Raw genomic sequence first — 72089 nt, forward strand, 5'->3', positions numbered from 1 at the left:
AGAACAATCTCCAGGCTTCAGCTCTGAGTAAAACTGCATTATGGTGTTAGAATCTGAATTAAACCATGGCAATTGAAGAGGAGGGGTTGAATGCCCTCAAATATGCACACATCTCTCTCGCTGTCACTCTTTCTCTTCCTCTTTTCTTATTTCTTCATTGGGCACAAAGCTAATGATAACATAGATCTGTGATTCCAGTAATTAGAGTTGACTTATCAGAAGGAATATCCGGATGACAGCATGCTCCCATGATGAATAGCAGAATGGAAAGTTTGAAAACAAGCTTCAGGCTGATTTGCCCCGAGACTCGCTGCATTTATTACTGTGTTGAGCAAACATACAGCATATTGTGAAATATTATTACAATTCAAAATAATTGTTTTCTATTTTAATATACTTTAAATAATTTGAATTACCAGTGTTTTTCTATCTAATAAGCTCTTTTTTTGTGAACAGCATTGGTTTGAAACATAATTTTTTTATAATAATGTGAAAGTCTTTACTGTCATTTGTGATCATTGCTATGATATAATGAACATGAAATCCAGGTCTGTTCTCATCACTGGACACATGTGACATAAATTTTAATGACGCATAGTTTGACTTCAAAAATACCCAGTTAAATCATTTCGGCCCTCATCTCAGTTTTCAGGGCCCTTGTTTGACTTAGTTGTGGGTGTTTCTGTTAAATAAACAAAATAAACAAATAACCAGACAATGAAATAATTACAGGATTACCTGATAGAGGGGCAAGGAACATGTGCTTCACAATGCTGAAAATGTGTCAAGCGGCCACTTCTCATGATTTCATGATTCTGTTGGTGACAGAGCTGTGTGTTGGCGGCACCTCTGAAGATTTACATTTACATTTAATCATCTAGCAGACGCTTTTATCCAAAACAAGATGCTCTCTCACTATCACCCTAGCAACCAGCCAAGTTCTGACTGATGTGCCGTTCTGATGATCTCACCTCTTTGATAAGCTTCCTAAATCTCTCTCTCTCTCAAACACACACACACGCACACACACACACACACACACACACACACACACACACACACACACACACACACACACACACACACACACACACACACACACACACACACACACACACACACACACACACAGAGACCCTGTCCTGTTTGAAGTTGAGTGGTCCTCCACTCTCTCCTCTGTTAAAATAACACACACACCCCTGTCGCTTGTACAAATTGAATCAGAAGGGCTTTGCGTTTAGACTCATATTTAGATGGGGTGGGATCCTGGATGAGGGTGCTTGAGTCTAACTATAATTGCTGGGTTTTCATAATAAAATCCTTTTATTAATACTTACCTGCCGGGCGTATGGGCGGGGACTAGTGAGGATGATGTTTTAGTGGAGAGTAAAGTACCCTCAGCACTGGAAAATGGGGTTAATAAAAACATCCTGTAAGTGAATGATATTAAACTACTTCATACAGCCAGTTCTTTTGTTCAGTTTACTCCTGAAATGTCAGCATTTTAAAATATATAAAAAAATTGCTCTATGCGTTTTCTTTGTTTTAATAATGAAACATATTTTGTGATATTTTAAATATATCATAAATATATTGTAAGCTCATTTATAGTAATACATTATTTTATTGTATTTGTAAAAAAAAAAAAAAAATCACACTTCTACGCATATAACAGACACTAGGCGGCAGTGTTGACTCTTTAAAGTTATCTTTTTTTCAGCACTAAAATGTGCTTTGGCTTCTCAAATTATCAGATTTTATTTCTCTAATGCCAGAAATTGTTTCTATGCAGAAATTACTTTTAGGAAATACCTAAAGGTAGCCCAGAGTTTGGTCCAATGCATTAATACACACTGTATTCGTTTTGAATAGAAGGAATGCTTTCACGTAAGTAATACTATAGGCTAAGTAGTTTTTGGTTTTTGGTGGGGTTGTAGTAGACCACAGGAGTCTGGTATATTGCTTTTACTGGTGTTTAATACTTTGCTTAATCATAATAATAGTTTAAAAAGTGTGACAGTAGATCTTTGAAAAACAGCTTTTCTGAGGTTGGTTTCAATAAAATCTGTTTTTAAATTAACAAGAAAGTTTTGAGTTTTGAAACTTACAGGATGTTTTTATAGTACACTGACCTATTCTATATCAAAAGATCAAGGGTCAATTGATTTCTCAATTCATGACCCCTTTAAGGCCCTGAAATCTTTAAGAGTTTTAATTGTTCATAAGCTGTATACTCAAATTCAGCTTCAGTCAGTCTATAGAAGACCAAAATGTCCTTGATTTCAAATAATCCAGCAATTATATGTTCTTGTCGGAACAAGAAAACAGTGGCATTTCCCTTTTGAACTGAATCAGTCATTCTTCGCAGGACACAGGAGTTAAGTGGCCACTTCTCAGTATAAAAACCTCATTGAATGGAACAGGTTACAGTTCAATGTCTCATACATTATAGCTCATTGTCGAAGGACCTAAAATGTACTCTGTGAAAACAAACCAAAAAGTGAAGGACCCTTTTCCTTCTAAACAAAAGCATATACTCGACGCATCCATAGAAAATGAAAAACGGCTTCTAAACTCTTAAAATCTGGTGCCATTATTTACTTTAAGTTGATGTGTCAATGAACTACATCAAAGTCGGTGAGAATATTGCTTTTATTTTTGTATAGAATGGTAGAATTTACAAATGGCAAATCTGCCTTTGCAATTAAAAGATCGTGTACTGCACATAACTGAAGTAACACTGCCATGAATTCATCTGAAAGAAATCTATTGTAAAGTCAAGGTCTGTCTAAAACCACCTGTTGATGTGCAGGAGGTTGGTTAAAATTGATTTCTTTTTAACGTATAAAGGAACTGCTTGACCAGGGAACAGAGGATGTAAAGAAAGTGCTTACTAAACCATTTTTATTTCAAATTATGGTTAAGGTTCATTCAAATTATTTTTAAAGTTCCCTGAACGGCCATATTAATAAAGCACCCAGCCCATACACATATACAAAATCTATGAATCAGTTCGTGGAAATGATCTGATTTGGTTAAATACAATTCCAATCAAAAATAAATTCAGACAAAAATAATATAAATTCATAAATTGTGCTGCACAACCTTTAATCACCATGACAATTTGTAACCATTTAACACTTTGGCAAATTGGTAGCTAATTTTTACAAATTCGTTCAAGCTCATTTGTATGTTTTCCTTCGTTCTGCTCATGCCCCACTAATGTTTAGATTCATTTGTAGACCTATGCTTACTTTTTTCTAGACATCATATGTTTCTGTATGAATCACATCATACAAATTCAGCCTCCCTCAGATTTAAAAGAGAAGAATGCTTTAGCACAAGGTCACTCCTACATCATTTCATGCACAAGAAACACTACAGTCATTTTTTGAAATACACATACTTTTTATTGGGTGACAGTTTAGCTGTTAGTACTTGGCAATTAATCTTTTTGGATATGCATATGGCAAGAGCAGTGACACTGTATCCACTGATTAAAAATAACCCAGTAGATATAGTTTGTGAGTTTACACAGCGAGTGGAAGTCCATGTCAGCTCTAGTGAACATCTAAGAGACTTTCAAGCACTTAAAGCACAGACTCTAGCAAACATTGAAATTCTTCTGTTTTTCTAATCCTATGAACTGGTCGGTTTTCTTTTAGCAAAAACCAGTTAAATAAAAAAATTCCAAAAAGCCATTCAAAATCAAATTCACAGTGAATTATTAGCAAACATCCCTCTACAGCAATGTACGTCTTAATAATTCAGAAGAAGTGATCAAAATTAAACTGATAAACAAAAAAAGAACAAATGGATAGAGCTCTTTATGCACTTGTACAAGCATAACATAGCAAGAACTACATTTTATAAAGAGGGTATACATTGTGTTATCAAAAAAGAAAAAATAATGCCCATGAACTGGTATGGTGCAAATTAAGAGAAGAAAAAAAGCAAATGTTTAAACCAGATTTAATCTTTTAACATTCACCCTATCAGCAAAAAAAGTGTGTTTAATCCACAAATCTGGAGTGTGTCTATGTGTGTGTGCTCTGGCCTACAAGTGCATGCACACATTACACGTGATGACATCACTTCCTGCTTCTATTGCCTTGCACATCAAATGAGAGAGTGATCTGTGGTAGCTTGGATTTTATTATCCAAAGATTTACAATAGAATATTACCAAAAAATAAAAAAGGTCTCCTTTGTTGGTCTCTCATGCGAATCGTGCAGATCATATGCAATTATTTGCAATTAACAATCACATGAGCAGCGAATCCAGATTACATTGATAAGCTTAAGCATTTTATCCTGCGTGTATCTTGCTATTTATTTATTTTTTTCATTTTTAATGATATTATGTTGTTTGATGATGTTTTATTGACAATCTGTGGTCACCCTGGCAGATGCTTTGTATGATTTTCTAGAGGGAAACTTTTGATCCATCATGTTTTGATCCAGGATCTGTGCTATTCTCACAAATTTTAACTGTCCTGTGCGAAAACTATTTGCCGCTTCTTGTCTTGTATTGCTATTGCAAATCTATGGAAAAGCAACTGCATGACAGAGATCTCAAAGAACGCCGTAGCTGAGTTACACGCTGACTTTCAAACAATAAACATGTTCAGTTATCATCAGCTCAATGATCTAAAATGGTTGATTAATACATTTCCATAGCAACATTACAATTTTGCAGCTGAAGCTTTGACACACAGACTTCACAGCGGCAGACCAGCATGATGGAATAAGTGGGAATAAATTGTAGAACGTCACATTGCAATACCTTTATTGCTTTCATTTTTTTAGCATTGCATTTATCTCAGTGCCTTCCAAACCAAACACATGAATATTGCCTGTCATTAGTGGCATAATCTACAGACCACAAACCAAAATATAACCACAAAGTTCTTATTTCAAATGATAACTGCGATTAAAGATAAGTTAAAAGGTTTTCTAGTCTTGTGAATTTCTTATAGAGCAACGAAAGCATTGGAGAATTTGAAAATGGGAAATTAAAGGTTTGTTTTGGGTTAAGTTACAAATGGTCTACATGGGGTGTAGTTTGGGGGTTATGGTTTTTGTGAATGGGACTACAGTTCAGTTTGGTGGGTCATGTTTGGGTTTGGATTAGGTTAATAAATGAATTTAGTATACATATGAAAGCTGGTGAGAGTGGAAGAAAGAATGTGTGCTCTTAAGGCCTGCATTCACACACTGCTCATAAAGCGCTAATGCAAAAACAACACTAAAAACCTGTACAATCTCTTTAAATACTGTATATACAGAAATAAACATTTCTTTTGTCACATATTCCCCAAAATAATCTCCTAAACAAAAATAGAGAGAAAAACAAATGTGGCTTCTCTTTCTAATGAGCAGGATTAAAGGCAACTAGCATATAGCAATGGCTATTTTTTCAAATCATGATGCAGGTACAGCTAGCTGTTTCTCTGTCACTGCCACTTCAAACGATGATTAAGATTCACATTCAGGATTTCTGCTTAGCGCAACATACTGACCAACAATATGAACATATGCTAAATTTCACTCTCCAGAACTTCTCAAATGCCTTGACTTACAAAAAAATAAAATAAAAACAGACAAAAAGTCAACATAATGAGATGTAAGAACAATAAATATATAAAAAAAGTGTTTTGCCACAGCCTTGTAGCACTAGTGAGACAAACTGATGGTAATGTTGTCACAGGAATCAGCACCTTTGTGATGTGTAGCTCAGGTTTCGGTACCATTCTCAATAGTCCTAAATGTTTGCGATGAAGAACATACTGAGCTTCTGTTTCAGACTAACAAATTGGTCACAAATCCAGGAGCCAATACCATCTGCTTTACCTCATCATAATCGAAATGAATGAACTGGTTCTGGACTGGGCCCTGAAGGTAATAGACCAGAGGTTAAGAGCAAAGCAGTATGTTTTCTAAGAGAAAATTTTATAGTTCTGCCATGGTGTGTATTTAAGACTAATGTAGCCGACTTAACCTGAACTTGTCTTGCTAAGTTATTATAGAATGCGATCCCAAATTGCACTACTAGAAATATGCAGCTGTATTTTGGCTCTATCCATGCAGAGTTTGCATCTCTGTGCAGAAAATAGCCACTAAGACTGCAAACAGACTATAATAGAAGCATTAAGAGAATAAGGGACTGAGACTAGATGAGTATCAATGAGACAAAATGAACTCAGCTTTGGCCAGATACGAGAAGTTTCATCTTGTCGAGTTCAATTGTGGATTAGAAATGAAAGAACCAAATAAAATAAAATAAAATTGCACAACTATTCAAGCAAATGTCACATGGAAGGTCGGCAAAACATTGTATATTAGAGACTCCAAACCTTCATCTCTCATTCATTCTCTATTTTGAATTTCCTCTTTCTTTCATGTATCCTTCTATACTGACATTTTACTCTGCATTCTGTCTTGCTTTCCAGTCAAAATATCTATACATCCTTTAAACAAAAAATAATTACTTGAGAGGCAAAACTGCACAATATATTAATACTTTTTTTAAGGAATACATCTTGAATGAAGTTTTTCTTTTTTGTAAGCATATTTTACAGATTTAGTGGTTTATGTTTGTAACAAGAAAATAAAAGCATTTGCAAATAGATGTAATTATTACCATAACTCCAGCCTACCGTGTCACATGATTCTTCAGAGATCTTTTGAATATGCTATTTTGGGGCTTAAGATAACATTTCTTATTTTTATCAATTTTGAAAAGAGATGTGCTGCTTAATATTTTTGTGGAACGCATGATACATCTGGATCCTATGATAAAGTACTGCATGTTTACATTTGAAATAGAAATCTTTAGTAACAAACGTGTCTATAGTCACTTTGGAATTTTGATCAATTGAATGTGCAAGTATTACTTTTAAGAAAAAAAAAAAAACAATTCTAAAAACGAGTTTTAATATATTAAGCAATTTTAAAAGTAACAAATATATCATGTTTTTAAGGATGTTTAGATATTTAACTGGAAAACTACAATGCTGAGTTTCTGCAGTGTGTGGTTTATGCATCCCTCATCTTCTTCTATTGGCTAAGGAAATCGATGCTAGCTTTGACACTGCGAGAGGTTGCCACGTCGAGAGCCATGGCTCTTATCTCTGTGTCTCCGAACTGCATGAGCGTCTGGATCTCTCTTCGTGCTGCTGGACTCTCAGTACCGCTCACATCCAGCTTCAGCGTACCACACTTCCTCACACCTGGGTCCGTGATGAAATTGACCGACTCTTTTTCTGAGCAGTAAACGTGAATGACGATCACTTGCTGTGATGGCTTCGCCGGCGTGTAGCTGCGTTTTACTGTTTCACCCAGCGCCACTGACTGATCGGCAGAGATGAACGTATCGAAGACGTCAGTGCACCAGTGCATACCTTCCTTCACAAGCATCTTCCCCGGTGGGTGCTTCCCCTCTACGAAACGGTTCAGGACACCCACGCCGTAGGTGAGTGGAGAGCGGCGCACCTTTATGACGCTGGGATCCAGGCCGAACAACACCGCCCCCTTGAGGATGGTCAAGCCCACATCATTCGGAATAATGATTCGGCTGCGGCCCTGAAGCATCTTCTGAACCGCCTGTTGCAGCAGAGGAGACTCTGCGAATCCTCCCACCAGGAAAAGAAACTTAATGTCTGTCACCTCTGGCCTATCAAATAACTCGACTGGAGAACATATAGAAGAATGAAAGTGGAGAAAAAGGATTTTGGAAAAAAAAATGGCATTAGTTCATTACAAGATTAATCACAAAACATTTCAACACATGGGCATTTAACCAAAGAATGTTATGCACTCCTCCGGTTTTCAACAAAAATCCAGTTTACTAGCAGTGATGTCCCTGCTTGTAGTTTTTGATACAGATCACAGCTGGGTTCAACCAACATAAGAGCCAAGGGACTGAGTTCTGACCCAGTTCTGTGTGAGTATTTTGGGCAGATTGTCGAGACTCCCCTGACTGGGCCAGTGCTTGGCCTAATTGTGTCTCCCAGTAGCTCATTAGTTTATACAGCTTGACACATTCTACTAATGTCTGGAATACACTACACAACTTTTGCCCAGATTTTTGCCCCAATTTGCAGTCTGGAGGAGTTGGCACTAGTTGTCTAAATATTGAGCACATACTGGGTCAGTTGACAGATTTCAGAGAAAATCACATGGTATATAATGTGAACAGAAATTTTAGGCTATTTATCAACTTCAGATTGTGGCTCAATGTTTGATATTTTGGGATACTTTACCAATAAAAAGAAATATAAATATTAGATGGGGAAACTTAAATGAAAATTAAAAAAGGCGCCTTGGCAACTAACTGAAATAAATAAGATTTAAGTTGAAGTACTAAAATAACTAAAACTGAAATAAAATTAAAAGAATGCTATAAAGAAATATCGCTTTAAACTCTAGAAATATCGCTTTAAACTCTAGAAATATCGCTTTAAACTCTAGAAATCAATATCATATTAGTGTTCCAGTAAATTACTGCGTAGTTACTCACTCAGGTGCTGTATAATGTGGTCTATAGTTGGTTTGAACAGAGCATTCATTGCATCTGGATTCATCCTCAGCATGCCCTGCGAAGACCACTTCACAAACTCCACACTGTAGAAGAGACGAAACTAGAGTTATAGACTGAAACAAATAACAGATTCTCCTCATTTGGCCTTGGTGCATTTTTAAAAATCATCTTGACATATGGAAGATTATTGAGAAACTTGATATTATTGAGTTTTCATTATTAGGTTTTCCACTGCTATAAAAAAGTCAATGCATGTGTGCTAATAGGTTTCCAGTAAACAGATGCATATATTCCCAATATGGCTGCGCTGTGCAGTTTGACGCAGGGCTGAACGAACGCTTATAGATGCCTGTCTCACAGGCTTGTATTAAAAACTGTCCCCTGTTGGACATGAGAGCTTAAAATCCATAACATTCTAGTTAGAGTAGTCTTACTCATTGCTCGCAAAAGACTTTTTAATTACCGTGTTAGGAAAGAATATAAAAACCATAAGAACCATTAAATGATGCAAATAATATAACAGGTTCACATTTTTTTAATAAAAAGATAAAACTAGATAATTTCGCCTCTTAATTGGACATTTTGTGTCGGATCTGATACTTCTGCTCAGGAAGCAACCATTACAACTAGTTTTAGAAGACATAAATAAGACTAGTTGTAATTAAATAGACATGATATTTAAAGTAATTTTCTGAGAATTATTTATATCGCCTGCGATGCTAAGAACTTATAGAAGCCTCTGTAAGCAATTATCTAATTAACAAAATTACTTGCCTATAATCAAATCGTTAGAGCTACTGGGTGAAAGTGACATAGATTAATATTCACGACAAGCTGAAAATAATGCATAACGTGCTCTCCCCTGTTTTTTAGATTTTCTTGTTCCTATGCCCTTCGATTATGAGTGTTTCGCACAAAGTCAGCAATCACACACACAAACAAACATGGTATTCATTTAGCTGACGTGGCCATCTTTATACAGGTCCTGATGGCTTATTGAATGGCTGTGTGTAAAGTATTAACAGCAGTCATGAATAGACAGATTAACTATCCAGGGGCTGTAGGTCACCCATGCCTGACCTCAAAAGAGACCGACAACAATTACCACAAAGGCGGAGAGTCAGCAGGACTCACAAAAGTCACCACTCTATGAATACAGAGAAAAGCATCAAACTTGACTGGATTGTATTAATGGGTGATTTCTAATACAGCGTTTTAGACACTCACTTGCTCTTCCTCAGCGCATGCTCTACGCTGTGTCCTCTGAATTTCTTGTAGTAGTCGATGAAAGAGAAGGGCAGGTTAATATTTAATGGGTTGCTTCGGTCAGGAGTCGCTGCCCTTTTACGTGACTCAAACGCAATCATCAGATCCACCCAGGCAGCAGGACGCTTGATCTTAAACTGGTCAATAAAATCCTGTCCGAATATCTTACACAGGAGCTTCTCAAATTCATAATCTATACCAATAGAGCCATACGGGCCTCCTGCGGAGAGAATGGAAAGATATAAAAATCATTTCGGATGATTGGAAATAATTACATTTCAGAATAGCAGAACGCTTTTCATTGGAAATGTATGTTTTTTAAGCAAAATGTTAATCTCAAGCTACAGGTCGTAAAAGCTGTGTCTTGTACCTGAGGCTTTGTAAAGCTCCTTCAAGTGCCCTTCTGGCATGCAGATCTGATGCACTGTAAGATCGACCGTCCCTCCTCCACAATCCACAACCACATAACGATCACCTAGAGAGCACCACCAGAGACAACATTTGAGAGTCACCATCAAAAACTAATTCATCAGGGTGGATTTACATCTCATCTGGCGACATTTTACACTTTTTCAGGTACTCTCTGCAGATATTGGATGTGAGTGACGCTGACATGTCCGCCAAGTACTTTAGCAAGGTGTCAGAGGAACAGTGACCTACATTCACGGTTCACTGATTGATAACTCAAGTAGAAGTCTTTGGAATTAAAACTCTATGTAGGTTCTGTTAAATATACGCAAACTGTATATTTAAAGAGACAGTTCACCCAAAAAATGGTTGGGGGAATGTACTCTCTCAAGATGGTCCAAACCCAATGCTATGAAAATAGCATTTTGGACATTATGCAAAATATATTCACTTGTATTCCACAGAAGAAGAAATAAAATCATACAGACATGGAATAAAATACAATGAGTACATTTTAACTTTTTAAGTAAAGTGTCTCTTTAACAACAGAAAATGTACTGAAATTTGAACTATTTTGAATAAATGTAATTTGTGTGGGGGTTATTCCAGCAGTGTTGAATAGGCAAAGTGTGCTGAGGCAATACTGATGGTTGAGCAGCTGCTGATTCAGACAGCAGAATAAGGGCAGAGCTCACCAGAGCAGGGATTTCAAACTAAGCATCTTATCTTCTCAGCAAGGGTGCATCTAGTCTCAGGAAACACATTCAAGGACCACCCACAGTCTGTTTGCTGACTCCAATGCATATTACAAGCAAAAACAGCAAGTGCTGGCAAAAATCTTTGGTTCCAATCTGACCGACTTTGAAATTATCAGCAATATGATCATAATCATAATGGTAAAAGACTATGAAAAAAAACGCTACATTAAAAACCTGTTAATTGGTGAATGGTAAGTTCCCTATTGTTTATGGTGAAAAACTGTAATGGGATATTTAATGTAATTTTACAATAAAATACTGCCACCTTATCATTTACAGTGAAAAAAAAAAAAAGTAAACTGACAAGAAATTCACAGAATTCTCTGTTATAGCGCCCATTTGACAGTCTCTTTATTCAGTAATGTATTTTATTCCAATATTGCATATGCCTAATTCTCAAAAAATCAAAATAACAGCTGAAGTGGTTAAATGTTTTAAAAAAAAAATCAAATATTGTCACATAGTTTTTACAGTGTAAGCACAGACAGGCTAAAATTCTAAACATATTACCTATACACATTTTCCACTATTTTTAATGCATTTTCTATACAACCACACATTAAAACAAACCAAACACCAACTGGTCACGTTACATGTCAGTCAGACAGTCTCTTCCTGTTTGAGTGGGTGATTCTTGGGCAGAATAAGCTGCACTGAGGTCAATTTTTTTGCTGAAAGGTCTGGCTATGTGAGACTAGTGTGCCTCCTTCCTAAGAGCTTCAGAATTTAGGATTTTCTTAACTTACTGTATGACAGCAGCATCAGAAACAGCAGGAGCAAAATACTACAAGAAAAAAAAAAGTGTGTGAGAAGACAGACTCTACCTTCAGTGAGTTCAGACCAGAGCTCTCCTATGACATTCTCCACCAGAAAGGTACGGCTCTGTCGGTTACGGCGCACAAGGTCCTTGGCTGGTTATTGAAAGAGAGAGACAGGAAGTGTGTGTGAGAGGGAAGGCAGCATGAAGCTGTTTGTGTGTGTGTGTGGCAGTTCTATAGGCAATGCGACAGGATGGAAAAGGAACCTGGGCTGAATGTGGTTTCTGTAAGCAGGGGGATGCTGCTGGAAAAGAAGTCCCAATGGAACGCAAAACTCATTTAACTTCAGGGAAATTCAAAGAAAATTTAAAGAAAAGCAGTAAAACTGCTGTGATGTTTTGTTACTTATTAAAAACTTCAATTTTAGGGATATAAAATTTTAAAGTTCTGGTTGTAATTATTACATTTATCAGTGAACGGGCATTAGATGACAGTTAGATGACCTACAACTATCCACAATTAAATATCCAATATCAATTGATACAAATAAATGAAAAAAAAAATGATAATATCTGAAAATGACTGCTATGGTACCAATATATTGTTCATCCCTTGAAATTTTCAAACATGCAACTTTTGTTTCAGAGAAAATAATTTTTGTGCATTTTTCCTGCAATACAGACACTGCTAATCAAATGAATTGAAATAAACTGAATTAGATTAACTGATTCTAAATTAGATTTCCACATTTTATTAATCCCCTATGGGCCAACCATATTAGAAAAAATTAATAAATTGTGTGCACGATTTAATAATTTGTTCCCTCAATGTACTAAAATGTGCACACAATTACTATTGCGTTCCCTCGATTTGCTATTGCGTTCCCTCGATCTGGTATTGCGTTCACTCGATTTGCTAAATTGTGCGCACGATTTAGCAAATCGAGGAAACGAAATAGTAAATCGAGGGAACACAATAGTAATCATGCGCACGTTTTAGTACATTGAGGGAACAAAGTAGTAAATCGTGCACACGATTTAGCCTACTATTTTTTCTTGCATGTCTTGTGCAGGGTTCCGTAATATTATGATGTTGCAAATAAGTAAATATTTAACTAAACATCTGATATGTAAAGTATAATTATAGCTCAATATTGCAATTAAACCAGTAAGTCTTAAACATTTAGTGCATCTTTCCACGATTATTCCATTGAAAGACTTCCTCTCTTTTTCACTTTTGTGAACTTCCTGACTGTGACCAGAATGTAAAAATTTGTTCATTTACTGTGGAGGGGAAGATTGTCCTGATCTGATAAAGGGCAGTTGGTCTGATGGCATCAGTGGATAATGGCCATCCTGGCAGTTGTAAACAGGCCCAAACAGGAAGCTCTACTGCATGGAGACTGACATTTTCTCCAGTGTACAGAAAACAATTAAATGGACCAGCTGACATTTTTTCAGTACAGTGACAGCTTCTGATGGGGCGTGAGAGACCTAACCACTCAAACAAACAGTGTTTCAGACTCAGGTCTGAAATTCTTGCACCACCTTTATAGCAAATTCATCACTCATTACACTCACAGCCTATATTAGATGATCTGAACATCAAGTCAGTAACGAAAACGTGTGAATTCAACAAGAGATCATGACCTTTGGTTTTGTGGAACAGTTTGTGGGAATAAGTGGTTCAGATGAATATCGATTCTTCATTGATTCCCAAACAATAACATTTGGTCCACTGCTGGCCTGCTCCACAATGGGTCGCCACACACAATCGCTTCCTGTCTCAGGCTCTCAACGTCAGCTAAATTTAACCATGTTTTCATTGCTGTCCATTGAATATCAAATATACTGGCTATCAGAGCACAAATACTACTCATGTTAAACTAATCAATAAACACTACTCCTTTTGTCCTTTATTCATTCTTTTTCTCCCTCTCTATCTATAGAACAGGATATGCAAAGAGGTCAAATGCGATTTCACACCCCTTTCGATGCATCTTGATCATTTAGTTAACATATTTCACTTATGTAGTGTTCTGTTCTGATAACTCTCTTATCATTCTTAATTTTATTAAATGTTGACATTAACCAATAATAATTAACATTTTATCAAATGTGATTAAGAAACAGTTTAAGAAATATTGTCAACATTTTTGTTAATTGTTAATTTAAATAATTGAAATTGTTGCTAAATTAATGTAAGGCATGACCTCTAACAATCACACGATTATGAATAAATGTGCATGCAAACTTATAGAGAGGAAAAAGAAATGTATGAGGCATTGTGCATTTGCAAAGCTGTTTCTCATGCTGGCATCACCATTCAGCAGTGGTCCAAATGACTGTTACCTTCTGAATGCACATGAAAAATGACTTATCATTGACATTTCTAAAATCACAGGCCACTTAAATGCTATAAATTCAAGTGAAAATGCCCTTTTTTATATAAAGCCCACTGTATAATTGCATGCGTTGTCAGTATGTAATAAGGACATGAGCAGGGCAATGGAGGTGAACTGGAATGGTCTGGAGGACAAAGAAAGTGTTTTTGTGTTCCTGTGAGAGATGAAGAAATGCTCTGCCTCTATACAAAACACCTTTATGTCTGATTACATTTTACTTTGGTATGTGACATAAACTGTTCACAGCATATTTACTGTGGAATTTAGGATGTTTCTTCAACTATGGGCACTTCTGACCCTGTGGACTCCTTTAAATCACACTTTTCACATTCATACTACCGGTAGTTTATTTAATTTATCCATTTGTCTTGTGGCTAATTTCATAGGTAACATTTTATCTAGAATCAGTCCAAAAATATATATATACATAAAAGATATGAATAAATGATATGAATAAATAAATTAGATAAATAATAATAATAATAATAATTATTATTATTTTTTAGGTAAACATCAACCCCTGGGAATGTAAAGGTGCCCATAGTTGAAATACCACAAAATGACATCTGTGTGTTCATGCATGGTAATAAATATACTAGTGTTCAAAAGTTTGGGGCCTTTAAGAATACATTTTGAAAGAAATTTCTTCTGCTCACCAAGGATGTTTTCATTTGATCAAAAATACAATAAAATAGTAATATGTAAAATAGAAAATTTTAAAACAGATGTTTAAATCTATTTTAATATTTAAAAATCTATTCATCAGAATTCTGACAAACACATCTACTTGAAATAGAAATCTTTTGTAACAATACAAGTCTTTACTGTCACTTTTGAGCAGTTTAATGTGTCTTTGCTGAATAAAAGTATTTGAAAAGTTTTCAAAGTATTTCTTTACAAAAGACTTTTGGACCCAAACTTATGAACAGTAATGTACATGGAAACATCCATCTATCCCTCCCTCCCACTGTTTCTGCAAGCATCATCACCTTCTCTCCCTCACTGCGGTGAGAGTTTAATAGGCATGTTGGACTGCAGGAATCCTGCAGTTCTAGTTCAGGAGTAATCCTCAGTTTAGTGCTACAGTAGTTTTAAATGTTAAAACTGATTTCCATTGCACTGTTAATCTGGTTTAAACTCCCCATTAGGAAGGAGTGAATGTTGGAAAAAAATTATAATTTTATATTGAGCAATGAAAAACATCTTTACAGTTACTACTACTATACTTGGTCAAACATTTTTGCAAGATCTTTCTATATCTCTCAAAAAGAAGAGCCTACATCATGACCAGCCCAACTTAACTACAGACTCTATTTGGACTTTTGAAGAACTATTCACTGGCCAAAGGTTGGCGGTGCCAAAATCTTGGTTTATCCTCATAGCAGAATGCTTGTGGTTCACCTGTAATATGGTAAAAGATGATATGGGTGGCTTACCCTGGGTCATTCCCATCCCAACATTCTCAGTTGGGCTGTAACCGTTCAAGGCCGTTTTGTTGCCCAAATCAACCATTTGGTGGAGACGGAGCTTTCTGCAGTAAATGGACGCAGCCTCTGGTTCCAGAGCAATGATCAGCTGATCAGGGTTTTCACGAGAAGCCATCCCAGCCTAGATGAGTATAGAGCACAACGGCAAGACTTTAAAACAGGAGTCTGAAACCCAGGCTCATCTTGACTTATACATAAAACATACCAATGATTATAAATGAAGCTTTCATTTGATAAATATGAACATTTATTTCTCAGTAAACTTTAAGACTCCAGTAAATTCACATTTACTCATCTAAACATTTACTTAGCATTTACTTATCTTAACTTAACTGTACTTTATTGAAATAAATAGAAATAAAAAAAGAATATGAGACGAAAAACTTAAATTAACATTTTAAAAAAGTTAAAGCAATAAATTGCTAACAGAAAAAAAAGTCACGAAAAGGCATAAAATACACAATTGTTTTTTTTTTTTTTTTTTAAATAAACTTAAAGTAAACATTTAAACTGAAAATCTGAAAAAAGAAAAAATCTGGTAGTTAATTAAACATAAATGTTTTCTAATAACATTAACATTTTGGCTAAGTATACAGGTGCTGATCATATAATTAGAATATTAACAAAAAATTGATTTATTTCACTAATTCCATTCAAAAAGTGAAACTTGTGTAGCATTTTGGACCAATCAGACACACAATTATTTGTTACATTTAACAAATAATATTGCCTCCTCATCTAACCAAAGGGTTTATGGAACCTTCCCCCAAAAAGGAAGCTATCACCTCAACATGGACAGAACAGGCCTCTGGTTCCCTAGCAACCAAAGGCCCACTATCTGATAACACTAGGTTTACGATGTGGCTGAGCAACTCTTAACTCAAGTCTCTCAGAAACAGACACATAATGCACATAAAAAGTGACTCTTCTGTAATTAATTCATAGAAAACCCTTTATTTGAAGTAATTCACATATACTTTAGGGCATTGTGGATACTGTTACTGTTCTTGTATATTGTGTTTTGTACATTGTATATGTTTTATATGCGCTTATGATGGATCACTAGTTAATTTAACCTCATCTATATGATGTTTGGTATCTGTGAGTTCGTATTTTCATAATCTAAATGAGAGTGTATATTATATGTTGATGCCTATGCAACACATTAGTTTTATAAGAACCTTAAAGATTCGTCTCTTGAACCCCCCAATCTAATTTCATATGCAAGACACCAGACTAGAGGCAATGAGTTGTAAAACTTCCCTCCAATAGGTACCATTCCTCATTGGCTCATTCAAATCCTGAGGATGTGACATCATCCCCCATATAGATCACTGATCAGCAGATCAGGCGGTTCTTTTAGATTCAGGAATTCCAGGAGAAGATGCTGAGCTAAGAGCTCTTAAAACCACGCTAAGCTTGTGCCAGGCTTCGGCCTTGACTATTCATTCATCAAGATCATCTGTTTTGAACTGGTCTCATTTATACACTTCAACAGTGACCAACTGGAGCCCCAAAGTGCATCAGGACTCTTATCAAACAGGCGAGACTTGCAAGTATCAAACAGTCTTATTAATTGATACATTAAGTATCATATGCACCTTTTACAAAGGTGTGTTTGAACTAAGAAACTGATGTTTCCTTCAGGCTGTAGATCTGCTGAATATCAAATTGTACCAAAGCTTCATGTCTTTATTTCTTTTCTTTTTACTGCTTGAGCTTTAACCCTTTTTCCTATGCCAACTGTATGTGAGTGTGTGTGAATGTGTATGTTAGACCAGTTTAAGTGTTTATATAGTTAATAAAGTCTTATTTGTATCACACTTGAGGTTGTTCATTGTTTGCTCATAACTGAAGTCCCTAATCATGCAGATTTTTGCTAAATGCTCTGAGTAGTTTTGTACAGTTAGAAAATTATTTTACTTAACCAGGAAATTTAAGTTTTTAGAATTGACATAAAGTTGACACAGAGAGGTCAAGTAAATACTTACAGCGGATCTAAATATTTATAATTACTCATAACTAGTTATGATTGATTATTCATATTTTCCCTTTGAGCTGATTCGTAACACTTGTATATTATATTCATTCATTACACACAGACTGATATTTCAAATGTTTATTTCTTTTAATTTTGATGATTATAACTGACAACTAAGGAAAATCCCAAATTCAGTATCTCAGAAAATTAGAATATTACTTAAGACCAATACAAAGAAAGGATTTTTAGAAATCTTGGCCAACTGAAAAGTATCATCATGTAAAGTATGAGCATGTACAGCACTCAATACTTAGTTGGGGCTCCTTTTGCCTGAATTACTGCAGCAATGCAGCATGGCATGGATTCAATCAGTCTGTGGCACTGCTCAAGTGTTATGAGAGCCCAGGTTGCTCTAAAAGTGGCCTTCAGATCTTCTGCATTGTTGGGTCTGGCATATCACATCTTCCTCTTCACAATACCCCATAGATTTTCTATGGGGTTAAGGTCAGGCGAGTTTGCTGGCCAATTAAGAACAGGGATACCATGGTCCTTAAACCAGGTACTGGTAGCTTTGGCACTGTGTGCAGGTGCCAAGTCCTGTTGGAAAATGAAATCTGCATCTCCATAAAGTTGGTCAGCAGCAGGAAGCATGAAGTGCTCTAAAACTTCTTGGTATACAGCTGCGTTGACCTTGGACCTCAGAAAACACAGTGGACCAACACCAGCAGATGACATAGCACCCCAAACCATCACTGACTGTGGAAACTTTACACTGGACCTCAAGCAACGTGGATTGTGTGCCTCATCTCTTCCTCCAGACTCTGGGAACCTGACTTCCAAAGTAAATGCAAAATTTACTTTCATCAGAGAACATAACTGTGGACCACTCAGCAGCAGTCCAATCCTTTTAGAAGTGAGACGCTTCTGACGCTGTCTGTTGTTCAAGAGTGGCTTGACACAAATGCGACAGCTGAAACCCTTGTCTCGCATACGTCTGTGCGTAGTGGTTCTTGAAGCACTGTCTCCAGCTGCAGTTCACTCTTTGTGAATCTCCCCCACATTTTTGAATGGGTTTTGTTTCACAATCCTCTCCAGGGTGCGGTTATCCCTATTGCTTGTACAGTTTTTTATTACCACATCTTTTCCTTGCCTTCGCCTCTCTATTAATGTGCTTGGACACAGACCTCTGTGAACAGCCAGCGTCTTTTACAATGACCTTTTGTGTCTTGCCCTCCTTGTGCAAGGTGTCAATGGTCGTCTTTTGGACAACTGTCAAGTCAGCAGTCTTCCCCATGATTGTGTAGCCTACAGAACTAGACTGAGAGACCATTTAAAGGCCTTTGCAGGTGTTTTGAGTTAATTAGCTGATTAAAGAGTGGCACCAGATGTCTTCAATATTGAACCTTTTCACAATCTTCTAATTTTCTGAGATACTGAATTTGGGATTTTCCTTAGTTGTCAATTATAATCATCAAAATTAAAATAAAAAAACATTTGAAATATATCAGTCTGTGTGTATTGAATTAATATAATATACACGTTTCACTTTTTGAATGGAATTAGTGAAATAAATCAACTTTTTATAATATTCTAATTATATTGCTCAGCACCTGTAAGTATAATAAGGGCCGACCTCAAATTTAATATTTGTTTTGGCTGCTCAGATACATCAAGATAATTTTACCTCACTTCAAATATGAAGAAAGTGTAAAAATGTAACAAAAAACTACAACAACAACCAAAAATCACCACAAACACACACACGCTGAGCTGAGAGACACTCTTTGCTTTTTGTGCACTGCAGGGTTTGGTGAGTTATGGGGCGACAGTGTGAGCAGAATGCAGAGAGCGAGAGACAGAGGAGAGGGAATGCAGTGTCCTTTCTTTCTGTTCTCCTGATCCTTTAAACAAAGAGCTGAGTCACACACACACACACACACACACACACACACACACACACACACACTGAGGCAAGCTTTGCAGGAATTCCCACTGCAGGTATCAGATGTTGCAAACTCCCCATTCTCCTGATGTTTTCTCTCTTTTCTTGCTGTGTATCTATATACAGGTATGTAGCTCACTCGCTCATGGCTTCCCCGCCTCATTTCGTCTTTTCTTTGGATGGAGATGAAAGACGCCGAAGCCACACCCTGCTCTTCCTCCCTTTCTGTCTCTCTCTTCAGTGTGAGAGAATTCACCCCTCTGTTGCCTACTGTACTGTGATTACTATAATTTGCATGTACATCATATGAAGTAAATAAAGTCTTTAAAGGTTGTTTGAATAATGAATTCCATAATTATGCATAACATATTTTATATTTTTTATACATGGAATAAGCAGCAACAATAACTTAATAATAATAATAACATTTTCTCCAGTCTTTGTTTCTCTACCTCTCATTTCTCTTTCCTTTTGACTTGATGTATATTGCTTTCATTTACACCTGCATCCACCTCAGGCATTCAATCACAAGTGCTAAGCACCAAATAGATGTGCAAAATAGGGAGTAATTGATAACACTTGTGATCACATCACATTTATATTGGAAACACTAATCTGTCCTGAAGCATCCTGGATAAGATTAAAGCATTACTTACTTGTTAACCAATCATTGCTCTAAAACAAAGCTTTAAACTTTGCTATTTACATGGCAAAAGGAAAATTTTCATTTTAATGAAAATTAATGATCTAAAATTTCTTCACAGAAGAAACTTCTGTATGCCAAATTCTAAAATTCAGTAACCAGTTAAATTCAGCAATCCATCTAACCACTTGTAATCAGGTCACCGTTGACAGATGTTAATACCAGGTGTAAATATATACAATAAAATTAATAAATAAAAATAAATACAGCTCAAATACATACCCACCCCCAGTCATCCACAGATCCACACACATGCACAAAAATCACAATGGTGGCAACTGTGACAGAGACAAAGAGTTAATCAGCTTCACATGTAGGGGGCTCTACAGTGGTCCAATGAAAGAGAATGAAAACAGACAAACAGTGGCTGTATCTGTATCCTATTTCCATTTCTGTTCTCTGTCTTTCTCTCTACATCCTGTATTTATGTATATCTCATTCCTTTTCTATTTTAGATGGACATCACAGCAGAACAGTGCTCCTTTACCTCCTCCTCTTTCACTAACGCTGGTGGAAGTTCATAGCATAACTCAGCGCTGCAGGACCAACACCCACTTTGGATTTGTACAACCCATCCTTCAGACTTGTGTGAAAATTACCTTCATTGAAAACACATTACACACATTCTACACAGACCTCTCTCCAATTTCAAAACACAAAGTAGGTCGTTAATCAAAGTGAGATGTGTATGTTTGTGCATATGTGGCTGTGAGCAAGAAATGTTATACCTTATACGATGCCTCTCTCATAAACTGCTTGGCTGGCATTTTCCAGATGGCCGGTACAGTGATGACCCATCTGACGTCAGCATTATCAAAATCTGACCCTGTTTGGTCGCTCAGCTCCTGTATCCAAGGACAAAAATCAACTTTTGACACACTGATAAAGTTTGAGGTCAGTATGATAATTTAAAGAATTTAACACTTATTCAGCAAGGACACATTAAATTGATTAAAGGGGTCATATGATGATTTTTTAAAAGATCATTATTTTGTGTATTTGGTGTAACAGAATATGTTGATATGCTTTAATGTTCAAAAAAAAACATTATTTTTAAAATATTGTACATTATTGTAGGTTCTCTATGCCCCGCCTCTCTCAAATCCGACAAGCGCAGTCTGCTCTGATTGGCCAACTGACCCAGTGCATTGTGATTGGCCGAACACTGCAAGCACTCTTCAGAAATGTAACACCCCTTTCCATAATCACATCTTCACAGCTTCATCTTTCAAAATAAATGTAATGACAGTTAATAATGTCCTAAGTTTTACAGCACACACACGTGACACATATGAACATTCAATAGCAAATACTTAAACTAATAACAAAACATACTTCCAGCAGCTGATTCAGAAGTGCCAGATTTTCGTAGTAAAGTGAGAATTACCTCCTCTCCTAGATTCACGCAACGGTCATCCATAAAATGTGTTGCTGTTTTGTTGTAACTTGTAAGTAATCTTTAAGAATCCTAAAATATTGTGAAATATTTTCACATAGTGACGTAGACATGTGGGGGTGTGTTTGAATGAGCTATTTTAGGAGGGCATCGCAAATTCTTAACTTTGATAAAGAATATCTCTTTGGATTTGAGACTTTAGTCTTTACAATTTTACAGATCTTCTTCATGCACCAAGAGCTTGTAACACTCCAGAGAAAGGAAAAATTGAAATCTCATCATATGACCCCTTTAAATGACAATAAAGGCATTTAAAATGTTACAAAAGATTGTCTATCAAATGCTGTTTGAACTTTCTATTCAAAGAATCCTAAAATAAAATGTATGTTTCCACAAAAATATTTTTGACAACAATAATAATTTAGAACAAAAATTAGGAATGCTTCTTGAGCACCAAATCAACATATTAGAATGATTTCTGAAGGATCAAGTGACAGCGAAGACTGAAGTAATGTATGCTGAAAATTCAGCTTTACAGATTACATTCAAAAAATATTCAAATAGAAAATAGTTACATGAACATTTAATATTTACTATATAATATTTCACATTTCACATATTACTGTTTTAATGTAAAACTGTAAATTGTGCAAAAATCTAGCCTTAATAGACATAAGATACTTTTTTCAAGAATATTAAAAATATCTTATGAACCCCAAACTTCTGAATGGTAGAGTGCATTTTAGAATTATGTAATTAGGCCGGTTTTAACTGAATGTCCTGGATGATAATGGTACTAAAACATACCTTAAGTGCCTGCTCCTTAAAAAAGGCCAGAGCATAAGCAAAAATATCCAGAGCTTTCACCTTTTTCCCATTGGCCGCATCTAAATCTGTACCGATGGATAGATTCTGAAGAAGACAAAATGAGAATAACACCCCTCAGAAACAAGAAAGAGCATGACATCTCATTCAAAATGAATTTATAAACTTGAAAGACTAAATTGACTTATCACCTCATTCCCACTGAGGAAAATATACTCTAGTCTATAAAATCTAGTTTAGAGATTTATGTTAAATGTAATAAATTAGATAAATAATTAACAGTATTACTTCAGTTTCATGAAGCTTTGATTGGTTAACCTGGTAGTAATGAGTTATTCATTTGCTTGCAGTACTTTTTATGTATGTTACCCAGTAGCAGTGATTTTTGGGCATGAAGCATATTTTAGAGAAGTCCATGTCCTCATACTTATGATCAGTAATTTCCTTAACACGTAAAAATGTGCTGGGAAATTAACACGTAAATTTCCCCTCAGGTCCAACAATATAAATAAAAATCCATATTGTATGAGTAAGTCCTTACTGCAGTGGTGTGGAGTTTCATTTTAAACTTCTCCAGGTAGAGCCATTGCTTAGACTCAGTTGGATCCAGGTCATGGTAAAAATCTCGGGCTGCATAACCAAAACTGTGGAACTTCCTGTCTGGGGTCAGTAGAATGGTGGTGGGCGTCTTCTGATTGGACACACCTGGGTCCCCACCCTCCCAGCGCCTAGCAACAAAGGGAAATCAACCAATGGGAGAGAGAGTTTTACAAACATCTAAAGGAATCAGGAAATAATTCCACTGGGCAGAATGTGGAGCTGCTATAGCTTTTCACCTCTTCTCCTGATTAGGAGAGACCTAACCCAAGATGACCTAAAATATCACCCAACAGAGCATCCTCATCCTCATGATCCATATCAAGGCAGTCATAAAACCAGCACAAGCACCGTACAGAGACAGAGGCATTTAAAATATTCATGGGCTTTTACTTCCAGGACGATGCACAGAACAAGCAGCCTGACTGTCTGAGCTGACATAGAGCGAATCACATATGCCAAAATTATCATAACAGAGAACTGACATCATACATCCTGTGATTTCATAGATCCACTAAAATTATACTGAGAACCACCAGTAAAATGTATTGAAAAAATGACAACGTAACTCTTCAAAAATGGAAAAAAGTTAATTCTGAGGAAAGGATATATGTTTGCTGCTTGGTTTGATATTTCCTTATGTAATGCACTAAAATTTAATCATATTAAATCATATTCAATAAAACAAAAAAATTGGCAATTATTTGCATAGTTGAAATAGTCCATAATGTTTCAGTGTCAGAATTCATTATTTTGGTCTCTGTAAACAAACTAAAAAAAATTACTAATGAATTCTGTGGAATCAGGACAGACTGGGAGTCGATCCTTTCATCTTTCTCAAAGCAGCTGTCTTCTTGAATCTAAACCGATTAAGTAAAAGTGTTTTGTGAGTTTTTTAAAGGGAAGCTGTGTTTATGTAAAGATTAAGGGACTAGACTACAAGTCCAACCCAAATAATCTCAAAGGGATTGTTTTTTTTTGTGTGTGTTGGGTGTGTAAATCTCTAGCAGGAGACAAACCACAATTTCCAATAGGTGGATCTCGAACACGAGATGATGAAAGACAACCACAATTTGAATTAACCATACTGAACGAATGCACTTGTCTTTCAAGAGAAGGCAACGTCTCACTCTACAGCAGGGGTTGGCAACCTACGGCACGCGTGCCAACAGTGGCACGCAGAGGGATAATCGCTGGCACGCAAGCAATAAGGAAAACTGTATAATGACGTACAGTTTGATGTAATAACTTCTCATAGTCACACAGCCTGTTAGGAGCTACAAATACTATTAAAGTGTGAGAATTAACTTGCATGGATGCACGTGCAAACACTGCACATACTAGGTGCTTCAGATCAAAGCCTCGGTCTAACAGCACTCGTCAATGTCAAAATGACTGAGATGGCCAATCAGATCAAAGTAGGCGGGGTTTACTGTTCACAGAAGCAGAGCGCGAAGCGTCAGTTTAACGTTAAAGAGAGTGAGGTAAGATGAAGCTGCAAATCAATTAACATTAGTCAACTTTTAATAATACGTTTTACCATAGAAATGTTAAATGACCTAAAGCTATATCCAGTGATGAAAAATTTTCTGAAATATGGCCATTTTGAGAGAAAGAAAGTGGGGGAGGGGGTAAATTGTCTCTCTCTGCAGACAATGAAGCGATTTTGCCCCTTTGTTGTTGAGAAATATAATGTAGCGATTCAGTATCGATTAATAAAAGTAGCGTGACAACACTCTGAATGCTACTTTTTGCACAGCACGATCTCAGATCTCTGTGTGCGAGTGGTGTGTGTTGTGTGTGTGTGTGTGTGTCTGTGTGTGCACGTTCATCAATTAAAGCAGTGCATTAACGTTGATTAAACGTTAAAAAAACGTTTTTTTTATCGTATAATAAAAAATTGTGTATGTGCCGTTTAAATACAGAATTATATCGGGGTGTGTGTGGGGGGGGGGGCACAGTGGCACAGTGGTTAACCATAAAAATAAAAAATGGCACGTCATGCCGAAAAGGTTGCTGATCCCTGCTCTACAGTGTTGACTCAATCATGATCCTATATGTGACTGTGGTCTTAAGTGTCACTTTTTCACAATTGACGATAAGATAATATTTGTCCGAGATACAACTATTTGAAAATGTGGAATCTAAAGGGTGCAAAAAAAGTAACCTTATAAAGTTGTCCAAATGAAGTTCTTAGCAATGCATATAACTAATCAAAAATTAAGAATTTATATATTTATGGTAGGAAATTGACCAAATATTTTTGGCATAAAGGAAAAAGCAATCATTTTTACCCATACAATGTATTTTTGGCTATTGTTACAAATTTACCCAAGCGACTTAAGAACAGGGTCACATATAAATGTTTTAACCATGGACAAATGATTGCCAAGAGTGCTTGTCACAGCTAAATATATCTGTTTATATATATTGGCCTTCATGTTTCAGTGGAAAACACTATATAACATTTTATTCATATCTTTATTTACACTTACACTCAAACTTTCATCTTTTATTCAAATATGTGAATATACAGTATATAGTGAGGAGACTGTCTATAAATGTACATGTGCCTGTACTTGTGCTGTTTAACAAATAATCGTATTTCTAACTTAAAATGAGTCTGATGCCTAAAATTAAGCCCACATGCCTGTTTGGGCAGGAAACACGTAGCTGTCTCTGCCCAACTGGTACTCTGGAGAACTGACCTTAGGGTCAAAGGTCACATGACCAAGTTACAGAGCACACACAGACACACACTAATGTTAGACAGTTCGATATAGGGTGGGTGATATACTGGAAGACACAATTAACCGGTAGAAATTTGTCACCCGGCAGAGATGTTTTACTATCATCTCTATCGTGGTTACATGCTCATGTGACGTTGCTGTGCTACATAGTCATGAAAACGTAAAACAAGTGATTTAAAGCAGTTGAAATGCAATCAGCAGCAAAAGAGAACTCATTTCGCTACATGCACGCGCTGTCTGAGTCTGTGAAGATGGTGCTCATAGAGCACGGGAGTATTGAACAGAGTTATTTGAACCTTTTTATAGGCCTTAAATGATTAAATACACACACTTTTATGTGTCAAAATGCCCATGTTTTGCAAGTATCCTCGTAAACACAGTAGGTCTTAAGTGAAAGCAAACAGCTGAGAAAGAAAACACATGTGGAACCCGGGCAGCTCTTAAAGTGACAGCAGTGTCTGTCATTTACATTAATTAAACAAAAAAGAGAAAATCTCTCACTACTATTGACTAAATCACTTTTGTAACTTTAACAAGAAAAAATACGTATTTAATTTACACAGTGAAGGATATGCAGTGTTTCTATACAATTGACTTTGTAAAATGTAGTACAGTTTGTAGCATTTCTTATGTATTTGTTTTACTATTATTTTGTTGTCTTTTTACTTGTCTTCAGTGAGTTTTTCTTTCTTTTTTTTCTTTTTTTTTAATTTAGGCTTGTATTCGTTTTTAGCTAAATTGATACTGGTGACAAGAATCATCAAAACAATTTCTATGGTACCAAAAAAAACTATATAAAAAAGACCTTATTTAAAGCAAAAATAACTGTATTGTGATATATATCGTTACCATGAAATAAAATTACTCAAATTGTGATATAAGATTTTGGTCAAATGCCCACCCCTATTTCGGACCAGTAAATACGCAGTGGGACTGTATATTTCTAATCATTTTTAACGGGGCATCTTAGTGCCCAGAAAGAAAGATGCCTGTGTGTTTGACTGAAATAGAAACATGACCATCTATAGATAATCATATTAATGTGTACTGAAGAGTGCAGAGTCTATGCAGAGTAACTAAATTACTTTTAAAATGATATAATTATTATACAATTTTATTATTTATTTTAAGAAACAAATAAAAAACCTAAATAAAAGGAAAAATTCTACTTTTACAAGTATATACTTAATTATAATATTTTAGATTAAAAACTAATTTCTTTTAATTCTTTCTTCACAATAAAATCACACGCAAAAAAAAAAGTCTCACCTCATAGTGTAGATGCACTCTGGCTCATTAGTGAAGGCATATGCATAGCCACTGGAGGTGGTGCCAAAGTCGATGGCCACCACCACCACATAGGGGTGTCTCGTAGGCTCATTTTCTTCAGAGTCCTTCTGAAGAAAAATGAGGGATATAGAAAGAGGAAGAGAGTATATTTCAAGTATTAAATTGTTGCATGAAATTGGAGCTCAGTGTAAATAAGAAGTTCCATTAAGGCCAGATTTGCACACTGGACATTTCCTTCATGTAATGGGTGACGTCATGCTGGCAATAAAAAGCAGCGCTCACCAGTATGTGTGTGGGGGAAAGAGGCGTGATGCCTGGGTCGCCCATACTCTTGGCTGGAGATGGAGTGGCCATTGCATCTGCAAAGTGAAAGAAAGAAAGAAAGAAAGAAAGAAAGAAAGAAAGAAAGAAAGAAAGAAAGAAAGAACAGTGAGAAACCAAACATTAAAACTACAAAGACAAGAATACAGGCATGTTAATAGTTTTGCTTATAGAGCTTGGTGATACTAATAAATTTCAATGTTTTAACAACATTTTTGTTTTCTTTTGTACAATAAATACAAACCAAGCAGCATTCCTTTGGTGAAATATTGTTAATTCCAGTGAGGATTTCTATTGAAATGACTGGATTCCCTTGAAATTCACTGAACCACAGTAAATGTGGCAGCACATTAGTCTATCAGCATATAGTCTGATGTTTCACACAATTATAATTATAAAAGGTTCCCGGACACATGTTTTTTTTTTTTTTTTTTTGCTTACCATACATTCTTGTAAATGAACACCTCACCAATGCATACTGAACTTCAGAAACACTCTCAAAATCCATTTAAATGGCGTCAAAAGCACTCTAGGGTTCAGTTTCATGGTCACAGATGGAGAACAGGCCTAAGTGGCATCATCAATGGTGATTCTTCTCTAGAAATTATTTTCAGTGGGAACGAGACTTAAAAGCATCAATTAATGTTCAATGAATTTGTCTGAAAGACCATTCATTCAGCCATACTTTTTCTTTTGTTATAACATCGCTTATGTATAACATTTTACATTATTTGGTCATAAAATCATCAAATCCTTTAAGAGCTTTAGACCACTACAGCAACAGCTGCTCCCCTTCACACTGACATTTGAATTGAATTAGAGGTTGTTTTTGTCCATTCTCGTCGTCCTCATTAGCCGGGCCTAATAGCTTTACTAAAACACTCAGATGCTGAGCACCCTGAACGCTAAATGAGCGTCTGGGTTCCTCGCTCCACGGGACGCCACGTTTTTCTGAGCGTTCATCCTTTTTTTACCCGCCTTTACCCCATACCGAGCGGCGGAGTGAACAGAATGAGCATGGTGCTCTTCTGTGAGTAATTATGGGTTGAGTGACTGGCTACCTGCGGCTCGCACTTCATTTCAACCACTCACCACATACAAGCGCTCCAGCTACCGAGATTGATTTGAAAATGGGACAATGGAACATCAAAATCAATATCGAAGGAGTAAAATGATTGTCTATAATGATAAATGCTCATAAGTGAAGTGTCATTCAGAAACACACTTGACCATCTTTTTATAGTTTTCTGCGAATGGATTTGCGGTTTAAAGGAACTTATGTTTGTTTACATGGCAACATGGCTCACTGTATGGGGACTTCATTATAACATTAAAGTTGCGCTTGGGTAACTACTCGACGTCAGTGGCGGCCGTTTCTCTAGCGGCTGATTGAGAGCTACTTGATTAGGGCAGTGATTGTGTTTTGTATGTGTGTGTGTGTTGTGTGTATTACATAGCTTTTCACTGAGGCTCTTCAAGTCAAAACAGAGAATCCAAACATGTATAGGAATTGGAAAGCAGAAAATGGGCATAAATGGTGGAAAAATACTTGCATTATGGCCAGAGTGCGGAACAGATCAATTCCTTTGATTTCCCTGCTGTTTTAAAGACTCATAAACACATAAACATGACAGTGTTTTTATCTGCAGTCTGGCCTGACCTGAATAAGTGTGCCACCAATTATTGTCAAGAGAAAAACACACACACATATACATACTGTACATCCATTCTTTTACTCAGAATTGGCTGACATAATGAGCTGTTTTAACACAATATCTACACAATAAACATGAAATATAGTATAAGAAAAAAGAAAAATGTTTTCTCAGATACCTTGTCAGATACATTATTATTATTGGGCAAAAATTTTACTGATTTGCTTGGCAGCTTTTTTTTGCAAAAGTTCAAATCCAGCTCACATCTAAAGTTTCTGAAAACATTGAAAACAGAAGGACCCTTTCAATAAGGCAATCATACCATTACATATGCGTTGATCCAAGCAGCGAAAATAAACAGAAATCAGAGAGAGAGGAGCGAGAGATAGAGTATCCTGTTTTCACCCCTCCTCTCATCCACATGAGAAAGGGAGTGAACGAACGGGTGGTCAAGCTCCGTTCTGGAATGTTATACAAAATTCTGACAGGAAGCAGGAAGAGTCAGAGGTCATACCTCCTCTGTGGAATTACAAATTCAGAGGAATTCCAAGAAACTCAGTAGACAGAAATAATAGAGCTAAGAAACATATGGACCACTGATATGCACAGACAAAAGTGGATTTAAGTCTGGAATCTATTATCTATAAAATATGCAACACTGATATATTGGAATCAAAGTTAACAGAGAGAATCAGAGATCTGAGATATTTTAAATACAATCAATCAATGTCAGCCAATGGCACTTTCCTTTTTTTTTTTGGATTATTTTTATAATTATTATTGATAATTGCATATACAAAAAAAGGAAGTTCAAGTTTCAAAAAGCATTCCTCCTTTTCTTTTTTCCACCACTCCTCACTGAGAAACTTTTACTTCCTTTGAGGTCACATGCCTCAATTCCCTAGAGAAAAGAGAATAAAAAAAAAGAAAAAACAGATATTAATGTACTGTAGAATGACTATACAGTATGTCTGATAATGCAGGACATTTTGAATTATTAGAATAGTAGATGTTAAATCAAATCTCACCATGCCTGAGACAAATGGCCGCTTGCTCTGTAACTTTTGGTTTGAATGTTTTCCAAAAATTATAACCAAATGCAGATATAGAAAAAAGATCATCTATCATGATGTCAAGTTGAGAATTCCCTGGTAAGTGAAACCAGAACAAAAAGTGAAAAGGGAAAACATGGGGAAGGCATGTTGGGGAAGGCACTTGGGGAAGTCGTGGCCTAATGGTTAGAGAGTCGGACTGGCAATCGAAAAGTTGTGAGTTCGAGTCTCGGGCTGGCAGGAATTGTGGGTGGGGGGAGTGCATGTGCAGTGCTCTCTCCACCCTCAATACCACGACTTAGGTGCCCTTGAGCAAGGCATTGAACCTCCAACTGCTCCCTGGGCGCTGCAGCATAAATGGCTGCCCACTGCTCCGGGTGTGTGTCCACAGTGTGTGTGTGTGTTCACTGCTCTGTGTGTGTGCACTTTGGATGGGTTAAATGCAGAGCACGAATTCTGAGTATGGGTCACCATACTTGGCTGAATGTCACTTTCACTTTCATAAAATGTATGCATATCTCAAGCTGTAAAACAAGTGTTTTTGATCAATTTAATTCGATTGTATTACTCAATAATACTTTCCATGAATGTACACATTACAGTCTATAGCTGATTTTTTTTAGGCTAAACACACTGAGCTCAGTTATATACTCCAGCTAAACAACAGCCATTTCAAAGAGGGGCCACTAACAGGGCAGGACTGCTCCAGTTTACGTGTATATGAAGGTCCGTTCAGAGACACAGCACTATAAATGCCAAAAACCGAACACAGTCGGCAGTACTCTCGCTCACACTGATTGTCGCCAGCTGGCCCTATTCACTCACAAACAAACACTCAATACACTAATAAACACACACATTCATACACAAGCACACATCCCACACACGGTGGGTGAGAGAAGCTGTGCAACAGCTGTGACTGCTGCAATGTTATTCGTTTCTCTGGGTTAGGGTTATAAACTTTAGCAGAGACACTCGCGCTTTCTTCATAGGAAAATAATGGACACCATTTAAGATTTTTTGAACACACTAATATTGCAATTCTGCTTGATACCTACCAACACATCGCTAATAACTTCACACTGTGGCCATTAACCAGCAAATTAAAATTCTGTAATATTTATTCAAAACAAAATAAATAATGATTTAAAATTTATTTATTTAAGTTATTTTAAATGCTGCAAGTGAACCTAAACATCACAATGCTATAATATACAGAACAGAAAATGGATAGTCATTTTAAGATTACATTAAACAGAGTTATTAGATTATCAATAATATGGAAGATCAACTTTAAGTGAGTTGATGAGCTGATTCTGTTTGATATGGGACATATTGATCTGAGAGTTTTAGACTCACGCTAAATAATAAGAAAGAATGTGTCTGTAGGAGTTCCTCTCATCTCATAACGCTGGAATGTGAAGTTTGGAGAAAAATGAGAGGGTTCGGAGAGTGCAGAAAACTCCTATTACCTTGCCAAAGACAGAGCAGTCAAGTGTTTAGACATCTGCATCTAGACCTACAACTCCGTCACACCCCTAAACCACAAGCCATAAATCATAAATAACATTACAAGTGCTTTTAAGACTGTTTAGAGGGGCATATGATGCATCATCTCATCCCAGCAGTCTCCTCCCAAATCAATACCAGTGCCCCACTACCTCAGAGACACATGATACAAACTGAGAAGAGCAGAAAGATAGAAAGCATTGATTTTTGCTGCACTGAATAGAGCTTGAACCAGCAGTCATCTACACAACAGAGCAGCTTTCTCTTTGCAGTGTTAAAGTTGAGAGATCAGAGTCACCTGTGAACTCAGCAAGATTCAGTATCTTATCAACCCTGCACTTTCGTACAAAGGGGAGAAATACATAAAATAGAAAAAGAAAACATATAGTAAAGAATAAACATAAAGAGACATAGAGAGATCAATGGAATGCCATCTAATTTTTCAGGAGGGATAGTTACCATAGCTATTACCAGCATAGCAAATGGAATTTTGTTCATAAAAAACGACACTTCCTAACAAAAATTTTACATCATGGAAACTGAGGTAATATTAACCTTTCTGAATGAAGGTGAATGCATTGGCCAATGTACCCTGGGAGAACACAGACGGTTTAAACTGTTAAACGTGACTACTAACGAATAATAAAGAAAGAATGTCTTTTGAAAGGAAGTTGAAAGACTTTGTATTTATATGTATACTAATTCACTTGTGTCTCCGAAAGGAAATTCTAAAAATGGTCTCTTGGAGTTACAATAGTCTTCCTTCCCGTGCATCTGGTTATGGACAGCCTGATTCCAGCTGCAGCACCAAAGCATAAGGAAAACCTCTCAAACTCAATCACAAATGACACAATCCACAGTAAATGGTCAATCAGCAACTTTCAAAAGACCATGAGGTTGCTTGAAAATCATTTTGTTCAGTGAATGTTTCCCATTCCAAAAACGTTAAGCTCTACATCTGTGACAATCTGTCAATCACCTTGAAAATCATTTTGATTCTTTTAAAAGACTAAAAAGTGACATTATACGTTAACACAAGACTTTCATGATGACATTGCTTACTAATCTTTATGTTATTCCAAACCTGTATGACTTTCTTTTACTGTGCAACATAAAAGAAGAATTAATTTTGGTCCATCCATACAATGGAAGTTAATGGTAATGGCTACTCTTTAGTTCAAAATATTCTTCAAAATATCTTCTGTTGTGTTCCACTGAAAAATGAAAGTCATACAAGTTTTGAAAAACGTGAGGGTAAGTGAAAAATTTAACTTTTTTTTCTGATCTGTCCCTTTACAGATCTTAAATAAGGCCTATTTGCATCCAAACATTAGTTTAGATTCCTGCAGTCATGCTCTGAAGTTTAGGTTAAACTCAGCATAGTACACTTGAAGTACATGCTTCCCTGTAATCCCACTATATAAGATACTAATGTGTGTATGTATGTATATATATATATATATATATATATATATATATATATATATATATATATATATCCATTCATCTCCTCCATTGCCTTTGAGAGTCAATGCCAGACACAGCTTGACTGGATTATTATTTCTCTCCATGCTGGTGGGGTCAGATTCCTCACACAGTGCTGTCAAGCCCACAGGGAATTTGTGGCGGCATGTACTGTAAATGCTTCTTTTCATGCCCACCCTTGTTCAGAATGCTACAAAAATAAGACCACATTTTCACATGAATGCTGTCTGGTTTGAGGCAGCACAAATGTGTTAATAACAGTCTGTGATCTGGCAAAACACATCAACGTCTTTTTTTATCCAACCTGAAGATACATTTGTCTACAATCTATGAGTAACATCTATGTGGCTGGCCACACCATCTCTCCATATACTACCGAAAGGAGTATATGAATTATTCAAAGAAATGTGAAATTATTCAAACCCTCTCCAAAGCAAAGTAAACCACCAGCACAGTGCAAGACAGACCTAGTAACTCTCTAAGCAACAGTCAAGAAAAGGATCAGAACTGAAAAAAAAAAATGAATTTTCTCATGCAGATTGCACAACACAAACAAACATCTGCCCTTTTCATGTCTGAAACATAGATATCAGAAAGTGCTGAGTTCCCTGTTGAGGGGATATACTGTATATTTGTATATTTCGTATTGTTGCACCCTATTTAGTAATAGGTTTAGCAGACTCGTCAACAGTGACTATATTAACTCAGGGTCTATTCTATATCAAATTAATTCTAACAAAGTGTTTATTGTGTTATGATGCTTTGCACATTTTCACAGCTACTTCTGTATTTAAAGTTTGGTTTGATTTTAAAGATATAACAGCCACAATTAATTATGGTTAGAATTTAATTTAATTCTATTATTTGCTGTTATATATTCTTATATAAATTATGTGCTGTTATATACACTGTTAAAAGGTTTGATTTTAAAAAGATTTTGGATGCATTGTTACAAATATATATATATATATATATATATATACACATTAACAAAATATATTTTAACAAAATTTACTGAGTTGAATATCACAGATGTACAGCACATGAACATATGTGCTGGGTGGAGTCTGCTTGGCCTGACTGACTGTCTCTTGGCAGACATATATTTTGTAAACGAAAGCTTGACTGTGCATAAAGGGTGCTAAAAAGTTATTTCTTTTCAGTTGTAACGCTTCATATGGGTTTTTAACATAACACTACCACGTGGATGGTCAGTTGACATTTAAACTGTCCCTTCTCACCCTTCTACAACTTCCTTCTCCTTTCCTTTCAAAACCGAGGCAACTGCAGCGAAAGCCTATACCATGACGTAATGCCAGAAAGGAATTTTTGAGCTTTTGTGAGTGTCGTAGCAGGCTTCCAAAACTCTACATCATTCACAGCATGATTTTCAACTACATAGAAAAAAAGACCGCTTTCTGTCCCATCTGCAAGTTTTCCTGCCTCAAAACTGTGCTGTTGTTAAGATATGCATTTTATCTTTAAATGAATTATATTCAAAGCCAGATATTTTCACATAAAAAGGACTTTCAAGTAGCGATTAATGCCTAAAAAACATCTAAACAAAGTATTAAGGTGTATAAAGGTTAAAAGTTTAAACCACAAATTTTGGAGAACAAAACCTTGCATTCATTGTATTACAGAAGAACTCACAGAAGACAATGAGAGTGAGTCTGACCGACACAGATGCTGACCACAGACAGCAATCATCAAATGAAACCATTCTAAGTGAACTTATGTGTGAAGCTAAAAGCCAATGAGCTGACCTCGAACAGAAATGCTAATGGCTCTGCTTTAAATTACATTACCCTGTCGTCCTACCTCTCCCAGTGACCCAGACACCCCCTACCAGCTGAGCATCTCCTAGACTGCAAGGACAAACCTTGCAATTTACTCACTGAACACGTGATGGAATGCAGAAAATACTGCACTGGTTAATAAAATGCACATGCATTTTTAGATCTAGCAAAAAAAAAATTCACATTTTTGTGCATGTGAAGTAAAGTGAATGATTTCTTTCCTCATTTATTTCTAAAAAGACACAATCTCTACATTTTCTCTCCTCAGCCATGTGTCTCAGTTATTTAAACAGATGTGGATCCACATCACATCTTGTGGCCATACCCTGACAGTGGACATTATCTCCACTCTCTTGGTCACGTCATACTGCTGAGTCCAGAGTAACAGGGTTTCTGGGTCTGCATGTGTTAGTTTGTGTATGTTTGTTTGTTAATCATCTGTGTATTTGGCCATTTGTGGGTCTGTTTGCATGCATGAATTCTGAAGACAAACATGATACCCCATATCCCATCCATGCTGACTAAGCAGTCCTGCCCCAACCACAACTGTTTAACATGCAACCACCTTCAGCATTGCATTCAGCCTCACTGTACTCCAAAAGACATACTATTGTGTGGTACATGATCACAAACCTGGTTGATTCATAGATTCAAAATAGTTTTTCAAATGATTTCTATAGCAGTGTGATTTTAGTATCATTGAAACACTATTATAGTTTTTGTTTTTATATTTTCAGTTTTGATTTTAAAGTTTTAGCTATTTTGTTGTGTTTTTGTCATTTTTAGTAGTTTTTGTGTATATATGTATATGTGTGTGTGTGTGTGTGTGTGTACACAGTTTTTATTAATTTAAATTTATTTTAATTAATTTTTATGTCAGTTTTAGTTTTAGTTATATTAGTACACAAAGTTTAACTACAATAGAAAAATACTGCCTTTTTATATTTAATTCCTATATACTTTTTAATAATTTATTTCAGTTAACATTTAAGTTACAAAATAGGTTTTAATTTTAGTTTCAGTTTTAGCACAATACTACAATAACCCTGATTATTGGGGTACGTTTAAGAAAAACAAGTTGTACGGTGAAGAATGCATCAAATTCAGAAAATAGTATATTCATAGAACTCCATTAAAATGAAAATACATCAAGAACATCTAAAGTCTGAAAGCCATGTTTGTTTACATAAGGCCTCAGCATGAAAAATTCACGACTACCCATCCAATAAACCATTTCTGGGTCTAGTCTTCTCTTCTGTACCCGCCTCAATGCGCTACCTATGAGGCCTTTTCCCCTTTCCTCAAACAATGACTGCTTTATACTCAAGGCCCGAAGTACCACCGTGGGAATGTGCTGAGGGGGAGGACATGTTTTATTCTATTGGCTATTGCTATTGGCACCCTAACCAGAGGCTGGCGACGCAAAGGTTAAAACTGCTACATACAAGTACTCAAGGCAGTTGGTGTGGACAAATTGTCAATTTAAGGACAGTATGGAGTTAATTTGCACATTTTAACAAATGGTCCAAAAAACATTTGGCAGCAAGTTTAATGTTCCCATGTAAATTTTCTGGCGAGGTGCAATTAGCACATCAGTGCCAGATCTGCAACATCCTGATCTATTAAAGTGCCCCATTATGGATTTTGAATATGACTTATCTGCAGTGTGTAACACAGATGAATGAAAACATCCTCCAAAGTCCAAATCTATAGGCCACGACTTCCCCATGAGCAAGCATGTCAGCCTGTTGTTGGGGACTCCAAAAACCAATACATTTCATAACCCATAATAGGGACGTTTACTGTCCAACTCATTTCAGCGAATCGATTCTATCGGATAGTTATTTTAGAAGAACGGTTCACAAATGATTCAGTGATACGATGTAACTGCGTCACCACCTGGTCTATGACATCCCGGCGTGGACTATTACATAGGCTACTCTAAATCTAAATCTCTTCAGGTATAATGCTGTTTATTTGAAAACGTAGTCATTTAGAACCAAATAAATAATTTGCATCTCTTGGCGGATTTTTTGCACGTTTTAAAAAGAAGCTTTAATTTTCATATGATATGTGTATCAATAAAACTGTCACACAATCAAGTCAATATAGGCTACGTGTAGAACGTTTTATTTATAACTTTGCAGCTCTTCGGCTAATCTTAACTTTTTCGATCCTTTCGCTCACACGGTTCAATTGATTCTTGGTTCATAGCGAATCGGTTCTCGGTTCAGCGAGTTGACTCGGGATGTGCTCGGATCTATCCAGTGCGATTTATAGCAACAAATCAGCGATTGTGAAGCAGTGTTCTGACGATTTGCGCTACCCTTATAGATTTTGCTACCTCCAATTAAAACAGATGGTAGCATAATTCGATAGCGAAAAATGCTACCTATCAGATTTTGCTTCCAGCATGATATTAAGGTGTGAGGCTCGTACACCTACCCCAACCCTAAACCAACCTTACAGTAGGATAAATACAGTGTCGGTAGCATAATCTGATAGGTAGCCTAGCATTATTCGTCAGATCACCGGTTCAACAAGAATTATTAATTCACGATTGGTTCGAAAAGACGGCAATGTCGTAAAGATATTACGCATCTCTCACTCTCTGAATATCACCTTGACGCCGTCTAATGATGTCTACTACACCAACAACATCTGGAAAACCATGCGTATGATGACTATACAAATGTTGTTTCTGTGTCAGAGATGCGCCCCTCCTGAATCACATTACCTCGCAACAGCAGTCAAACTGGAGTCCTTCCTAAAGCACCGACAGCAGCAGTAGCCTCATGTGCTCATTTACCTTGTAATGCGCAGAACTGTCAGAAACACGCCAGACCTTCAAACAAGCAAAATACACATCCGCGCTACTGTAGGAAATGCTGTTTTGATCCCAAAGCCATGCTGTAGAATAAACAATCGCATTATACTAAATTTATCTGCAGTGCGATTATTCCGTATCAAAACGAGGAATTTACCGTTATGTGTAATATGTGTTATGGACGTATATTTAAGCACTGTGGTGTGTTTGGGTCGGTGGTCGAGGAGCCCTACCTCGTTCCAGCTTCACCTGGGATGATGATGATGATGGAGCGCGCAGACTTTTGCTGCAATGACTCAAAGCTCCCAGGAGAGAGACCACGTGACCCAACTCTGCACCCCTTCTATCTCAGTCATCCAAATCTACTGTACACGCTTTTAAAGTCAGATGCAGTTTTATGCCATGGTAGTCGTGAAGGGATAAAATCCCGTACAAGATTAATAATTTTCTTGAGATGGAATATAATATTTAGATCCAGTAAACGTGCTTTCCAGGGATACACACTGTAGAAAATGTCAAAACTTACTGTAAAACTGGTTGCCAGAACATTATAGTAAAATGACACCAGTGTTACCTAATTAAATCATATAACGTCCTATTTTAACAATGATGCATCATGAAAAATATTGTTATATAAATGTAGATATATAAATGTCAAATTACATATTATTTTTTAAAATATTATTTTAACGTAGGCCTTTATGGGAACTTAGCAATTTTTACTGTAGTAACCTATTTTTATATTATTTTCCCGTTAAGATTTACATATAACATTTTTTACAGTAAAGCCATTTAAAAGTTATGTGTGGATCTGTCTCAGAGGGGTTTGTGAATAATTACACTTACAGTAATGACATCAGGTGGGCTCTTATTCTGTGAGCGTTGATAACGGGTTGCACCATATAGAATAAACTTCTCAAACTGTTATAAAAGTGATTTAACTTTTTAACTTACCTGTTACCTAATTCCTGTTACGATCCCTAATGTCTAACTTTAAACCCATCTTGTTTCTTCACTACGCTCTTACACCCACCAGATCTCCAGCACAAAACTCTAAGATTAACTCTTTAGTGCTCATTTAAAAGTAAGTATCTCAAGTTTGACCAAAAGCTGTGTTTTTCTCAGCCCGTCTGACACCCAGAGAAAGGAAGTGTACCGATCCAGACTTTACGTCTGTTGGCTGGCCATGCATCCCGCCCCGCCCTTCAGCTCGACTCATGTGCAAGACTAGGCTACTGAATACAGTAACGGAGTCAACACAGGCCTCTGAGTACTGAAGTGGAGCAATTAATTCTGTATAGCTATACGTATCTCTAGACTATGTACAATGTGAAGATATTATACATGAATTGTGTAGTAAAAAGTGCAATATAAATGTTTACACTCATAAAAACAAAACTGTCACTGGAACAGTAAAGTTATTACCAATATGTACTTTCAAGGTCTGTCTGTCTGTCTCTCATTACACTATAGGTGAAATATTGTTCCATGTAAACTCATCAAATATCAAATCATATTCCACAGCAATTGCACATGGTCAAATAATACTGCCACACTATAAACAGTATTGTTTGGAAAATAATAGTGTGCATTGTCTTATGTAGTGTTGTCATTTCATAGATTAATAGTGTGACATATGAGTTTTAGATGCACAAGTGGTGCTTGTGTAGATCTGAGGAGAATTTTTTTTTTAAATTAGCATTTGGGTGTGATCTCAGCGGGGTGGAGTTTACATTTCCATTTTTGCATTTAGCAGAGCTTTAAAGCGACTTATAGTACATTTTTTTCTCAGTATGTGTGTTCCCTGGGAATCAAAGCCACAACCTTTTGCACTGCAAACTCAATGCTCTACCACTGATCCACAGGAACACCTTTTACCATTTACATGACAAAGGCACTAAATATTCATGATATCACACAGAATAAAGCAGAACACAATGCATCTCTGCTGTAGACATTTTCACAGAAGAATCCTTGGGGGAAACATGGACAAACATTTCACTTTATGAGGTTATTTCTGTTACTTACAGACAGAAAAAGTCAATTAATTTAGTCAAATTTTAGCCTATTAGACATATGCATTTATACATACAATAAGTGATGGCTGTTTTTAATTAGTCAACTAAATTCATTAAACTAAACTTCAGTAGACTATGGCAGTTAAAGGAGGAAACCAATAGCCAGGGTTGGTCACATCCCCTATCATTGCTAGGTTAGAAAAGTCTCAATGCCCCATCTAGTGGTCAATCTGAATTTGACCCACAGGACCCCAATCAAACCCCAAACATACATTGTATTAAAATAATGCTAATTTTACTCTAATATATTTGTAAAAAATATTCAAAGTGTCCCATACACATTGTTCATATTCATATGTGCAACAAAAACTTGTTTTTGAAAATGTAGAAGGAAAAATGATAGAAACTTAAAACAAATGGCTATATGAAAAATTTGTCATATTTTAGATGGGTTTCTATTTCTTTCCTGAAAAAATGCATATTTCTGACTTGCACAAATGGCACATTTATTGCTGTTGGATTCCATTAGCTTGTTTAGACACTGTATTAAAGGGTTAGTTCACCCAAAAATCTAAATTATGTCATTAATAACTCACCCTCATGTCGTTCCAAACCTATGAGATCTCCGTTTGTTTTAACTCAGAGGGAGTGTCAGCCACATTAAAAAAGTTAACAGCTTAAGTCATTTGTGGATTCATGCATATTGGAGACGCGAACCGTTTAAAACGATTCAGTTCGCTTTGGTGAACTGGTTCAAGAGGATCCAGTTACATCGAGTGATTCATTCGTGAAGAGGATATCACTAATCTGCAGTGTTTTGAAATCTCACAACAGACCCGGAAGAGAAGACAATGCTGAATAAAGTCGTAGTTTGTGCTATTTTTGGACCAAAATGTATTTTCGATGCTTCAAAAAATTCTAAATGACCCTCTGATGTCACATGGACTACTTTGATGATGTTTTTCTTACCTTTCTGGACATGGACAGTATACCGTACACACAGTTTCAATGGAGGGACGGAGAGCTCTCGGACTAAATCTAAAATATCTTAAACTGTGTTCCAAAAATAAACGGAGGTCTTACGGGTTTGGAACGACATGAAGGTAAGTTATTAATGACATAATTTTGATTTTTGGGTGAACTAACCCTTTAAGCTTCTTGTTCACTGCTTAAAGATAACAGACTTCAAAATCTAAAATCAAATTGCTGCCCCATTACTGCCAAATATTAGCTGGAACTCAAAAAGTATGAATGAGTCATGCCAAACTCGTTTGTAAGAGTACTGGAGAGGTTTTTGAGATATGGATATATCAAGGCACCGGTTGGTTGAAACAAAGTCACTCAATCTGAAACACATTTGCATTTTGGGTATATATATATATATATATATATATATATATATATATATATATATATATATACATGAAATGACCTCTTTTAATAATATTATTTAATGCATATTATTAAAATGGCACACAGGAAGGGACCTGCATCACATTATTTTTGACCAATCAGATCCCATTTATAAACTATAATCCAGTTATGGATTCAGTATAATTATGCTGCTGGATAACTTCTCACATAGTCCCTATTTCTACATAATCTATCCAAAAATCACACATAAGGATATATATTTAAATGACTCAATTTAAATAGTTTACTAGGCTTGGATTAATTTTGTAGCCTACCTGATGTAAAACAAAAACAGAACATCACTTTTGACACATGATGTTTTGCAAACATGATAACTATAAAACTATAACTGCCTTCATTTTAGTTCTAACCCAAACAAGCTTTGATAGCTGTTCAAAGTTAAAATACATGTGCAAAGAATTTCCTGAACAAGACTGGACCCTTCTTTGCAAAATATATAGAAAATTGTATTGTTAAATTAATTTAAAATAATTCTGAATTGAGTTAATTTCTAGTTAAATGTAATCAGTAATGTAGCCTAATCACCAGCAGAATTCAGAAGATAAAAACATCTGAGGTGTTTTTTTGAAACATTGTTCTAGTGTGCTTGCTTTTTGACTTTGAAAACAAACTTCTTTGCTTTTGCTTTTGTAGCAATCTTATTAGTCAGCTCCCGATGCACTTGTCATTCATTGTACGCGCAAATTGAAAGCGTCGCGTCTGGGCGAGTCAAACGGCGCTCGCGGTTTTTTAATCTCGTAATAAACCGGTGAATGATCTGTCCAGAAATGACGCTGATAAACAGAACAAGTTTATATTTAGAATACATTGCAATCACTCCAAAAAAGATGACGATAACTCACACACATGCATTAGGAGCTGTACTTCTTTCTTTTTAGCCTTTTGCTTCGCAAGTTCGCAGCACCTGAAAGAAAGATGTGTTCATGCAGCAAACATTCAGAAGGCGGGACCTGCTTTGAAACGGCACCATTAATTGGTTTAATTGCAGGTGAGTGACAATCCAACTATATCCAATGAACAATGAGGCTAGTATTTTGCTGTCTTGACTGGTGGACTGGCACACGGTGAGGCCCCGCCCCCGTCTCAAAGCCCGAGGCCCCGCGCAGTTGTCCGTTGTGCCTATAGGTCGCGCTGGCCGTGTATAGTATACCACATAAACCCTTGAACACACACACAAAAGTCGGGAGTTTTTTCGGTCCAAAGATTTGAGCAGCATTTACTCAAAATCCATAGCTTCCCAACTGACTGGCGCCGCGCTCAATTCCAGATTCATTGACATTAAAGTCCGGTAGTTTATATTTACTTGTGAATGGTGTAAAAGAGACATTTTTACTTTAGGCTACATTATTGATTCTAATTATCATCATTAACATTTTAATGTCTCTTGAATGACATGCTTGTTTTAAAAAACCCTGTAAAGTTCTAGCTTAATTACGTTTTATAGGCTAGCTACATTGATTTTAAGAAAAGACAAAACCGCGAAGGCCGGTTCATATAAATTAGGAATGAGAAAATTACTAATTGTTTTTATAAGATATTTATGATAGGCTACTAAAGTGGGCCTGTTTTTGTTGTTGTTTCTCCAAATGAAAGGGGATTAATTAACCTAATAAACTCTTAGGCTAAACTAAATACACTTCCCAGTTAGCATAGGCTATAAGTTAATAAAAACGCAATAAGGCTAGGCTTATAGAGATGCTTTGAAAGATTCTGTAAGTGACTATTCCTGCGTGTATAGGCTACATCTTTCAGCGCATTAATTACGCTTTTTTTGTCCCGAGCCTTCATTGTACACACGGCAGGGTTAAATAACACTTGTCTCTTTATTTTACCAGGAAGAAAATGCATACTCATACGGGAACATGCGAAGGTCAAGGGTTTGATCTCACTTATGTATTTGCCAGATGGCAGCAGGGAAAGAAATAATCGAATAATTCAACAAATCTGTCTCTCTCTCTATCTTAGTCCAGGTATCAGAGCAATGCGCGCGACATGTCCGTGAACCCTCTTTAGTGGGTTTAGGAGAGTGACTTACGCTAGATCGTTTCATTAAGGCATGCAAGAACTCATTATTAATCTGAAGAGTAAATTAATTCAGATAAATTCTGTAATCAGTTTTATACGTAACAAATTAAGTTATTTTTCGTCTGTTTGCAGATATTTTGCTTATGTTGAACTGTATTCATTTATCACCGAGTTTGATCACTGCACGTGAATAGCATAGAGCCTACTCAATATTTAACAAACCTACAATAATCAAAATTTTCAAAATAGCCTATAGGCTACGAGTTTTAAACAGTTCCCTATATGGGAAGATGTTGTTCTGGTCAGATTATGTTAATTAGGCGAATTTTTGTTAGATTAGCATAGCCTATATTTATTCATATAAAGGTTATTGAAGTATTCGTAAAATATCTATACATTATATGTTGCATTCATAAACAAAATATAAATAGTCTATTGTCAGTATCATCATGATTTTTTTTTATATATATATAAAATGATTTTAGATCGAGTTGTAATAAATAGGCAAATATTTCTTGTCAGGACCTTTTTTTACGCTTGAATATTAATAAAACAATTACAGACGAATAAATGTTTTTCGACGTTTAGAATCCTCGTGTAGTTGCACGCTGTAAACACGCTGTAAAAATAAGTAGGCTGTTACGTTTGGTTTGCATTACCAAAGCAAATAAGCTCAATTATTAGCCAAAGTTAGAAAACAACTCTTCAGTGAATGGCAAAGAATTCCGCACGTGCGTGGTCGTATTAATTCAGGATGAAACACAAACTGAAAAAATAAATAAAAATAAAATGATAATAATAACAAACTATTGGTGTTCATTCAGATGACACCTGGCAAAGTCTGAAAACATGAATGGGCAAGTGCGCGGCTCTGAAAGCACTGATCAGGGCATCAGGCGATGCATCTGAGGGCTTTAAGACACGCTAAGAAATGGCCCTTTCTCCCCGTGACCCAGCGGGACCCTTGGCAAGCCGTTTACCATAAGCAATTAAAAAGTTTGAATGCAAATGTAGCTTTTGGTGAAAGCTCTGGTCGTGACGTAAAGTGCATTAGGTTATATTCTGTGTTTGATATGATCCACATGCCTTATGTCAAAATGTGTAATGATGGCACGACAAAAACGCAGTAATGGCCTTAAGCGATAAGAAAGCAACAAGTGCCTGAGCACGAGATATGTGCTTGACACGAATTAATATTTAAATAACATTAAATTTACTTGCTAGAACTTTATCAAAACAAATTAATATAAATGTGGCAACATTGCTTGAGACTCCATGAAGGTCTGCAAGGAGGAACAAAACAGAAAACAAATCTGTCTGGGAGTGTCTGGCCTACTGGCAGTCACATGTCTTGACAATGTGGATGTTTCCAGCTTTAACAATCTTGAAAAGCCCGGACTCTTTCACAGGGCCCAGCGGTCGCCCCAACAGACACAGGTCTGCTTAAACAAGGTGCTTTAGCCAAAAGGGTATTACGATTCTCTTCATTTGGTCACTAGTGGCTCTCTATGATTATCTTATGCAGTATATAGAGCTGGAGATATGAGTTTGGTTTGTCTCTTTCACATAGTTTAAGCCCGGGTTGTCCTAAAGGAAGTGTCTATGGATGTATCCTCTCCGAAATGTAAGTCAATAAACATTCTTAATCAAACGAAAGAAATTGAATGAATGTTAATTCACGTATGTCAATTTACATATTTATAATATATTTACAGTCTTAAGTTTAGCATTATATTCAGCATTGTTAATTAGGAATTGTATAGATCACAATGTTTGATAGTAAGCTATAAATCTAATAAATCACTGACATATAAATTAAATAAATTGTTTATTTGTCTGTAGTTTTAGGCAATTTACCTGAATTGTGCGACTCGTTTTTAGTGAAAAATTTGTGTGTACTCTTAGGCGGGATAATATCTGAAAAGAAAAGAAATGTTTCCAGAATGCCTGCAGATTAAGGTCAAGTGCGCAGACGCGGCCGGCTGGTGGCGACAGTAACATACAGGCGAGGTGACCGCACAGTCTGTGTTAAGATATCTGCTTAAAATTAATTAAGTCGAGAAATGTATTTGAAAACATTTATTCTCCAATGACCACGTCATTTTTTGTGTGAATCTTAATGCTCTGATAAGTGAAGTTCACCTTCGCCCATATCGCGAAGTTCATAAGTGTTTTCCCACTTGTTCATAATTCAGATGTGACGCATACATTGCATTAGAGAGTTGAACCACGCTAATGGAATGCATCCTACTTGATTTCTGTGAAGTTTTCAGTGTTTTCCCTTTAGGCAATACTCTGAAAAAATGCAATACTATTGATACAGTTTCTTCTTAAAATCATATGCTTTTCCTCAATATGAGGAAATACGATGGAGGCTCGGTTATGTTTAAGCAAGCATATTATGGTGTGTCAGATATTGTTTGCGTATGCCCCATCTGCACAACCCAGCCAAGCGCAAAACCAATTAAACTCGCTCTAATCCGTGACGTCAGTGATTCTGGTGCCCTCTCGATGACTTCCTGTCCTGATCGAAGCGACTGACCTCCGCGTGAACCTAACTTTAGTCGCGAGCAGAGACGCATGCCACACAGTCTCACAGGCGTTTAATTCGGAAAAAGGAGAAACAGATTGTTTAAACTCCAGATTGTTCCACGTAAACAATGGTCTCAGTACCTATACCCGTAAGATTAGCCTATATTGAAATGTCCCTTTTAACGTGTCTTTTAATAACCAATCTAAAAGTAGAGCCTAATGCATGAAAAATTAAAACCATAGTCCTTTTCCTTCGTTAATCTGGACAAGCACATTTGCCTTACTGAACTAACAGCAACACAAGTTCATTTGTGGCACAGAAAATAGTATTTTCGCAAACGAATAGCCTACTTTAAACTTTTGTAGTCAAATACAATGTAAAATAATTCTCACTATTACTCGAAACAGGCATATATGCTAAATGGTCACAAAATATATTTCTAAAAAAAGGGATAGAGAAAGTAAAAACTTAGTGCAGAACACGGTTTATTAATACGCCATGAGCACAGAAATAAATGAACCGCCGTCTAAAACAGTTAACTTCGGAAAAAAATCTGATGTTTTCTGGCAAAATAAATAGGCTATTTAATAAATCTCTGTTTGAACTTCTAAATAAAAACATTGCAAAAAATATCCTTATGTGCTTAATTAATTTACACTGGTAAATGGTAAAATCATTTAAGAGCCCACGCACACACGGCTAGATATCATGTAAACCAAATAAAAGCAAGATTGAAAAGACGCAGAGAGAGTGTTTGAATTTTTTACATTAAATTAAATTATAGCTAGCTACATGAAACGATATAATAGTAGGCTTTTTTAAAATAATAAATTACTACTTTGTATTGGACTTTGCAAAACTGCGTAGGCTAACTAAGAGTAGCTAGCTAATTGCTTTAGTGCATGGACGTAAGAGTGAATTGAGCTAATAATCATAAAACAAATGTTTATTTCCATTTTAGATTTCTCTTAGCCTATAGTGTGAATTTTTTTAATGTCAACAACAACAACAAAAATAAATTCCCAAACTATTTAAATTATCAGATTTATCTAAAAATTGCCTACCGTTTCAGTAATTCATATGCGTTTTGTTTTCAAAGATTTCAAAGTTTGAAAATGAATAAACAAAATATAACTTGCCATTAATGCTAGCTTTAAAAGATTGTAAGGCAGATTGATTTTTATATTTTATATAAAATAAAAGCCTCGGTTAACATTACACTGGCCAATGGCGACCTGCCATTCATTCCATCCAAACAGACAACCAAACAAATAATACCGTTTAATGGTAGCGACTCAAGCGCGCAGATTTACACTTTATTGCGTAACATTTATACAAATAGTCTAATAATAACAAAATGTAATAGCGCATTCTTCTTCTTCTTCTTATTATTATACTTTTATTTTCGACAAGTAGGCTAGTCTAATAGGCTACTTAGGCCTACATTATTATGATTATTAGGTTATAAGTAGTAGTAGGCCTAGTAGCATCGTTTTATTTGTAAAATAGTTGCCCAATTGCTTTTTCTTTATTAAGAACCTGGTTTTTGTAATTTTGTTCATTCAGTACGAAAACGTGCATGACCGCCGCAGTGGTTTTTGTTTCCTTTAGCTACATTACCTATTGCATACTTCGTTTAATTTGTATTTAATTTTTTGACATGTAGAACAACCAGTCAGGGTTTTGTCAGATACATTTAGTGTCTAATTCATAGAAACGTAACAGAACTGATTGTTGAAACATCTATATCTAGATATCCTTGCATTGCCATTTTCACTAATATCACACAATGGTTCCGTGAAACCTTTAATCAACAACCTGACACTGACACTGAGATCTAAACCAATACGGTCATATAGGCCTTTTTTGGATAACATATTGAAGTATGTTGGGTCATGTTTTTTTTTCTGTAACAAAATAAAAATGATTAAAACAATTAAAAATACACTAGGCTACTATAAAACAGTTTTATTCTATATTAATTGTTGATGCAACGAATAATGGTGCTAATTCTTCAAGTCACTTTTCTAACGTTTGCGAGTGCATAGTTTCCCCCCCTTCAATTAAGCTTAATAATGCTTTATTTAATCAATTTATTTATATATTTATCATTAAATTAATTTAAGTCTTGTAAAGGTTGGGAACAAAAGGTCGCGAAATATTCATCATTTTACGTCAAGAGGAATGGAGGGTCCTGTTATATTCATGGAGGCCACAACAGCGTCCAGATGGATATTGAACTTATTCCAATTAAATGCGTTATGAAAGAGAAATCCTAGTCTCTGTTCTCGCGGTGTTACATCTGAGGTTGCCGAGCAACCGCAGACCGTCAACTAAGCCTGCGGTGACGCGCACATGACAGCGAAGGACTGTAAAGAAGAAATTCTCTCATAAACCAAACAACCATGTCATATAAATGATTCTTGAGCCGTAGAATATTATCAAAAGAAGACCAGGTTTTACGACTTGAAGAACCAAGCCGCAGAGTATTACAGGTCCAACGGGGTCCCGCGGAAGATAGAACGAGATGTTATTTGGCAGAAGCCGGATGATATCTATGGTTATCTGGTGGGACACATCAAATAACTTATGCTTTTGAGATATAGCAGCTGTTAACATTTTATCTTAGAATTATAATTATACAACTATAAATGACAATTGTCATTGAGTCTTCTCCAGTTTACTTGTTAATCCACCAGAATGAAGTCAGTATTGATTTAGGTCAGACCCCCATAATTACACACCAACATAATGAACTCACATGAATAACTGCCTACTGGTCTTTTTCAGGCGAACAATTTTTTCCAGGCTCTCCTATATCTACTCCAGTGATTAGTAAAATCACTATGAGAGAGGTGTTTGACAGAAGAGGATTGACAGCAGTTCAGACCCAAGTGTACTGAAATGAGGAAAGGTATGTATATTCTGAAATCATCAACACGTTTTTCCTACTTTTCAGAGCAACTACCAGTTTGTCCTATGAACTTTATGTGTATTACAGCTGGTAGCTCTAAAGTAGCCTAATTAAATTAACGTTGCTATTAAGCAAACAAGATGGATATCAGATCTGTGTGTCTCTGTTTTGATGTTTATGAGGAACTGGAAGCTCATCGCCCTGTAACCTTTCACCGTGTGCCGTTTGCACCATGCTATTCACAGCAGAAATTTGTAGAGACAGTGACACAATGATGAATTTAGGTCACAGCAGGTCCACATACTTATGCACACACAGACAACACAGAACAATTAAAGTAGCAGAGCGTGTGCATTTGTACTTTGACCAGAGGCGTCATGCACATGCCCCCTCAGATTTTTGAGCCAAGTGGATATTGAATGCAGCTACCAAAATACATTAATAGCAGAATTTTTTAATGATTTCATACAATCACACTGGTGTGATTAGAATGTGCAGTGCAGCACAGCATCAGCTGCTAGATTTAAATCTGCGTTCGCTAGCTGGTGCTGAGCCAGAGACACATGCGTTTTTACAGTGCTGCACATTGTAACCAATCACACACGATTCTGTTGAGTTTATGAATGCAATGACCAATCAGAGGCATTCAGATTGTGATTTGCTCTCTCGCTCTGAAGGAATTCTGCTTTCTGACGAATTCTTTCATCAGAAACAACAAAGTGTAGATGTGTCTATGATGTAAATAGGATGCATTTCACATTGTAAACAGCTTCAGTGATTATAATTGAGAGTTTTTGAGAGTGCTTAAAATGTTGATAATGTAAATGTTCTATGCTTTCTTTTTGTACAATGAAAGTGTTATAATTATTCAATTACAACATATTTTTTTATTTATTTCACATTTAATACAAAGTCAGTTGTATTAAAAATGTTTTATGGCATGACACCCATATCCGGCACTTTAGTAAAAAGAGAGGTTTTTAAATGTGTAGTTAATAGATTGCACTATTTACTGTAGGCTACTTTGCCCATTGCCCATTATAGATCAACTAACATAATCTATTTATGTTAGTTGAATGAACTAACATTCATTTACACACATTTGAGAATCGAGACATCTCATGATATAGTAAACAGTTTTGGGAATATATAAATAAAAAATAAGAATATATATAATAAAAATAAAACAAAAGCCTATATGAGTTATATATATATATATATATATATAGCAGCCAAGAGCCATATACTGTATATATATATATATATATATATATATATATATACATACACATATATATATACAGTATATACAGTATATATATATATATATATATATATATATATATATATATATATATATATATATATATATATATACAGTATATGGCCGTTGGCTGCTGTGTGTCATATGACAAGCATGATGAGTACCACCCCACTCCTTCACTCGTGCCCTCTCGGAAAAAAAAAAAAAAAAGAGTCCATGATGCCCCTGACTGTGACTCACGTGCTTCAGCAACCAACCACTAGCTATGTGTGAATATCAGATCACTCTCTGTCTCTCATTCTCCATTTGCTTGCCTTATGTCTATCGCTCTGTTTGCAAAGTAAGTAAATTATGCCTTCTGGCATGGTGGCCATATTGCAGTTGCGTGCTGCTGTTTTAGTTTAGAAATTATGACAGTATACATTGGGAAAAGGAACAGGCCGACTGTAGGCTTGAGCTCAATGTGTTTTGGGAGTGCTTGAATGAGATGACTCCCTTTTCAACAGAACTTTCTGACTACTTTTCCAAATACAATACAGAGAAATCGAATAATAAGTTGTTATTATAACTAAGCTTTAATACACACATGCACAACAGAGGTTGTGTGTCTTTTGTCGGCATTGATCTCTTCATGGCTCATTACCTGGAGTACAAGGACAGCCTTAATAGATAGGAGGAGGAGGAGGATGAGCTGAGGTATGAATCAGTGTATGAGGCTCCTACACCTGCCCATGCCAAAGATAAGAAAGAAGGTGATAAATGTAAAGAAGCTTAATGTTTTGCCATTTTTAAAGAGTATTTAGCTGTATTGCACAGTGAAACATATCACTGATGTTACATATTATTTGAGCTCACACAATATCAGAATAAAAAAGGGTTCAAAGTTATGTTAAGTGAGGTTGCCACAGGAGTACAACAGCCCATCCTTGTACACCAAGTAAAAAACCCAGTGGGATTCAAAGACAAGAGGTTAAACAAGATTCCAGCCAATCTTCTGCACTCTGCTGTCATCTCACTGATCTCAGACTTATTGTAAAAGATTCTACACGTCTCTGTTATCATAGAAATCCTACTGGGAGCTACTCTCAGGAACAGTAGCGGCTTGTATTGAGTCACACGTTTCATTCTATGTAACGATGATTCTGTTTTAACCTTTTAATTGAATCCAACCTATATTGAAATCTTAGAAAAATCAAAGGTATACAGATTTAGAGGTGCCCCAGGTAACCCTTTCTACTTAAAAAAAAACCATTTACCCCTAAAGAAATGAATAGTACTTTTGAAAAGGATGTTTAATATGATGGCCTTCAGTTATATCAGTGGCTTAGAAAAAGCTGTTTTATTCTGCATGGAGTGGGTCTTCTCACATGGTGGCCCCCATGTCGACATTGCATGTTTAGATAAATGTTTCTCGCTTAATCTCCGCAACCCCACCATTATTGGACATTTTCGCTTGAGAAATAGCAGGAACTAAAAACTTTCATGCTTCAGCTCTCCTTTAACATTCCGATGACATAAGATAATATAGTGCACTTTAAACTGCAGATCCTTCAGTTTGACCTCTCCATCCCCTGCACTTTCTTCTGCAGTCACTGTTTTTGTATTCAGGTAAAAAAGGAAACAGCACAGAGAAGCCCCTCCCTCCTGCAGAGACCCCAGCGCCAAGGCTGCCAGGCGCTACAGCAGTGGATGTTACCCATAAAATGATAACATTAACTTGGATTTTGTGGTTTTCTTTTCTTTATTCCACTTGTGTAGAACTCACAATATACACATTTAGGTGTGTGCGCGGTCAAACTGTAAATACAAACAATTCACATTTAGTATCCAGTAATGGTTTCACTTCTCACATAAGTTTCTACAACATAACATCAGACGATGATAAACATTAAAGTATAAATCAAAGATATTCCCTACAATGCAAAAATCACGTGTGGTATAGCTATTAGCATTAAACAATGTGTGTGATAAACATATTAGATCTGTTTAATGAATAAATGCAACATATATTGCTTAAATATGACAATAGGCAATATTATCTTATATCAAACCAAACATAATAGCTTAAACACATTTGGCGTTTAGGCGCTAATCGCAAATAGCGATCTACATAATGATTTTAATACACTTATAACAACAAAAAGTTACTCACCACGCTGGGAATATATAGTTTAGATTAAGGGTTTTATCTGTAGTTGTTAGAACATTAGAAAGTCTGCATATGAGCATCAACAGGGCTTTCGCACTCAGATCGGTTCAGTTCAGTTTTTTTTCTTTCACTTGCGCTGCTTCCTAGGTGATCACATGAGCCCACAGAATCCACGTCCTTAAAGGGGCAGCACCCTACATCCCGGCCCCCAATGACCCAAACAGGTCATTTAAACAAAGTAAGGGTGATGTTACAATTAAACTTAATCAACTAAGAAGACTGGCTTCCAGGAGGCAGATCTTGTCCGCGGGACGGATGAAGACACCTGCCTGTGTTTTCACTTCCACAGTACGCACAAGTCCGTCTGCACCTGGATAGACTTGAGTAAGCAGACCTAAAGGCCAGTGATTGCGTGGTGTGTTCTCATGCAGAATAAGCACAAGATCTCCTACTTGAAGATTTCTCTTTGGTTGCAGCCATTTTTGGCGTTGTTGCAGTGCAGGCAAGTATTCCTTCAGCCATCTGCACCAAAAGACATCTGCCAGATATTGCACCTGGCGCCATCTGCGTCGGTAAAGGTCTTGTTTTACGAAGGCTCCCGGAGGTAGAGTTGGGCCTGAACGAAGCAACAACAGATGATTTGGTGTAAGTGGTAGAGGATCTGATGGGTCGTCTGATAGTTTAGTGATTGGTCTACCATTGACAATAGACTCAACGCAGCAAAACAGTGTTGCCAAACCTTCGTCATCTGGTGCCTGCTGCGACAGGACAGTGTTTAGAATGGAACGAACGGTACGAATTTGCCTCTCCCAAACACCACCCATGTGGGAGGCGGCAGGTGGATTGAAGATCCACTTTACATTGTGCTGTAGCAAGTAATCTGAAATCCTTTGTTGATTCCACTCACTGATGGCTTTCCGCAACTCTCGTAATCCACCGACGAAATTAGTCCTGTTATCCGATCGTATTTCCGTGGGTGGGCCTCTCCTGGAGATAAATCGCTGTAAGGCGTTGATAAACGAGTCAGTATCGAGGGTATGCGCAACTTCCAAGTGGATTGCTCTTGTAGTGAGACATGTAAACAAACATCCGTATCTCTTGAGCTCACTGCGTGCCTTCTTAACCAAGAATGGCCCGAAGTAGTCTGTGCCCACACGCGTGAATGGAGGCTCACCTGGAGTCACTCTAGAATCAGGTAAGTCCGCCATTTGTTGAGTTTGTGGCTTAGCTTTTAACTTGCGACACTGTAGACATGATTTTAGAGTTCGGTTAATGACAGTCCGTCCCTTTAGAATCCAGAAACGTTGACGAATTTCTGCAAGTACTCGCTCTGGACCTGCATGACCCAGGCGAAGATGATAGTGACTGATAATCAGATGGGTGACGTGATGATTGTTAGGCAGGATCACTTGATGTTTTGCCTCAAAGGGAATTGGGGCATTTGTTAGTCTGCCTCCCACACGAAGGAGTTGGCTGTTTTCATCCTCAAAGGGTTTAAGCTTGAGAAGAAAACTGGGTTTTGCTTGAGAAGATCCGAAGGATGCAGTTTGTATGTAATTGAGAATGGCTGATTCTGCTTGTTGGAGCTCACTTACAGTAAGAGGGTCGGATAGATGCACTCTTGTTTTCTTGCGCAACAAAGCCTTGACACGCAACAGGATAGCAGTAGCCCTTTTCAATCGATGCCAACTGGAGTATCGTTCCAGTAGTCTGTCCACTGCATTTTTCATCACTTGGTTTGGTTTTATGCTAGCTGCATAGACCTCTTTGGCTCTTTTAATTTCTGCTTCATCTGGCAAATCATTTATGATCGGTTGAGCAGGCCAATGCTCCTCCTCAAGTTGGAGAAAGTGCGGACCAGAAACCCATCGTTCACTTGACAAAATCTCTCCCATGGTCATTCCTCGAGAGACATCATCCGCAGGGTTAGAAGCAGAGTCAATGTGTCTCCACTGGCATGGTTCTGAACGCTCATGTATTTTTGAAATACGGTTGGCGACGAATGTCTGGAAACGACAATGCTTGTTGTTGATGTACTGAAGTACGATGGTACTATCTGTCCAAAAGAAGGTCCTTTCAATTGGAATCTCCAAGTGGCGCTTGATATGCTGGTCCAGCTCCGAAGCAACTACAGCTGCAAGTAGCTCCAGACGCGGTATGCTAATTGGCTTGATTGGTGCAAGTCTGGACTTTGACATCACCAGCCTGCAGGTGTCACCAATCCTGATGTATGAAACAGCGCCGTAAGCCAGTTCCGAAGCATCGGAAAAGTGATGGAGCTGGGTCGCTAACAAGCAACTAGCGGATGTTGGTCTAAGACATCTTGGAATTTCCAGCGCAGACAATAGAGGCAAGTCATTTAGCCATCGGTGCCACTGTGCTGCTAAGTCTACCGGCACCTCCTCATCCCAGTCGACTTTCATGCGGCACAACTCTTGAAAGATTGCCTTTGCTTTGAGAACGAATGGACTTGCAAATCCTAAAGGATCATAGATGGAACTGGTAGTGCTCAATACTCCTCTCTTTGTTGCAGGTTTGTCCACAGCTTTGACATCGAATGTGAAGCAATCTCTTTCAACATCCCAAAGGACACCCAGTGTTCGTTCAAATGGCAAATCCTCCTGGTCAAGGTTAACCTCATGTAACGACTTTGCCCAATCATCAGTTGGTATTGATTTCATCACTTCCTTAGAATTGCTTAACCATTTGGTTAATCTAAAGCCTCCACAGGTGAGTAGATCACGGAGTTCGGAAGCAAGTTTAATGGCGACCTCCACTGTTGGTACCGACTTAAGACAGTCGTCGACGTAGAAATTTCTTTTCAAGGTTTCCAAGGTGTCATTAGAGAAGTTTCCACGGTTGTCTTCAGCCACTCGTTGCAAGGCAAAATTGGCAGCTCTGGGACTCCAGACACCTCCAAAAAGGTGAACCATCATACGGTAATGCTTAGGTGGTTTGTCCGGGTCATTGTCCTCCCACCACAGGAAGCGAAGCACATCTCTTTCATCAGATGGCACTCGGACTTGATAAAACATGCTCTCAATGTCCGCATTCAGAGCAACAGGTTCTTGCCTAAACTTGAGAAGAACTCCTAGTAGCTTATTGGTAAGGTCTGGGCCTTGGTAAATATGATCATTCAATGAAGTACCTTGGTACCGTGCTGCACAATCATAGACAATACGAACCTTCTCCGGCTTGCGCGGATGTAGCACCGGATGATGTGGTAGGTACCACACACAACCATCGTCTCTGTTAATGTCAGTGACTTCTTCTGCATATCCTTTCAGCAAAGAGTCTCTGATACCTTCTGTATACTTGTAATGCAAAATCGGGTCCTTCTTTAACCTCTTTCCTAGAAGGTCTAATCGATGTTTGGCTATTCCGTAGTTATTGGGCAGTCGTGGTGGATGTTCTTTGAAAGGGATTGGTAGAGTATAATGACCTTCCTCTTTGACTGCTTGCTTGTTCCATAGATCAACAACTTGCTCATCGACTACTGACAGTGAGTTATTGTTCATGTGTACTGGATCATCCAGTTTCCAAAATCTTTCAACAGCTTGTTGTAGAGTGTGGTCAGCTTGAATGAAATTGGCAGAAACAGAGGTTGAACCATCAGCTACTGGCCCATGAAGTGTCCACCCCAGGCCAGTTAGAATCGCATAGGGTTCGCCTGATTCACCGCAGCGTGTTTCACGAGGAGCAAGTATGTCTGGTTGGTCTAGACCTATCAGCAGGTGAACCTCATCAGCTAGATCAACGTCAGGTAAACTGATTTCATCAGCAATTTCCTTCAGGTGCGGCCATTGGAACACCTCATGCTGTGTGACAAAGTTGTCTAGACTTATGTTCAGGTGATCCCGACAGAGCACTCCTTTCATCAGGTAAGATTTCCTTTGTTGAGCATCTTCAACTCGTAGGTCCACCGCTAAGGTGACCACGTTGAGATTTTTGGTCTCCATGGTGTTCAGTTTAATGTTCATTTTGCGTGACTCCAGTTTAAGAGCGTGAACTAACTTCTTAGAAGCAAATGTCCCATTAGAGCCACTGTCAAGCAAAGCAAAGACATTCATAGAAAATCTGTTGTGTCTGTCTGAAACCACTACTGGCACGATGGGAAGTGCAATCTTCTTTCGACTGGCTTCAATGCACTTTCTAGTGGCATGTGCTTGAATGGCTTGAGGCGGGTCAGCAGTTGGCTCACCTCCAGTAGCTTGATTAGTAGATTGGCCGTTGTCGTTATTGTTAGAAGCTACAATGGCGGAGTGCAGCCAACTGTTGTGTTTTTTCCCACATCCAGGCACCTTGCATACCCAAGTGCGAGTACAGACTGTGCTGCGATGACCTTTCATGAAACAGTTCAGACAGAGTTGCTTTTGTTGAACAAAGGCCAAACGCTCTTGAACAGACAGAGCTCTAAAGGCTTGACACTGGTTCAGAAAGTGTCCGTCAGTGCACTTTGGACACTTAAATCTTGATGTTGGTTTTGGTGTGGATGATGTGGTGCATTCATTAGTAACTGACACTGTTGCAAATGTCTGCTTTTTCTTATTGAAAGTTGACTTAGTACTTGGTTTAGAACTTGCTGGAGAATTTCGACTGGCAGAGCTAAGGAGATTCCCAAAGATAGGATCTGCTCTCTTATCAGCTTCTGATTGAACAAGACTGACTATGTCATCTAACTTTGGCAAGCGACCAGACTTGATTATCTCATAGTTTATTGTGAGCCATCTTTTCTTTATGTCTTCAGGTAGCTTTTCCACAATTTGTAGCAAAGTGCGTCCACCATTCAGCTCTTCCTCACACTTCATTGCCTTCAAAGTGTCTCGGCAGCTGCACAGAATGTCTGCGAAGCTTTGCAACTGCTTGTTGTCTTTAATATCTTTGTGATTAAGCACCTTGTCAACCCATGCTTGTGATATCGCGTATGGATTGCCAAAACGTCTCTTCAGAATAGCCATGGCTTCAGCATAGCCCAGGCTAGAGTTGGGGTTGTACAAGCAATGTGAGATAGCATCTCTAGCTTGGCCGACAGTATACTGATGCAGTCGAGTGAGTTTCTCTTGATCTGGCACTGTCTCTTTATCAATCACAGAGGAGAACAATCTCATGAACTGCCAGTACTTTAAGGGTTCTCCATCGAACTTGATGATGTCAACTGGTGGTAGATGCATGGAATCGATGTGTGACTGATATTGTTGCCTTGATAGGTCTAGTAGTTGGCATAGAGAATTCTCATTCACTGCTGAAAGTGAGGAACGGAAGTTAATGAATGGGTTACCTGAGACAGGAGTGGAAAAGTCTTTATTTATTGTTGTTAACTCAGCCTTTCGACGATTTTCCTCCATCTCAGCATCTTTGAGTTTCAGTAAGCCTTTCAGTCCATCCATTTCCAATTCTGCATGCTGAAGTTGTAATTTAAACTCTGCACGTAGGCGTTCTTCCTGTCGAGCGATGAACATGGAAACTCTTCCTTTTCTTTCTGTCTTAGATTTTGTAGCCCTTGAAGCTGGGTAGACAGCTGGTCTACAGAAGACATTGGAGATTTAGCAGCTTCATCAAACCTCCGCTCTTCCTCTTGGAAGTCAAGTCCATCTGAGGATTCTATGTTTGGATCCCCCATTGATGGCTTAAAGTCCTCAAACCAGCTCAAGACTGAGTGCTGCAAGTCTTGAACATCACGCAGGACCGATGTTAAATAGCCCTTAGAAGCATCAAGGTCATCATCATCTTCTAATGTTTTATGGTACATGTCATGAATTTCATTAAACCGCATAACAGCCTCATCCAAAGCAGCAAGTTTCATCTCCACTTCTTTGGGCTGGTTACCGTTCATAGAAGTTGTAATCTGTGTCATCAAGCGTGTCACTGTAGCCTTTGCACATCCACGTTGACGCTTGAGACATTTTTGTTGTTGATCAGGAGTTACACTTGTTTCTGAATCTTGGTCCATGTTGTCATTAATCTTCTTAACTCCTCGTGTTTGACTTTAATGTTACCCATAAAATGATAACATTAACTTGGATTTTGTGGTTTTCTTTTCTTTATTCCACTTGTGTAGAACTCACAATATACACATTTAGGTGTGTGCGCGGTCAAACTGTAAATACAAACAATTCACATTTAGTATCCAGTAATGGTTTCACTTCTCACATAAGTTTCTACAACATAACATCAGACGATGATAAACATTAAAGTATAAATCAAAGATATTCCCTACAACGCAAAAATCACGTGTGGTATAGCTATTAGCATTAAACAATGTGTGTGATAAACATATTAGATCTGTTTAATGAATAAATGCAACATATATTGCTTAAATATGACAATAGGCAATATTATCTTATATCAAACCAAACATAATAGCTTAAACACATTTGGCGTTTAGGCGCTAATCGCAAATAGCGATCTACATAATGATTTTAATACACTTATAACAACAAAAAGTTACTCACCACGCTGGGAATATATAGTTTAGATTAAGGGTTTTATCTGTAGTTGTTAGAACATTAGAAAGTCTGCATATGAGCATCAACAGGGCTTTCGCACTCAGATCGGTTCAGTTCAGTTTTTTTTCTTTCACTTGCGCTGCTTCCTAGGTGATCACATGAGCCCACAGAATCCACGTCCTTAAAGGGGCAGCACCCTACAGTGGATGTGTAGCATGCAAGTAATGATCAAGTAAATATGTTCTCATAATATTAGCACAGTTACAGCTCATGTAGCCTATAGCCTAACCACAAAGTATATACTTCACTATAATGGTAACCTCAAGAATCATAAACATAAACTCTTTTAAATGTCAAAAATAACTAAACAACTTTAATATGTCTTTCCCTTTACCAAAAAAAAAAGCATTAAACAGCACTTCATTTCATCATTTATTCTCCTGGTCTGTCCCTATGCAAAGCATGCTGGGAACTAGAAATCCACTGCCCAGTTTCAGTCAGTGCAACATAAATGATTGGGTGGGTTGACAATTCTTTTTTATCTTTTTTAGGGAATTCATTTCTTAGCTGTATGTGTGCATGTAGTCTCTGATTAAGTCTTTTTATTAAGCCTGAAACCAGTTTCATTTAGTTCCTTAATATGTGCCAATGAACATACAGCCAAACAACTGATGCAGCTCATGAAATTACATTTTTATCATACTGTAGATTAAATGTGTTGCTGAACACAAACCAAATGTATGACAGAGTTCAAAGGCCCGAGACCAATCATTTTTCTAATTAAGTAGAACATTTTTCATTAAAATATGTATTATCATAGGATGATTTGCACAAAAAGTGCAAAGAAATTATTATTATTTTTTTTATTAACATGAATGTCAGAATTTAGCTGATTTGATTAGTATAATAATTACTAAAATGGAAAATCTTAATTATTTCTTAGTTTGATTTGTTTAGCATTTTCTTAATCCAAAAACGTTCAGGTTTAATTAAATTTTTAGGAGCAGATTCTTTTTTCTTGACCTGACCATATGTGTGCGTTTAAAGGCTGTAGGGTCTGGTGTATCCTTTCTCAAACTGGGCGGGCTGAGAGGACGAGAGCAAATGGACAAATACAGTCGTCTGATGGCGACAGAAGAGGAACTGGAGCAGGAGGGGATTCTGAGTACAGTTCTATCTTTCACACATTCTCACACTTACATAATGGCAACTACTATAAGTTGCATCTATATTCAGAAAACAATGTGTAGCCAGGTCAGTAGAGGGCGCTTCTGAGGGTATCAGTAGAGGGTGTAATTTCCCTTTAAATATGTCACTTCCTTTTGGGTGGAATGGCTGCAGTGCTTGAATTGTTTGGCATGGTCGGTCGCTGGAAGAACAAGCTCTGGTGGGTTTATTTAAGAGATTATGGTCTTAAGAATAGTATTTTAATGCTCACTGGTGATGCTTTATGATGGTTTTGATGTGTTGGCCAAGAGCCAGCGATTTTGAGTATCAGTGTTGCTTTAATTGGGCCAGGGGTGTTTAATCCATTCATTGTGTCTATGAAGTTGTTTTGTTTAGGCATGTGGTTTAAATACCTTAATGGTGAGAAGGTTTGACTGGATGAGTTGTGGACACTGGGTTATCATTGCAGTACACTGCACGTGAGTGTTTGTCCTTTATCAAAATAGGTTATTTTATTGTTCGAAATGAGCTGTGAAAAACCTTTTTGTATGTATTAAAACAAATAAATACTTTTTAGAGAAGTTTTCTTAAAAGCCCTCACATTGGCTATGCTGAACGAGATGAGCAGTGGACATTAACGACAGTTGTACTTCCAGTGTCTTCTGAAATAAGGTATCTAATTATTCATGTAATTCTGGAATAGCTAGTATATTTTAACATTGATTGACATTGTAATTTTACTTTGTACGGCTATGGTTTTTAGTAGGAACTGATGTTATGTCTAGAGATAATACTTGTATGCTTTGATAAGAATGTGTTTTTGCTTTGTTGTTTTTCTTTATAGAATTCGATCCATCCAGTGCAAATGACCACTGTTTTTCCCTACCTTTATTTTTCAGTTTCTTAATAGGATTATGGTATTGTAATCGGTTTATTTTGTTTATTTGTTTGTTTGTTGGCCCAAAAATTGATTTGTTGTATTTTCTTTTTGGTTTATTTGGTGAACTCCAAGCTAGGTCATTTCCAACAGCTCCCAACAGAGTTACTAGTGGGGGAAGATACTCATTTCGATTTATACACCCGTGTGGTGATGAAAGTTTGGTGTGTATTTGTGCACGCAGTGTGCGGTGTAGGAAGTTTGTAATTTCTTTTTTTGGGTTGTGTATTGTATTTATTCATTTGTTGTGTATATTTTCTTTTTGAAGTATTGTTACCCCACATAGTCTCTTCTATTGCCACCCTGTATCACTAAACGTGGCTAGCTTGTGAAAGAAATCGAATGAAACCAGAATCCATGTATTTAATAAAAGCGATGTATTTATTTTTATAGCAGTGTTGCCTTAAGTTATTCATTTAATTGGATAGCCTCGCGGGAAATCCCTTTATTGACTTGGGGACTCCTACCCAAACAAACTTGGAGTGGCGTAGTCAAAATCAGTAACCACACATCTCTATGGCCCCATTACAAATGTATAGTACATTTGTGTCTTTCAGGTGCTAGAGAGAAAAAAATACAGCATCTTTCCATACATTTAACTCCGGAAGCAGCTGTGATTCTGTGACCATCTCTACTAGATGAGACTTCATCTCCCGTCTGTCTGTCTGTCTGACATTTTCACAATAGGGTTTGTCTGACCTGACTGCATGACATCAAAATGCATATTTATTCCAATTCACATGAAAATATATTTTTAAGTGCAAGATTGTAAACAACTGACTCATCATCACATGCACCATATTCCTGTGTGATATACTTCAGTACTTGTACATTAGATGGTTTATACATTAAACAAACATAACCAAAGTTAAGTTAATTGTGTGTGTAATGTGTCAGTATTTTTTTTCATTCCATGTCCTCCAGATTTACCTGTAAGAAAAAAAAAACACATTATAACAAAATGTATTATACACATGACTGCATTTAGCAAACGCTTTTATCCTAAGCAATATATATATATATATATACACCCAGTGAAATATAACACTTCAGATTTAAATATGAATATGATATTAATTATATATTTAAGTATGTAAATATTTTTTTGTATTATTGTTTCAATTTGTTAAATACATCTGCAATTGGAGAAAACTCAGACAATAAACTCTGTCTCCCTTTTGTCTCCCCCGCACACAGACAGGTTTTTAGAGAAATCAAAGCTATTCTTCAATAATAAAGAGGCATGAAACAGCCCATCACTTCCTTCTCCATATCCTCTGCTCTCTATATACAGTACAGACAGCAGATACTGACACACACACACACACACACACACACAGTGACTGAATGGGGCCAATTATCCAGCCTGTTCAAAAGGGCAGCAGTGTCCGCTTCATACAAGTGTTTGTGTCTGTTTGTGTGAAAGAGTGTGAATGGACTGTTTTGTGTTAACAAGTGAGAGAAAACACAAAACCACAGCTGTGCTGCTGAACTACAGACCACAAGAATGTGACATGTTCAGCTTCTAACCAACTCGTGACATGTTCGTTACAGATGTTCATAGAAATCCTGAATTTACTAACATTTGAACTTTTAAGTGCGAGAAACAAAGCCCTCAATATACACTTAACGTATATGATGCAGACCAGAGAGCATTTTGTAAGTGTACAATGGTTGAGATCTGTGAAAAAAAATAGCTATTTCCACTCGGCAGGAGTGGAATGGGTCCTGACTCCTGACAGCATCCGCAGAGACACAAGAGAGATTTCAGACCAACATTACAAGTTACTGTGGCCACCCACCATGCAATCATTCTGTTTGAAAAATAAACAAAATTACTTACAAAACAGGCTAAATTAAGCGTTTTACACACAAGCTAGGTTCTAAATTGTGGTTCTGTCAATAGAGGTCGCTTTGTGTTGCTTGACTATGGTTTTGAAACAAGTGCAGGACAAGTGTTCCAGAACACCATAAAAAAGCAAATGTAAGAAAGACAGAAACAGCAGCAGAGCAAAAGCTCAGCATGGCGTTACATGATTACAAGCTTGTTGAGATTGACAGAGTGTTTATAGTACGTCGATTAAGAGAAACACAGAGACCAGAAGACAAGAGAGAGACTACAGTTGAGCAAGACGTTTACTCATTTACACCTAGCCAAACCAGAAACATCAACAAAGCAAAATACACTACGAGCTGTACAGAAGGAATAGTAAAAATGTGAGTCAATTATTGGTTGTATTTTGAGTGCTGTTGGGGAATGGAGTTGAAACTGATAGAAAATCTCACTCTAAAAGGATCTAGATGCTTTCTAGAATGTTTATTGTCCGGGTGTCTGATCTCTTCCATATCTAGTTTTAAGGTCACACAAAAGTCCTATAATAATAATAATAAAAGTAACACTTCACACAGTAAGGTCCAATTAGTTAATACACTAACAACTATTTTCATTATCATTAAGTAACAATGAGCAATACTGTATATTTGTTACAGTATTTATATATTTTTAACATAAATTTTTCACTGCTAGTTTATGTTTGCTAAATGTTGAATTTTTTATTGTTAGTTAATGTGGTTGTTAATGTAATAAAATGGATAGTCCACCAAAAAATGAAAATGATCCCATTATTTACTTATTCTCAATCCATCCTAGGTGTATATTAGTTTCTTCTTTCAGACAAATACAGTTGGAGTTATATTAAAAATAATAAAGGTTAATAAAGGCCTTCTAAAACAAAGCGATCTGTTTGTGAAAGAATAATATCCATGTTTAAAACGTAAAAAACCATAATCTCTAGCTTCTGTTAACTGTCGTACGCATGTTCACAAGAGAGTGGTGTCCAGTGGATGATGTAGGGGTAGCGTTAGAGCCAGGATATTTTTAATATAACTCCGATTGTATTCATCTGAAAGAAGAAAGTCATACAACTCCTAGGTTTGTTTGAGTAAATCATGGGGTGATTTTCATTTTTGGGTGAACTATCCCTTTAATGTAATGTTAATGCAGTTAACTAATATTAACAAATGGAATCTTCTTGTAATTTTTTACTGTAATAATAATAATAATATTTAATAAAAAATAAATTATATATATATATATATATATATATATATATATATATATACATATATATATATATATATATATATACATATATATATATATATATATATATATACATATACATATATATATATATATATACATATATATATATATATATATATATATATATATATACATATATATATATATATATATATATACATATATATATACATATATATATATATATATATACATATATATATATATATATATATATATATACATATATATATATATATATATATATATATATATATATATATATATATATATATATATATATATATATATATATATATATATACATATATATATATATATATTTTTTTTTTTATTAAATATTACTATTATTTGACACTCCTCATTGACACTCCTCATTGAGATTGTAGATAGATCCCTTAAATTTCTGGGGCATGTTTTTAGCAATAGCCCAAAAATCATTGTATGGGTCAAAATTATAAATTGTTATTTTATGCCAAAAATCATTAGGATATCGAGTAAAGATTTTTATCATGTGTGTGTGTGTGTGTGTGTGTGTGTGTGTTATCATATGTTTCACCATTTAATGTGCAATTTCAGCTGATCATAAAATGTAACTTAAATTTAATTGGACATTAACATTTACTGAATATGATTTAAATGAATATGTTTCACCCTGTCGGAGGTTATTCTGCAATAACAACCCAGTATTAACAACAAGTATTTGAACGCAAAGCTTCCATGAAGACAGCAGTTGTGAGCAAGCGGCAAGTTCAAACTAGAGGGACATTTAAGGGAAACTTAAATGGTGCAGTCAAACCACTTATTACACAACATTTCACCAAAAAAATATATAATGGTGATATTTTTCCAATATAATGGAAAAATTTAAGACAAAAATTTTTTAAAATCTTTTTGAGTTTGTTAGTTATCTTATAATCCATTACAGCATACAAAACAATCGTAGCAAAATGGCAGCAGCTGCATTTGTATGAAACAAGAGCGAGTCAGCGTTGTAAACAATCCTGAATCAAGTTTTAATATTTTATTAGCTAAACAAATGCAATGCTTCCACCAAGACAAAACAGTTCAGAAAAACAGGATAGCATACCTTGGAATGTCGTGACTGACCAATCAGAATCAAGTAATCCACAGAGCCCTTTAATAAAAATAAATAAAGTTGTACCAGTAGAACAGCCTAAAAGCTGTGAGAAAAAACAACAACTAAAACTAGACAATATACAAAATCCTTTTTTAATATAAACTTGAAATATCTCTGATATTGACTCTCATGCTATATGTGCTTTAGTATACAGCTAGTTGACTGCAGAAAATAGGATAGTCAAAACAGGATAACTTTTCATGAACAACAGTAGATTAACCAACATTTAACATGGTTGTTTAACATATTCACAATGTGTGACGTTACAAATATCCTTGTGGCTTTCAACAACAACATTCCACAAAGCTCTTCCATTCACACAGCACAATGACGGTCCACACTTACACGTTTTTAAAACACTTCTCAAACACAGCCTTGAATTGGAGTATACAGTGCGTGTTATTCTCTGTTGCAGGCCAGGGTCAGGTAGGAAAAAAGAAAAGAGAAAAGAAGAGGAAGAGGAAAAGAGAAAAGAAGAGGAAGAGAGAGAGAGAGAGAGAGAGAGAGAGAGGAAGAGAGAGAGAGAGAGAGAGAGAGAGAGAGAGGAAGAGAGAGAGAGAGAGAGAGAGAGAGAATAAAGTTTAATCTTGTGTCCGGGAAGATTTAACCCCATGAAGACCTATAAGCTTAGCTGGAAATTGTGCCTAAGTGTGTGAAAGCAGTGGTAAGTAGTGAGTGCGCCTCAGCACAGATACACACATCTCCGGTTTCACAGCACAACTACATCTTGCTTGCTTGCGGTTGTCCATCGAATCCGATGATGACGTCCACTTCTGTCTTTTAACGGTGAGTTTTCTGATGGCTGAATAATCCGATCCTGGATCCACAGGTTCTGTTGCAGGTGAGGCATATATACATGCTATTGGTGTTACTGGTATTTATGGGTGTGTTTCTCCTGAGCCTTCTTTGTTGCCTCCTAACTGTCCTTTCCTCCTCCAGTGCTTGGATCCCATCTAGACACTGCCGCCGCCAGGTGTTACGGTCAGCAGCCATGTTCTCCAAGTCCCCAGGTTTTATTTTGCACCTTTTAAGCACTGTTTTCATTTGGTCTTTAAAGCGTTTCTTCTGGCCTCCAGCAGAGCGCTGGCCTAGTTTTAGCTGGCCATATAGCACTCTGCGGGGCAGACGGTCGTAGGGCATTCTTATGACATGCCCCAGCCAGAGCAGTTGGTGCTGATGCTTGTTTGATTCTGTTCTGGACCTCATTGTCAATGCTATTGATGCATTGCTACAACTACATCACAGCAGCTGCAGCTCACCAGAGGAAATGAAATCCTGCTGAGTAACGAGGCGTGACAAACATCACACCATTCTGTAAATCTGATCTAGTATGTGATTTGGACCGAATAAAATGCTTCTCTGTGGAATGGATGGTTTAAGATACAAAATTTCAAGGATCAGATTTACAGTGGACAATGTGAAACTGAGAAAATGTTTACCCAAACTGCCAGTGAGCAAACACTTCATCACTGACCTTAAGTCAAAAGTGATGCTTTAAACCCATCCAGAATAGTATTCTAGCCTCGTAGACTACCAAAAAATACCTTCAGATCAAGGTCTAAAAGATGTTTTTAAATGTATTTAATTATTTTTAAGCATACTCACATTGCCATCAAAAATTGGGGGTAGTACTATTGTTCTTTATTTTTATTTTAGTTTTTAAACAAATTAATATATTTATTCAGCAAGGTTAAAAATATTAAGCAGCAGCAAATCAGCATATTAGAATGATTTCTGAAGGATCATATGACACTGAGGCCTGGAGTAATGATGCTGATTCAGCTTTGTCAACAGGAATAAATCATTTTTAAATATATTCAAATAGAAAACAGTTATTTAAACAGTAAACTATAATAATATTTCACAATATTACTTTTTAAACAGTATTTGATTAAAAAAAAACGCAGCCTTGGTGAGCAATAAAGATGTCTTTCAAAAATCATCAGAAATTTTACCTTATATAATTCTACAAAGAATTATATAAGGTAAGGTCTACATTCTGAAGGGCATTACAAATTATCAGTATTTTTCTTTTTTAAACAGTAGATTGCATGTTAATTAAAAAAAAATAGTAATCACAATTTGACAATATAAAAATTTTGAATTCTGCATTTCAAATAAAAAGAAAAAGTCATGAACCTTTCCAAAAAAACTGCTCCTTCCATTGACGTTTCCAAAAAAGTTATCTATGTCATCTTTGCTATAAGTTAATATGACAAAATCAGGTATGTGCTCAGCTCCAGAAAATGGGTTCAGAAAAGTATTCTGCTGTATAATAAAAACACCTCACAAAAGTCTGACCTGCTTTAATGAAGCATTTAGAGCATCACAAAGATCAAAAGCCTCTCACAATTTTTCCTCAGGGAGACATAAATGAAACCTCCTCAGGCCCGTGACATATACATACTTTCAAAATGCTTCACTTAAGCCACCCATTTAAACTAAACTGCTTTATATATTTTATTCAGTAGCATGTTATTGTCATGTAGCATGTCAACAATTTGAAAAAAAAAATAACACATTTCATTATAGCTCAGTGAATAAACGTACAAATAGCATCAATTCATGTCTTTTATTTCAAAAATTTGTCTCAGGAATAATAGTCTTGTGTGATTGACGACCTGAAATTGCCTCTCTTCTATACTGCTGTTAAAAATGCCAATTTCTTTGAAAGACCAGTGCTAAACCTGAAAAAATATCCAAGTTCATGAAACAGTAAAAAGATTGTTAAAAGGGGATACGTTCACACCAGTGCCTTGTAATTACTAAATGGGACGTTACAAGGTTAATGCTAGTCTAGCCAAAGCCATTTGAAAACACACAAGGTTGGCACATGTTCAAGGTTAGTCACCAGCGCCCCTCCAGAAATTCTTCTCATACAGACAAAGCATGTGTCAGTAACTTTGTTCAGTGAGGATGGTCCAGCAAATGTATGAGACTCTGGAATGGAGGGGATTTTGTTTCACTACTATTAAACCCTCAAAGGCATTCAAAGTCCCTCAAAGCAAAGAAAAAAACTAAACAAACATTATACCACTTATAGAAGTTTGTATGTTCTCAAGCTAATAAAACATGACAAATGTACTTGTTCCAAACAGAAGTAATTTTTTAGGGGTTGCACTTTCACAGCTCCCAGAGACTTCGTGGATTTCTGAGTATTTTTCAAGTATCAACTTTTTATTTTTCTAAAACAGACTCAAATTGTTAACATGCTGTAACAGCATAAAGCTATAAAATGTAGGCAGACTGACAGTTTAGATCGTTTGGTTTGTGAAGAACATTGGAGTTATCCTGAAATCTTTATCCCAAAGTGTGCTCAAATTTGCTATAATAACATTGAGATCACTACAATATGATCTCTTACTTCTTTCATTCTGACAGTTTCTTGTATAAGTGGCATGTACACTACAGTTTAAAAATTTGGGGTCATTATTGGGATTGTTTTTTTTTTTTTGTAAACAAATGTTGAAACATTTGCTCATGAGGTTATACAATGAACAAAATTATAAGCGTAACACTTTTGTTTTTGCCCCCATTTTTCATGAGCTGAACTCAAAGATCTAAGACTTTTTCTGTATACACAAAAGGCCGGTTTCTCTCAAATATTGTTCACAAATCTGTCTAAATCTGTGTTAGTGAGCACTCCTCCTTTGCTGAGATAATCCATCCACCTCACAGGTGTGGCATATCAAGATGCTGATTAGACAGCTTGATTATTGCCCAGGTGTGCGTTAGGCTGATCACAATAAAAGGCCACTTTAAAATGTGCAGCTCCATGCATTTTGATTGTGTAGTCACATGTGTTTGGTTAGTTTGGATGAACTACGCTGTTGCAGGAAGAAATGTTCTGTTTGTATGTAACTTTACAGGTCTACATAAAAGAGCAGATACTCACAACCTATGACCTATGAAAGCTTGAGTTTATCAGTGCATATTGTGGTTGTCGGATGCGGCAGTGTGTCCTGATCCCTTGTGTTCTGGCCTGGCTGTGGTCGAGTTTGCTTAATCTGGGGAAGATCCAGAGCAGTACTGGAATTCACTGGAGGGGAAGGGTTGAAAAGTTAAACAGATGATTTGGTTCAAGAGACAGAGAAAATGTGCTGAAGTGTGTGTGTGTGTGTGTGTGACTGACTATTATTCTTTGCAGCCTTCAGCGCTTCCCTTCGTCTATGCAGGGCTTTCTTCAGCTCAGACTTCGGGGATGGCGACAGAGGGCGTGTCCCAGGCAAAGAGGAGGGGCCGGGACACTTGACAGAGTTCTTAACAGAAAGACTCCGTTATACCAGCAGCTATTTTTAAACATATTTGAATTATATTGCAATATGTTTGTTAAATTATTTTATATTAAAAACTTATATACTTACATCTAAAAACACATGCATTTTAAGTGATAATATTTATAATCAGTTATAAATAAAATAAATGAAGCACTCCTAATAACCAGGATTCCCTGAAGTTCCTGTATGGCAGAGTCTGTCTCTTCTTTCTGCAGGGAAAACCCATCAGAGAAACAATTAAGCATACTATGTAAGTCGGTGTTATTGCTGCATATTTAAAATGTTAATTTAGTGTAATAATAATGAAAAAAAATCATTCTACTATGCTGATTTGGTGCTCATGAAACACTGTACACTATATATTATTTTCCATGTTGAAAACAGTTGTGCAGCTTATTATTTTTGTGGAAATCATTCTGCTTTTTAACAAAATTCTTCAAGAGAATAGCATTTATATAAAATAGAAATAGAAATCTTTTGTAACATTATTAATATATTTACTGTCTGAATTGTCAACTGAATGTGTCCTTCCTTGCTAAATACAAGTATTTATTTCTGATTATATTTGATCGGCTAATAGTATAAGTAATTTCATTTAATGGCACCGATTCACTGAATAAAAGAATGTTTAAAGTAGTGAGTGTTTTTGTGTTGGTATGAGTTTGTATGAAATGTATACCAGTCCTTGCCTGCCTCTGCTGGTTCTCTGGGAAACACATCGGAGTTGAACTCCTTTTCTGATTCGCTGCATCATCTCATCCACAGCTTGATGTCTGATGTCCTCTTCTGTCAGACACACACACACACACACACACACACACACACACACACACACACACACACACACACACACACACACACACAAATGGGATTTCTATTAGAACACATTTAAACAGATCAACACAGATGTAGATAAACACATCTGCTGCTTTTCATTAGCAGTCATTTCAGGCACAGAATAATATCAGACATACTGACACCACTAAACAGAACTGCATGGACTTCTAGTTGCACTGGCATGCATATTATCATAAAAAAGAAATCAAAAGAAAGTTGAACTAAGTTTTTTTTTTTTTTTTTTTAAGTGGCCTTGGCAAACGCTTTTAGTCATTCTGTCATTAACTAGAACAAAAACTGGCATTGCGTTTCAGAGCAAGAGCAGAGTCAGAGCAAGAGTCCAATAAAAACCTTCTATTTATATGAGATCATAAAAATGTTGTTCAATATTAACAAGAACACCTGAAAGAAAACTGAAATTATTTGATAAAGTATCTAAGCTTTGGCCCGTACTTATACTTATTATAGGAAGTGAAAGAATTTTAGTCAATCCATTCAAAGATCACCATTCCCTGTAAATATTCAAACCCAGTGAAAAAGCAAATCAAGCGTTAGTGATACAAAAAGGCTAAAGTTCAATGGTCATATTCTATAAACCTGAACATCATTCCAATTGAAAAATTGTCAACTTTTTTAAAGCATAAATGGGTTATGATGTATCCAAACTCTGTACAAAAGTCTTTGTCCTTCAGCAAAAAGTTTTTTAGTATAAGGCTGAAAGAAATGGCTAAGGACAAACTTGAACTTGACCAAGTCTTTCATTTTTACCCACTGCTGTGATGAAGAACAGAAGTTTACTTTATGTGAAAGTGTACATTAATTACATTCCATCTGACTGCATGCACTGCAGATTTTTCATTGACACTTAACGCTGATCAAAAAGGTAGACATAACCGCCTGAAATCTTTCATGTGGCTCGACGGTGAACACAACTGTAGGACAGCCCTGCTAAAGAAACGAAACAATGAAAAAACCTTGAACCATCAGCCATCACTGATTACAGGCGCTTTTAAATGATCAATCTATGTAATCTTTGCATGTACTGTATGAATTATTATAAAGCAAAAGGTTTACAGATTGGAAGTGAACTTCACACTTTACCTTCACATCTTATGAAGTATAGACAGTAATGAGCTAAAAGAGAGAGAGAGTCAAAAGAAAAATAGAGAATTAAAGCAAAATGTCCTGTTTCAACAAGAAATATGTAATTGAAAGTTCCCAATGAGTAAACAGCCTATTGACCGAAGTTTCCATCAGATCCTCATTTGAATGGGTTTCATCACAAACAGACACTCACCTGAGTGGGTTGCTGGAGGTGGCAGAAAGTGGAGGTGGAGGAGGGTGTCCTGGGGCAGCTGGTGGTGCATAAGAGACCTGCTGGAGCTTCTTTTTCAGTTCCTCCACTACAAAACACACACAGATACAAACACTAGGTTATTTAGAGTGTTGTTCAAAAGTTTGGGCCAGTAGAATTTTTTTTTTAAAGAAATTAAATTAATAGTTTTATTTGGCAAAGATGCATTAAATAGATATACCAATAAAAATGAATAATGGGACAAAACTTTTCTATTTCAAATAAAATACTGTTCTTTTGAAATTTCTATTAAGGAGGTGGATCCAAACAGGTGGTTTTGTTCTGTCATGATTTTTTTCTGTCACATTTTAGAGTGTATATTGTAGACCTTTTTAAAATGATGCATGGCAGATCTTTCTTAAAGATAAGTAGTAAGTTATTGCAGTAAAGCCTAAGATTAAATGCCTTTCTACCATACTTCCTGTCTAATTTGGCAGAGCTGCTCTCTTGTCGTCTCTAGATCGATCGTAATCTGCTTCTTCTCAGCCAGGATCACCTCTAGTTTATCCCTCAGCTCTAACACAAATAAACGAAAATTATTAATAAAAAATCTGGAGTACAAAACATCCTAAATTCTCAAGTGTCTTTTATCCAAACATCATGAATTGAGAACTGCACTGGAGGGTAAAATGACTTGCATATTTAGACTGTTTCTCACAAAAAGGATGTGTTGTATGAACTAATGTTTTTTTGTGTCCTTTTCAGTGCTCGAAAAAAGCCTGTGGTCACTTTC

The 72089-nt window shown here is 36.5% G+C and overlaps 1 protein-coding gene across 3 annotated transcripts; it reads right to left on the bottom strand.

The window, feature by feature from the left end:
- Positions 1-6783: 6783 nt before the first annotated feature.
- On the bottom strand, positions 6784-38093 carry LOC132111472 (heat shock 70 kDa protein 12A-like). Of its 3 annotated transcripts, none has more exons than XM_059518806.1 (12): positions 37988-38093; positions 27389-27465; positions 27086-27210; positions 23011-23197; positions 22452-22556; positions 20977-21093; positions 15572-15743; positions 11798-11884; positions 10178-10282; positions 9769-10027; positions 8521-8624; positions 6784-7690 (listed from the first exon to the last, which is right to left on the bottom strand). In XM_059518806.1, exons 2-12 carry the CDS (start codon positions 27458-27460, stop codon positions 7059-7061), a joined length of 1965 nt encoding a protein of 654 aa, XP_059374789.1. In that variant the 5' UTR covers positions 27461-27465; positions 37988-38093; the 3' UTR covers positions 6784-7058. The 3 variants fall into 3 exon arrangements, with proteins under 3 accessions (XP_059374789.1, XP_059374788.1, XP_059374790.1); XM_059518805.1 differs by having other exon boundaries at positions 27086-27213; XM_059518807.1 differs by lacking the exon at positions 11798-11884 and having other exon boundaries at positions 27086-27213.
- Between the last annotated feature and the right edge of the window lie 33996 nt (positions 38094-72089).

Source organism: Carassius carassius, chromosome 31 (assembly GCF_963082965.1).
Source record: "Carassius carassius chromosome 31, fCarCar2.1, whole genome shotgun sequence".
Classification (NCBI taxonomy): domain Eukaryota; kingdom Metazoa; phylum Chordata; class Actinopteri; order Cypriniformes; family Cyprinidae; genus Carassius; species Carassius carassius.

Bases quoted from the DNA above. Each gene is read 5' to 3' on its own strand.
- LOC132111472 (XM_059518805.1), bottom strand. From the start codon at position 27,460: ATGGCCACTCCATCTCCAGCCAAGAGTATGGGCGACCCAGGCATCACG. The intron at 21,094-22,451 runs GTATGTTTTAGT...CCTTGGATACAG, and splicing joins TTAAGGAGCAGGCACTTAAG to GAGCTGAGCGACCAAACAGG. The intron at 11,885-15,571 runs GTAAGCCACCCA...TTCAATAACCAG, and splicing joins TGGGATGGGAATGACCCAGG to CCAAGGACCTTGTGCGCCGT.